We start from the raw sequence: 72,089 nt of genomic DNA on the forward strand, positions 1-72,089 counted from the left end.
CAATTTGCTTTACGATACAAGGCGATTTTTCTTGGTATTTGCTTGAATTTTCTTGGAGAGACATTCACTTCCGTATACACTATGTCATGGTCAGAAATACCTGGGATAACATCAATTCGGGGGAAACTTGATGGAAAATTTGTTACAATTAAATCCAAAGTGTTTGTTTCACGGGTTGGTTCTTCCACTAATTGCGTCAATCCATAATCATCTAGAATGTCACCAAATTTATAGTGATTTTCGACAAAAGTAGTGTTCGGCTTTAATAACTTATTTTTCCAATCCCAACCGGGAAGATTAAAGTCACCACCAGTTGTAATAAAAGCATTCCTTGATTGGCACACTAAATTCAAACTTTTTTCAAGTTCATTTAAACTTTTTTCATTTGATGTCTTCGGATTATAATAAGAAGAAATATACAGAGTTCTATGGCCCGTAATCTCAACTTTTGCCCAGACAATTTCACAGTCAGTTTGTAACTCAGGCACTGGTGAGCTTAACAGATCACTACTTATTGCAACTAACACTCCACCGCCCTTCGTTGGTCGATCATTTCGATAAACCTTGAATGAAGGAGGGAAGATTTGATGATCAGTAATAGACGGATCTAACCAAGTCTCTGTACCTATAATAATATCTGGTTTAGTACTTTCCAATAAGTTTTGTAAACGACACTGTTTTGACTTTATTGATTGGAAGTTCACATTCAGTATTTTCAAAGGTGATGTACGTTTCTCAGCACGATTTTTCATTCTTTCCGGTGTAGAGGTGTGAATAGGTTTAAGGTTTAGATTTTCCACCGGGCTCTCAAGTTTAGTATCATTAAGTAGTGGTGGCTGAGTGATTAAAGTGTCAACCACTCAAACCCAGAGGTTGTGGGTAAGAGCCCCCGCTTGGTGCATGACCAAGTTTCTCATATGACCACAGTACTTGTTTTTCCAGGAAGCATACTCTGGAATGGTTCAGATAAGCTTCAAGCTTTCATTAACCAGATAAAATAACATTAACCAGCTAAAATAAAATAAATTGCTATAAACTAGGATTTCTTTTATTACATTCTGTAAAGATTGGTTTCAGGCCCCGATTGTCAGTATGACCGTAACCTATCAAGCCTGAATTCAGTGATGTTAGGCTAATAGCAAATGAAGTATCATTTCGATAAATCCCTGTCACTGTTTATTCAAGGGAATTACTTTTTAGTTTCAAGCTATAAGGCATTGGTATGTAGTTCAAGAAATCAGATATCATTTTAAACAGTGTGACATTGGCAGTTAATCTTAGTAGTGAATACTACCTAGAGAAAATTGCAATTCATTAAGTCTCATTTTTGAAGGCTCAAACACTGTTCTGCAAATAGATATAATCATAGCAGTTCGAGAAAAATATGACCTTGAATCAAGTAAACTTTTTTTTGCTGCCCACTTGCAATCATCATGTAACATTGGTGTCTCATTAGCATTCATCAGCTGTTCTTTGTAATCTATTTTCAGTTTCAATGCCATTGTGACCTTGACCTTTGACCTACTGACCCCAGACTCATCTAGCCACAGACAATCACCTTAAATAAGTATTCTGCTTCTATTGATCGGGAACTACCATGTCTGCAAAATGCACAAAGTAAAATACCACTACACACAGGAGATATGACTTTTGTGGTGGTTAGTCATTTAACGTTATTAACACAGTTTTTACTATTAAATATGATTCAAAATCAAAAGATAAAGTCATTCATAGCTCTTAAATGTTTATTAAACTGTAAGCTTAACCAACATGTAAATATAAAACATACATGACAAAAATACAAAGGCATTCTTTGTAGCAAGTTCTACAAAAATATATGTGTGCATTTCATGCATTAGTTACCTCATGTTCATTCAAATAATTTCCACATCCATGTTGGAAAAACTGTCAAGCATGTAAGTTATTTAATTGTTTGAAAAACTCTGTCAAAGCAATTAACTTATATAAACAATTGAAAATTTTGTCACAGCACTCAACTTACATAGACAAATGAAAATTTTGTCTGAGCACATAACTTACATATAGAACCTAAAAAAAATTTCGGAGCCCTTAAATTATATAGACGCTTGGAAAATTTTTCCGAGACCTTTATCTTATATAGACCATTGTAAATTTTGTTAGAGCACTTCAACTTCTATAGAAGATTGAAAAGTTTGTCAGCGCAAAGAACAATATATATTTGATTAAAAATTTCTGCCAATGTACATTTACGAAAACATTAAGTCTAATATAATAGTGTATATTGAAAGTTTTCCTGTCATCATTAAGCAAAGATAATTAATTCACTTCTTTTCATGTCTAAGTAACCAGTAAGCTAACACAAAATAGTCCAGGAAAATCAGTTTAGCAAAATAAATAAACAAGCAAGTACAGTGCCTTTTTTTAAAAGTTTGAATTAGAAGCAAATTGCATACTATGGAATTAGAAATATTTGTAGAGAATTAAGTTTCATGAATGTCACGGCTGAGTCAATCTGCGAAATTAAAGCTGTATGAACAAACAAAATTCCCACTTATTTTAAAAGTTGAAAATTACAAATTCAAATCCCCACTAATAAAATATATAGGACAAAACCACCAAATATCATGCTGATAAAATCAAACAATTTTAAAGTTTTTTTTATTTTTTCTTGTTTAAAAATGATTAACTTATTGTATTCTGTTTCGTCTGCATATTTTTCAATGCAAAATGTCATTTAACTGAAGGTTTTGCTGATACGTTTTTGTCTGACTAAATATTAGTCAGCCTGAGCCATACCATACTAGGTATGGACCAAAAGTGATCAGAAAAAGTAATTATCAGCATTTATTAGTGATACACACAAACTGAACAAAATATGTAGCCATGACTGACATTCAGTTGTTAATGAAACTGGAAAATAGTAATGACTGACATTCAGATGACAATGACACTGAACTTCAGTTACTGACATTCAGCTGACAATGACACTGAACCACGGTTACTGACATTCAGCTTACAATGACACTGAACTTCAGTTACTGACATTCAGCTGACAATGACACTGAACTTCAGTTAATGACATTCAGCTGACAATGACACTGAACCACGGTTACTGACATTCAGCTGACAATGACACTGAACTTCAGTTAATGACATTCAGCTGACAATGACACTGAACTTCAGTTACTGACATTCAATTCTTAATGAAATTGTACAATGGAACTGAACAAGATTGAGGATTTAGTCCATTAAACAAACTTGCACTGAAATATTTAGTGCTAATTATGTTAATGACATATTGCAAGACAGAACAGATTTTAATTAACCTGTCTTTAGAACAGAAAATAGATATCATTACATACAAAAAACATATCTGTAACAGTACAAAAGCAAAATACAGAACTTTCAAATACATGTAACATGAACTTCCTCTTTTTAATAAGATGCTAAATTCACATTTTATTCACAGTAATTCATTTTTAGAGTCCATTTTTAGTATGTCTAATTTTAATATAAAACAAATGTTTGTGATTTTTGTTTCCGGTTATCATTTGTTCACGCAGATCAACTGTTCATTTATGATTGTTACAGGTTCAAGTGCATGTGCAAATAAATTACATCCTTAATTATCTATTCTTCTGTACAGGTAAAGATAGGCCAAATCCATCGGGGGATGTTCTGAGAGCGCCACTTTCTCGTCATTGAAAATAACCCATCTGCCTTCCTTCAGTATATGACAGACATAGTGTCCTACCATCGTAGATGTTCCCATATGGCTTATGAAAGCAACAAGTTTGTACTCTGGAAATGTAAAAAATGTCCCATTAATATTGTAGCCTCTATTCCATGGAATTCAGACTGGTATTATATCATCCAGTGAAACACTGACAGCTCTAAGTCGCAACAGGATGATCAAAATACTCGAGTTGGCCAATGCTCTCAGGAAATCAAACATAGAAAAATATAAGAGAACAAGAGCTGTCTCCATAGGATGACACATGCCCCCGATGGCACTTTGAATGAATAGTTATGGCCGATGTTAGAGTTTAGGACCTTTGACCTACGGACCTGGGTCTTGCGCGCGACACGTCGCCTTACTGTGCCACACATTCATGCGTAGTTATTTTAAAATCCATGCATGAATGACAAAGATATGGACCGGACATGCCCATCATTGCACTATCATGAAATATGACCTTTAACGTCTAAGTGTGACCTTGACTTTTGAGCTACAGACCTGGGTCTTGCGCGCAACACGTCGTCTTACTGTGGTACACATTCATGCCCAATAACGTTAAAATCCATGCATGAATGACAAAGATATGGACCGGACACGCCTATCAATGCACTATCAGAAAATATGACCTTTAACGTCTAAATGTGACCTTGACCTTTGAGCTACAGACCTGGGTCTTGCGCGAGACACGTCATCTTACTGTGCCACACATTTATATGTAGTTACTTGAAAATCCATCAATGGATGACAAAGATATGGACCGGACACGCCCATCAATGCACTATCATGAAAAATGACCTTTAACGTCTAAGTGTGACCTTGACCTTCGAGCTACGGACCTGGGTCTTGCGCGCGACACATCGTCTTACTGTGGTACACATTCATGCCAAGTTATTTGAAAATCCATCCATGGATGACAAAGATATGGACCGGACACGAAAATTGCGGACAGACTGACAGACTGACAGATGGTTCAAAAACTATATGCCTCCCTTTGGGGGCATAAAAATGACCAGGATCAAACTGGATAATGAAGTTAGCTGTGGTGCTTGAGTCATCAATGCTCAAGTGAGCAGTGTTTCTCTGTACCTGCATTATTCAGTACAGTCCAACTTCTCAAGAACAAACAAGACAACAAGACTAAGAACACCACACTGTTTGTTGTACAGCTCTGTATACGTCACATTACTGAGAATTTCTTCAAATTGGAATGAAAATTTCTGCCGGTGTTTCCTCTTCACAGTGTTTATATTTATTTTTTTTTAACAACCATGTAAGATTATCCTGTAATCTTATATGCAAAGAAAACAATGGCATTACTTGTGATATGTCAAATCAAAACATTTCAAATAATGTATTTCAGACACTCAGTTTTAACAAGCTTTCTCATGTACTTGTAAATCAATCAAATTACAAAGATGAAAGTCAGTGAGAATTATGATAAAGTACTTGAAGAAGTTGTATATGAAAAATCTGGTCACATGACTTACTTCCACTACCGTCCCTGTATGCCTCTCCAGGTGCTGTCTGCTCATCTGTATCCATTGGTGCTTCCAGCTCGTCAGCATGGCTGAAGATCCATTCAACACCTCTCTCTACATTATTATCCTGAAATTAAGATTGTTGAAAAGTAAGTCAGTTTGAAAATCCGTCATGGAGTTCTTACTTTTGTCATCATTAAAGTATAGTAAAATATAATTTCATTATTGTGTTATTTAAGTAATTTTTGATAGCAATAGTACTTTATAAAGTAGTCTACACATTCAGACATGGGATTTAATTCAATATACAAGAGTTGGCCATTTTTGCTGTGACAACCAAACTTTATGTACAACTAATTTCATAGTGCCAAGTACAAATCTATATTTCAGATAATTTGCAATATCTGTTTCAATAACAAAACAGATATTCTGTTTCGTTTTCTACATTTGTTCAATATGGGATTTCATCTCTTTTTTTTATTTAAGATATGCATTCGTGTGTTTGAGTAATGTACTTCGGGATATTTAGCATTTGAAGACTCAACTTTGGACTTTTTCCCAAAAATCTTACAATGGTTTTACTTTTCTCTTTGCACAAAATGGCAAATTTTACAGTAAACTTTTAAAGCTGCTCTAATTTCAGCACATTCATTTTTTTTGCCTCTGAGCAAGGGTTGCTAATTATTAAATCGTATAAAAAATATCAAAAAGTTCCCTTCATGCGGAAACCTTAAACACTTACAGTAGCTTTGAGTGCTTTAGTCGCTTGATCTCTGTTAAAGCCCATGGACATAATCATGGCGAGAGCTTCTTCATTTGGGGTAAAAGATGAGGATTTCTTAGCACCTGGGACTTCAAATGGCATACCAAAATCTGAAACAGCAAACAGACACTAAATTTAAATGACAGAGGATCAGAAAATTTGAAAAACTGCATTACCTATCTCAATTTTTAAAGTTATTTGCAAAACCAGTTTGTCACACAAAGTATTATGTATATGCAATTAAGTGATATGCAATTAAGTGGAATCTACTGTACTGCAATTAAGCACTTGATTCCTTATTAGAGTGTCAAATTGTTACAACATACAACTGAATTATCTATCTCACTTTTTAAAGTTATGGATGTGCAGGCTGCTCTTGGTTTGCACTGGTCGCAAAGGAAGAATCACTTGCCGCTAGCAGGCTAAAGGTTAACCAAGAGTTATATGTGTTATTTCCGTAGCTTTGAAGACCTTCCATAAAGTTTCAATCCAATGCACTAAGCCGTTACTAAGATATGATCCTGCATGCAAAACTGTCATGTGATGGAAATTCCCAAGGCGATACTGACACCTTGGTGAGTAGAAAAGCTCTCATTAGTCTTGAATAGTCAAGCTAAGAAACACTTTAAATCTTACCTGGATCTTCCATATGTTCCATGACCCAGTTCATAGCTGGTTCCACTCCTGAGTTTCCAGTATGGTATACAGCTTTCTTACAACCTTCTATTGGGAATCCCATATCAACAAGCTGGGATACAGTGGCTTCATCTATCTGTACTAAAATTAAGAAATAAAATATGAGCCGCGCCATGAGAAAACCAACATAGTGGGTTTGCGACCAGCATGGATCCAGACCAGCCAGGCTGGTCTGGATCCATGCTGGTCGCAAAGCCACTATGTTGGTTTTCCCATGGCGCGGCTCAAATATGCTCTTCAAATGACACAATTCTTATTTTTCAAACCTTAAATTTTTTTTGACATGTATGTTTTATTCAGTATTCCAAAATGTTTCTGTTGCAGTAAATGTTGTGAGCAAACTAAAGCAAAATGAGGTTTCACTGATATCTATTTATAAATATGAAAGTAGTCTAACCAACAAAGACTTGTGTACCAATAAAGCTAGTACACACATTTTGTCTATTAAGCCACAGGGCTCTCAATTCTGCAATGTTTGAACTGGTCCACAATACTTTTGCAACACACTGACCATTCTCAAGAAGGATTGTAAGATGACTTTTGTATAAAATTGAATTTGAACTTCTTATTCCACTAGGACTACCTTGTGACTGTTGAGCTGGGGCCTCTGGCAGTTCTTCCTCCCCCGGCTGCAGACCATGACCTCTTAGAGGAGACAGATCTAGCTCTTGTAATACATCTAATGACACGTCTACAATGTATATAGAAATATATATCAACTTGTGGCTCCAAATGGGACATACTATCTAGATGAACACATTATTTTTGTCAAAAAGCCAGCTCAGTCAACTGGTAAAAACTGACCAACCAAATTTATATTTATCCAAATTTTTTCCAAAAGAATTAAGGATCACAATACATATTGTAAACCTAGTATTTGCACAAGGCTTAAAGTTTGCTGATTTTAAAATTGGAATTGGAACACGCTGTACAACATTCAAAATAAATGGCCAAATTGTACAAGTAGTGGAGACTTTATAACAGTGAGAAATATTTCAACAAGTATTTATTTCACTGTGAACACAGCAATCTCTTTATGCTTTTACACTTCATTTGAAAATTAACAAATCAGTATGTAAACTATTTTATAATACAGATTAATCCTTCCAATTAATCTTGTTTATTCTGGCTAAATTCCAATTTAATTGTGCACCGGTTGCCATAACGCTAAGTCGTTGCTATGGTATGTATCGCGAGATTTCGTAGCAGACGATAATTTAAAAAGAAAAGTCACGTGTTTGCCGTGCTTCCGATTTGCCATTCAGCACGAGGCCGTTTTAAGAACAAGACATAAATACCAAATACTGCCAGTAAGCTAAGCGATTGTTATGCCAGGTGGCAAAAAACAAGAAGCATTGGTTACCGGCAAGGTATAAGAGAAACGCCGCAGATGGGATGGAGGATGTTAGAGGTAATTTTATCGACTTCCAGCAAATTATTCGTGAGTCTCATTTGTCAGCAGTTATTTCGTTAGTAAGACAGAAAATTCTGCCCTTTGTTGAATGTAGTACTCAAGCTATTATTCGGTTTCAAATTGCGGTACATAGGACCGCGTAAACAAAGGAAACAGAGACTTCTTTATTTTTGACCAAGTCTTATTCGTCCCAAATTCTATAATGCAAAATATTAATATTACATGTTTACTCTAGAATGTTATTACTTTGCATGTTCATTCAAGCTTAACACACACAACGTATATATATAACAGAATAAGTAGGGGCGAATAAAAAGGGTGCGGTGGAGTTAGCGGATTTCACTCCCGGGTTTTAAACACCGGTACGATAGAATGTCGTTCAAACAACTGTAATACAATATTGGTTCAATCGAACGTCGAAGGGATACGTTATAGTCAATTATCCTATAAAGCGGAATTCCATGAAATTGTGTCAAAATATTTTAACGTATAAATCTATTGGCCACAAAAGTTAGGCCAGCACGTTTGTTTATAAATTAGAATAGGGAGCTATGATGGCACGCATTGACCGGCGGGTGACCTTAGCAAGCAGTAGGTATGTGAAAGAGCCCTTCATAGGGTATATTTAGTAATTAACCAGACGAATGCAGTTGCAAGTGTCAGCTTTGCACAGGTATCATAAACAGAAACATCGTGGTCCGTAGGCGCCACGTATATATACATATAAAAACATGCGCACGGTACCTTCATTTTTTACTATTAAAGTTTAATATTTTCATCACCGCTTGTGAAATGATAAAGTTTGAATTCTATAACAATTAGAATAGGATAATGAAAGAAATACAGACAAAATTCTACAAAAACGGTCGATTTTAATGAAATTGCATGTTTAAGAATTCATACAGCGCATTCTTTAATTTTTCGTTTGTCTAAAAAGTAAATAGATGTAACATACTATATGCATAAAGCTCAGATGTTGGATTGCAAAATGCAAAAATCAGAATAGGAAAATATTAAATAATGAACGTACGGCAGCAATTTAAAAACTTGGCGTTAACTGTTATTTGGCAAAATTTTACATGTGTTAAAGCTCATACATGTACTAGTACACTGTGTAGTGCGCTTTCCTGGTCATCGATTAATAATGGAATGGTCCGTTATTTAGGTAGTAGTATTAACAGTTAAATTAGCAATTCAGATCTTACCTGATGAGTCTATAAATAGAACTGTTGCGACAGGTAGTATTTATTAGCATATAGTGTATTAACAGGTTCTCGTAACGTTTTGGTAAGTTTGAAATGATTTTATTATTGTTGTTTTTAGTAAATATAGGGTATAAGCAGTTCTTGGCAGTCAATAATTCGACGGTCGGATTGTTTTATGTTTGTGACTGGCAGTCCAAATGTCAAAACTTTTTAATATTAAGGATCAAAATAATGGAGGATAAATCACAGTTCAGTCATATAAAAGTTACTGGTTTTATCGCTTGCGTACAAACATAGGTTTATATCACCAGAACAATTCGTAAGGTTGGATTTTTACATAAATCAATGAAGAATTGAATTCCTCTTTTGATACATTTAAGTTTTATTTGAATTTAGGTCCAATTCGTGAAATAATCGGAAATTGCTTCATTTATTTTGGTTTGACGCGAGTGGGGATATTGCCTACATATATATTTATAAACGTGTGCTGGTTTCTTTATAGAAAAAATAAATAAAATAAAAACAAGAGCTGTCACTGGTGGTGGCAGGTGCCCCGCAGCGCCTTGGCCTGGTGGCCTTGACCTTTGACCTGGTGACCCCGGGGTCGGTAGGGGTCGTGTACTCAATAAGTACTTTCAGCATGTGAGGTTTGAGGGTCCTGGGTGCAGTGCTTCGCGAGTAAGGCGCCTTCATGCACAAAGTTAACGTTGTGACGAGCGAGCGAACTAATTAACGGTCTGACAGTTGAAAACTAATATGCCTCCCTTCGGGGGCATAAAAATAAATAAATAAATAAATCTCAGTCTCAGTAAAAAAAAAAAAAAAAAAATCTCAGTAGGCCCTATTTCTTAGGTTCACTTCAGATTCCGGACCATGTTCTGATTAGTTGTACGGTTTTCTTTTTTCTTGACTATTTCGCGTCGGCGAAGCACAATGTAACAATACAATTTAAAAACATTGTTCTTGAACGTATCAATTCGGTTCAGATCATGATGCATTCATTTAAAACAAATCGTTGTTATACTTCGGATACGATCAGTATACCTTTTGAATTTAACAACTGAGTCGGCCCTAACTCACTCGAAGGCAAGTTCGAGTTGGGAAGGCTCACGATTTGTTCACAAAAATGGTAATCACGCTACTCGATATCAGTTTTCAGCTATATTGCACAAGTGCACATCTTTTCGTAGGTTTAAGACTAAAACTTTCAAACGCATAGTTTTTGTATTGGCAAGGCTACGGATTTAGCTATAAGGAGAATCTTTGGATCCGTCTTTATGGCAAAGGGGTATTTGGTAAGTATATGGTACATGGAAGTACCTGGTTACTGATGGTACCAAAGGGGTACCTGGTTTGTATATGGTACATGGAAGTACCTGGTTCGTGTATGGTACCAAAGGGGTACCGGGTTCGTATATGGTACATGAAAGTACCATATGGAATTATGCAGGTGGCGCTCATTGTCATATGTCATACACTCGGGATTTGCATGTCACACATTCGGTATTAGTGACATCCTTTTACCGAATGATAATCGGGGACTTCATCACATAATAGGTTGTAGGAGAGGCACGGTTAACCCGAAGTTACCCAGCAATTTGTCCGTCGCTTGGTGGTGCAAGAGAAGTGTGTGTCTTTAGGGCCTAAAGCACGTCATACAATTGCTTGCTCTCGGATAATAACGGACCAATCCGTTCTGGAATATTACTTGGATTCATTGAATGAACGTGTTCTAAAAACTAGTATTGTAAGAATTTTGGGGGAAATAAAAAGAAATTTAAGTTATTTCTTTGTTATTTTGTGGCGGAAAATTCTTACGTCTGGGTGCGACTTGGGCATGCCATACTGAGTTGTTAACTGTCAATTACTAAATCTTTTTGCATACTCATGGGTCCCTGACCAGCCGCCGCCATTCAACGGGGTTGGTGACACTCGTGGGTTCAAAATTCATTTTTTCTGGTTCATTTTTTCGAGCATATAAGAATTGGCCAGAGAGCGAAAAGGGCTATGCGTTCTTATAGTTGCTCAACCATTTACAAAGGTTACATTTGTTGTTATTAGGTTTATGTTGCGCCAATGGTACCTGGTCCGTATAGTGTACATGGAAGTACCTGGTTACTGTATGGTACCAAAGGGGTACCTGGTTTGTATATGGTACATGGAAGTACCTGGTTCGTGTATGGTACCAAAGGGGTACCGGGTTCGTATATGGTACATGGAAGTACCATATGGTACATGGAAGTACCTGGTTCGTGTATGGTACCAAAGGGGTATCTGGTTTTTATATGGTACATGGAAGTACCATATGGTACATGGAAGTACCTGGTTCTTATATGGTACCAAAGGTGGTGCCTGGTTCTACCTGGCTAACCGTACCGAGGGGTACGGGGGATGGCATGGCATAGTGTTTGTACAATATTTCTGGCACAACGAGGTTCGAATTATCTAAGGCATGCCCGGGTCGCGCCCTTTGTGAGGATTTTCAACTTCAATCGCCATTTATCATTTGAAGTCTTAAGCCACTATGACCGTCTTTCAATCCACACTTACCCTAAACGAAAAATAAACTTGTGTTTATAATCGGAAGTGTTTTTATTTCCTTTTAAACATGAAAGCTTAGGTTTTATGATGGTACATCAACCCAGGAATTTAATCCTAGAATAATTATACAATATCAATCTTAATTCACATCACACAATTACATACAGGAATGACTGCAAGGATGCCATGCCCTGGTTCCCTATGTCTGCAATTACAAATAATTGTGAAAGCCTTCTAAAAAATTACCTAATTTTTTAGGCACCCAGTCTTCCCCTACGGTGAATTTCTTTGCTTGTACAACTAAAAAGTCAGGGAATGTTAGAAGTCGGGTTGATCTGAAAGCAAGAAAGTACAACTATAATAGAAACATAGAACATTTTCTAGCTATGTAAGTACAGTTACACTACTCAGGGTCGTCCCCAGGCCCTTTCAGCCAGGCGCGTAAATATCTTAGCGCCCGGCTATAAAATTTCAATACCGGTATATATTATTATTATATTATTATTATACCAGATTTATATAGCGCCCTTTTCATGATCAATTTCACGTTCAAAGGCGCTTTACATAGTTCAAATGCAGCCACACAGGGCGCATAATTCATCCTCTACTAGTACAGACACAGAGCGATCTGACCAGAGGGACAGAGTGAGACAAAGCCCCCACACAGAGAGATCAGAAATCAGATACAGGCTTGTCCGGCTAACTTAGCCTAGCTCGTTGCGAATAGACAGCCTGGTTCTTTAACGTGCCCAGTGTATAGCACTGATACACGCAAGGACTGTCTGGGTTCCTGACCAGTACACCTCTATTTGGATGGGGAACACTGGAAAGCGTTTCTGAAAATTCCCGAGTAGCTGCCGGGGATCGAACCCCTGTCCTCAGGATTGGAAGGCCAGTGTGCAAACCACTGAGCTATCCGTCCACCCATAAAATTTTATCACCTGTAAACATATTTCCAGCCGATAATTATCTGTTTTGATCATGCCCATAGTACTGCTATTATTAAGTTTGGATGTTTTAAATAGCCTGTAAAACAAAACCATTTACACTTTCAAACTATGCATATTCTATATATATTGCACTACTGAAGAAACCTTCAACACTTATTAGCTATGCATATACTATTTACAACACAACTATAGAAACACTTCACAATTTCTTATAACATATTCATAAACTTTTATAGCAAAGCTTTTGAATCACAGCAATACGAATGAGCCGTGCCATGGGAAAACCAACATAGTGGTTTTGTGACCAGCATGGATCCAGACCAGCCTGCGCATCTGCGCAGTCTGGTCAGGATCCGTGCTGTTTGCTGATGGTTTCTCTAATTGCAATAGGCTTTGAAAGCGAACAGCATGGATCCTGACCAGACTGCGCAGATGCGCAGGCTGGTCTGGATCCATGCTAGTGGCAAAGCCACTATGTTGGTTTTCCCATGGCACGGCTCAAATGTATTTTAGGACTGCCATAAAAAGTCTTTTACATTTGCATGTTTTATGTACAGCTAAGCTAGCCTACAGAAACTTTTTATTGCAGTGCTACAAAAGTTGTCTGCACTTACTTCAGTTATGCATGGATTATTTACTACAATGCAAAACTGTTGATACTTACTTATTAGCTATGCATGTACCATTAATAGCACTGCTATAGAAACCTTCTATACTTTCTGTTGCACCAAATGCATCTAAACATGTTTGCATGGATATTTTTGGACGGACTATATCTTTAGGGTCTCTGTAATCAAAATAAAAAATGAAGTAGTCATTAATTTATAGTGTGTTAATCTTCCTAAGAAAGATCTGACAACAAATAAGTTCAAAGTTTGTTGATTAGTGGTGACAAAAACAAATTTTAGCTTTGAAGACTAAAGAGTTTTAGGCCATACAGCAACATTCCAATCTTTCATAGTAAAGGAAGATCCTAGGTGTCCTTTATGGCTTTATCTCAAGCATGGCCTGGCACCTAGATAGAACCACAGAACTTCTTTATGCAAGCTGCATGGCCTCCTCATGCAAAAGAATTCCATACCCTGGGCAATATTTCAAACCCACAATGAAAAGGGCTAAGTGATTCAAAATCGGCGGCCTTAACCACTAGGCCAGGAGGAACATATATGAGCCGTGCCACAAGGAAACCAACATAGTAAGTTTGTGACCAGCATGGATCCAGACCAACCTGCGCATCCGCACAATCTGCAGTCTGGTCAGGATCCATGCTGTTCGCTAACAGTTTCTCTAATTGCTATAGACTCTGAAAGCGAACAGTATGGATCCTGACCAGACTGCACGGATGCGCAGGCTGGTCTGGATCCATGCTGGTAGCAAAACCACTATGTTGGTTTTCTCATGGCACGGCTCAACTTGAGAAACCATATCTTTAAGTCAGGTATTCCCTGCTTTATCCTAGCCATGAGGTATACAATAGTTGCCATAACACAGAAAACAAACCTATCAAACCATCCCCAACCAGAAGTCTCAAGGCTTTGATTTTCTAATTTCGTCCTAGTTAGGATTTCAAGCTGATAAAAATAATTGTACAATTACTAATGTGCTTTAATCTAACAAAAAAGTTGTTGATCTTACATAGTTTGCTTTAGACTTTCTAATTCTTTCTTCTTTGTTTCCCAGACTGATACAGCATCTGTAATATAGAATAAACTGTTAATAGGACAATGATACTCTTCAATCAACAAACAACTTCCCGATCTCAGGCAGTATTTTAAAAATGTCCCTACTCTGCTAGACGAGACTAAAGTCGTAATACTGTGCCGAACTGAAGTTCTCTACTAATCTGACATACTACTTTGTTGAAGCACCACAGTGGAACTTGACATATTACTATTAAATTAAATTTCTTATGTTTTTGTTAAATACGAAGTGTACCTTTATTTGTAACCATGTCCATGGAGATGGGTAGGCCAATGAGATAGTCTGTTCTGTCTGTATATTTCACCTTTTTGGACACTGAACATTCAACTCTCTCTTCTACCTTAAACTTGAAGCACTCACTGGGGTTGAACTTTCCTCGATTGTTTTTCTAAATTGGGAAAAATAATAATAAAACTGATTACCGAGATAAACAAAATTAAACTTGTACACTGACAAATAATTTGTATAAAGAACATTAGACTGGTACATTGACTGGATAAATAATTTGTATAAAGACTATTAGACTGGTACATTGACTGGCTAAATAATTTGTATAAAGAATATTAGACTGGTACATTGACTGGCTAAATAATTTGTATAAAGAATATTAGACTGGTACATTGACTGGATAAATAATTTGTATAAAGAATATTAGACTGGTACACTGACTGGATAAATAATTTGTATAAAGAATATTAGACAGGTACATTGACTGGATAAATAATTTGTATAAAGAATATTAGACTGGTACATTGACTGGATAAATTAATTTGTATAAAGAACATCAGACTGGTACATTGACTGGATAAATAATTTGTATAAAGAACATTAGACTGGTACATTGACTGGATAAATAATTTGTATAAATATTAGACTGGTACACTGACAAGATAAATAATTTGTATAAAAAACATTAGACTTGTACACTGACAAGATAAATAATTTGTATAAAGAACATTAGACTTGTACATTGACAAGATAAATAATTTGTATAAAGAACATTAGACTGGATAAATAATTTGTATAAAGAAATTTAGACTGGTACATTGACTGGCTAAATAATTTGTATAAAGAACATTAGACTGGTACATTGACTGGATAAATAATTTGTATAAAGAATATTACACTGGTACATTGACTGGATAAATAATTTGTATAAAGAACATTAGACTGGTACATTGACTAGATAAGTAATTTGTATAAAGAATATTAGACTGGTACATTGACTGGATAAATAATTTGTATAAAGAACATTAGACTTGTACACTGACAAGATAAATAATTTGTATAAAGAACATTAGACTGAATAAACAATTTGTATAAAGAACATTAGACTGGATAAATAATTTGTATAAAGAATATTAGACTGGTACATTGACTGGCTAAATAATTTGTATAAAGAATATTAGACTGGTACATTGACTGGCTAAATAATTTGTATAAAGAATATTAGACTGGTACATTGACTGGATAAATAATTTGTATAAAGAATATTAGACTGGTACATTGACTGGATAAATAATTTGTATAAAGAATATTAGACTGGTACACTGACTCGATAAATAATTTGTATAAAGAATATTAGACTGGTACATTGACTGGATAAATAATTTGTATAAAGAATATTAGACTGGTACATTGACTGGATAAATTAATTTGTATAAAGAACATTAGACTGGTACATTGACTGGATAAATAATTTGTATAAAGAACATTAGACTGGTACATTGACTGGATAAATAATTTGTATAAATATCAGACTGGTACACTGACTGGATAAATAATTTGTATAAAGAACATTAGACTGGTACACTGACTTGATAAATAATTTGTATAAATTTCCTATAATTGTTTGTGGTGTTTTTTTTCTCTTACTGTTCATTTAAATTTCTTTTTGTGTTGACTTAACATGTTAATTTTTGTAAGACACAAATGACTCACCTCTAACAACGACAGTAAATGCAGGAAAAATTCCTGAGCATCTTGCTGTCTTTTTGTAGAAAATTCTGGATGACCTTTACCTATCAATGTTTTAAACATCTGAGGTCTAATACCTGTAGGTGCCTGTAATACAATACATACAACTGATATATTCTGCTAAAGAGCTTACATATTCAAAATCATGTTTCAAGTAAAAGCTATTAGAGATTCTACTGTCAGTGTAAACAAACTTTTTGCAAAATATTTCATTGGAAATCACCAGCAGACTAAAATATGATAAATGAAAATGAAAAAAAAATGGCTGTATCATAAATACATGGCAAAACACAGTTATGAAATTCTAAAAGTTAAATTTTAGGCTTTATGTCAAGCCAAATACTAGTATTCATTGTCAGATATTGATTAAGGCCTCTGGGTGACTGAGTACTTAAGATTTTTTGCAATTCACTGTAACAGTTGTAGGCTCAAACCATCCTCGGACCATATTAACTGGCACTGTCAAATGGCTTTAAATCAAATAACAACTGTAAATCGTAAGCCACTGAACCAAAAATGGAATTCAAAAGTAGAGCAAACAAAGAATTATAAATTTGTAGAAAGTTTCAAGGTATAGAAATTATCTTAGGTCTAGATAATATTACAGTAACATTTTCATCTCCTCCGTCTTTTGACTTTGAATACTCCCCTGACAGCAGCCCATGTCCTAGCTTTGCCCTGAAATAATGTATAAATAATTAATGTAACAACTTGAATTATGACAAATGCCTTGTCAAATTAACACTGAGAAGACTATTTGAGCCACGCCATGGGAAAACCAACATAGTGGCTATGCGACCAGCATGGATCCAGACCAGCCTGCGCATCTGGTCAGGATCCATGCTGTTCGCTAACAGTTTCTCTAATTGCTATAGACTCTGAAAGCAAACAGCATGGATCCTGATCAGACTGCGCGGATGCGCAGGCTGGTCTGGATCCATGCTGGTCGCAAAGCCACTATGTTGGTTTTCTCATGGCACGGCTCATTTGATTATTGATAAGTTAGTCATTTCCATGTTACAACCAAATCAAGCTCTCGTGAAAAACTTGAGAAGGTAAATTTACGTGACTTTTATTCATATTAAAATCTACATACATGTACTAGCACTTACAGTTTAACTTATACTATAAATGGCTTTAACAACTTACATCTGAACTGTGAAGTCTGATGTTGAATCTGTTGGTGCACTTGCAAATATTTCATCAGCTGCATTATAGTATCTACAATATACACAATGTCAACTTAGTATGTTTTACATACATACATTGACTTTTTTCAAACAGATTACCAAATTAAAGGCCTATAACACAGTGTTTGTACACCTCTAGTTGGGTGGGAAACACTTAAAAGCGTTTCTGAAAATTCCCGAGTAGCTGCCGGGGATCAAACCCCTGACCTCAGGATTGGAAGGCCAGTGTGCAAACCACTGAGCCATCCGTCCACCCCTTTGTCAGTACAGGTAACTGACAACTTCCCCACAGGTAACTAATTTTATAAGACCAAGTAATTAATCATGGTTCACCAACCCTGACACTGCAACAGCATTCAGCAACTACACACCTGCCTTAATGTTTCACAAATAAAGCTGACATAAATACTATGTCCTCCTTTGCAACATACTGACAACCTGGGTATACCCTGCAAGCCAACAGTGCTGAAGAGACCAGTACATTATCTTTGTACAGACATTTTTCCTCTGGAAATGTTAATTTACAAATTATTTCATCCTGTGAAAAAGAAAATATCCTCTTTTGTACACAGTTGTTTACTCTTTGAAGTTGTCAGGTGTGACAATGTACTGCTAATGACAGTGGCTATAAACATTTAAAATAACTTTCTTTCTTCTCTCAAAGAATATATATCAAATCAATACTCTAAAACCATATCAGTTTCTTAGGCATGAAATTTCATGATTTAGGCTACAATTATATTAATTTATGGCTTTCAATTTTTTAAAATAAAATAAATAGGAATTTCATTTGTTTGATGAGATTTAATTTCATGGGCTGACTCATCCACAAAATCCGGGAAAATCGGTTGAGCACAAATGTAAATGATTCTGCAGTATTTAAATTTACCTTTGCTGGAAGTCGGGTAGAGTGAACACAACTTGCATCACAGAGTTCATATAGCAACTGTTGCCAAGGTTACGCATGCCTGTGTATCCTGGACCATACATGGGTGTCAGTTTACTACCAGCTTCCTGTATGACGTCCCACTCTCCTACTTTCTGGTTCAGATCTATCTCTAACTCTATCATTGTCTTCTCTGTCTGTAATAGAACACTACCATTCATAATTACTGTATCATCAATTTTTTTGCAAGGGAATTCTTTTCACTATATTAACTAACTTTCCCTATTTGCGAAAGGCGATACTCACAAAGATGATATTATTGTTATGTATAGCTCTATATGTACTACAACATACGAACTGTGCCATGGGAAAACCAACATAGTGTGTTTGCCACCAGCATGGATCCAGACCAGCCTGCGCATCCGCGCAGTCTGGTCAGGATCCATGCTGTTCGCTTTCAAAGTGTATTGTAATTAGAGAAAACGTTAGTGAACAGCATGGATCCTGACCAGACAGCGCAGATGCGCAGGCTGGTCTGGATCCATGCTGGTCGCAAACCCACTATGTTGGTTTTCTCATGGCGCAGCTCATATATCCTGAATACTCTATCACGTAATTTAACTTGAATAGCAAACTTTTAGCATCACAATAGTATCTTGACTTTACAGTACCAACATAAATATCATTTACATGAAAGAATTCAACACCTTAAGCATGGTTTCCAACTCACAGCCATGAGGGGCTAGTGATCAAAAATGTTAACTGCTTGAACAGGAAGGACCAAATATATAAGTTAATCTACCTTTTGCATGGCTGTAATGTTGATACCAAAGTGAGCGAGATGTTTGGCAAGGTAAGGATCTTCAACCATATCATCCTCGTCATAGGAAAACACATCTGAAACAAGAGGGCCATGATGGCCCTATATTGCTCACCTGTTATCATTGCACTTGAGGACAAGAAGGTCCTCAGAAAAATATCTTAAGTCCAAAGGACAGGAACAACAAAGGAAAGAAATTTAACCAAAAAGAAAAACAAAATTCTTACAAGGTACAGATATGTCAAAATACACCTAAAAATTGGAGGTATCATCCATGTTGTACCACAGATAGTGGTCTCGGTTTTTCCCTACGGCCAATAATAAAAAAGTTACTAAAAATAGGCCATTTATGGTAACGTAAAAGGGAAGTAATTCAAAAGAAAATTATTGTAAGTTAACAAAAGAAGGATCTGCCAAATAAATCTGTTGACATAAATGAAATTTCAGATCAGTATCTTCATTAGTTACGGAGATATACCCATTTTAATTTGAAATAAAGGGAGGTAATTTTACATAAAATCAGTCCATAGTTATCTACCCTGATTGGCTCGGTCCAACTAATGACAATAATGAAATTTCAAATAAGTCCTGTAAGTACTTACTGATATAAATCCATTTTGACTACAATCAGGGGAGGTAATCAGATATAAAATAACTCTGGAAACTACGATTGGATCTGATTTGTCATGGAATCCAAGATTTATTGTTGTTGAAGATATTTTGGAAGTTTGTATCAAATAAAACCATAAATGAAGTCTCTATATGGCTGCAAAAGCCAAAATAGCCAATTTTGGACCTTTAAGGGGCCATAACTCTGGAACCCATGATGGAATCTGGCCAGATTAAGAAAGGAACCAAGATCTTGTGGTGATACAAGTTGTGTGCAAGTTTGGTTAAAATCAAATCATAAATGAAGTTGCTATTGTGCAGACAAGGTCAAAATAGCTAATTTTGGCCCTTTCAGGGGCCATAACTCTGGAACCCATTAGGGGATCTGGCCGGTTCAACAAAGGAACTGAGATCTTATGGCAACACAAGTTTTGTGCAAGTTTGATTAAATTCAAATCATAAATGAAGCTGCTATTGTGCAGACAAGGGCAAAATAGCCAATTCTGGTCCTTTCAGGGGCCATAACTCTGGAACCCATAATGGAATCTGGCCAGTTCAAGAAAGGAACCAAGATCTTATGGTGATACAAGTTGTTTGCCAGTTTGGTAAAAATCAAATCATAAATAAAGCTGTTATTGTGCAGACAAGGTCAAAATAGCTGATTTTGGCCCTTTCAGGGGCCATAACTCTGGAACCCATAATGGGATCTGGCCAGTTCAAGAAAGGAACCGAGATCTTATGGTGATACAAGTTGTGTGAAAGTTTGGTTAAAATAAAATCATAAATGAAACCACTATCGTGCAGACAAGAAATTGTTGACGGACGCACGCACGGACTCACGGACACACGACGGACGACGGACGAAGGGTGATCACAAAAGCTCACCTTGTCACTATGTGACAGGTGAGCTAAAAATATATGGAGTCCTAAAGCTAATTTTGCTACAAGAATTATATGTGACAGCCTGCCAAATCACTTAAAATTTATTTTAAAAAAGCTGATTTTTGAGGAAAATTACAATTCAGTCTGTGTTTATCATCTGAAAGTGCCTTTAAAATGTGTCATTAATAACAACAGCCAATTATTCAATTCAGTCTAATGACAGTAAACCATAGCATTCTGTAGTTTTTAATCAAATCTCAAATTTTCAATCTTAAACTCTAACAAAACCAGTACTGTGTGTACTGGCATCATTCACTAAGGTCCATGCCATCTCAATTTCTTAGCTACTGTAGAATAGCTAATATTTTTAATGGTTTTACTTTTGCTAATATTTGAAAGAAACATCAATCAAAACCTTCATAAGTATCAAAGAGTATTATCTCCAACAGTCTTTGATCTGGTAAATCTTTACAACACGAATATATCTTTTGTCTACCAAATCAGAAAATAAAAACGATGCAGTGATAACTAAATCCACAGTATTCCCTTCATATTCATATATACCGGTACTGACCTGCACCATCTGGAGTGATGGTTCCTAGCTTCACTGCCAGAGGGTATTTAGTAACCTGATATTGTTCAACGCCATGATTGTTCCCTCCGCTGCCATCAAAGAATTTACGGCCACACATGATTGAACCATCAGTAAGATTAAGCCAGAGGTTGTTTGTAAGGTCACATTTCTCACACTTCCATCCTGAAGGTGGAATCTTTTTCCCATTGTCCAGCTGTAGCAAGTTTTCCGCATGTCTAAATGTAATAATTTCAGAAAAATTTGTAGTTGCCAACTTTCATCAAGTTGAGCTTTACTGTTAAGGAAAAGATTATAAATTAAATAACTGTCCCCTTGTTAGAGGGGTCGTTTCAAAACAAAAGGGAAATAACTTGGAATTATATTGAGATAAACCCCCTAAAATAGCAAAGAAAGAGTAATATGGAGATAATAAAACTTTAGTCATTCACTTTACACAGAGGATATTGACTTTACACAGAGGATATTGTAACACACTAGTACATTATTTCATCACATATATATTATATATATGAGCCGTGCCATGAGAAAACCAATATAGTGGGTTTGCGACCAGCATGGATCCAGACCAGCCTGCGCATCTGCACAGTCTGGTCAGAATCCATGCTGTTCGCTAATGGTTTCTCTAATTACAATAAGCTTTGAAAGCGAAAAGCATGGATCCTGACCAGACTGCGCGGATGTGCAGGCTGGTCTTGATCCATGCTGGTCGTAAACCCACTATGTTGATTTCCTCACGGCGTGGCTCATATATATAGCTAAGTCCCCATATTTATCTTACTGAACACACATATTTCCGTGAAAGGTCACTAACAAACTCTATAACTGATTTGTTTTGTCAACCACTTATTTTTAACCTAGAATGACATGAAAATCTACCGACCCTTCAAAGAAATATACATTTTCTATTCTCTATGTATTTAACATACTTTGAAATGATCCTCTTTTCACCATCCCATGTTCCAGCCATTGCTGCAGCTTCCTCCAGTTTCCATGCATCTTCTGCTTTCAGGATTCCATTAACTGACATTTGTACCTGTAAAATATAAATAAACAATTTACAGTCAATCCCATACTAATAAACATCTAAAAGGAATAGACAACAACTACTTAGCCTGCCTTGAAAGATCACCATTTTCCCTTTGTTTATCTACAATACTATCTTATATGATGGAACACCTACAGGGGTTTCATTGATTATTGAAGTAGATGGTGGAAGTTTCAAAGCATAGGTTGGTGTATGGTTTCTCCAGTTTAAAAATTTACTTGCTACAAGAAAAGTAGCCAGGGCTTACACCACTCTAGCAAGGGGAAATTCCCTCCAAACTCTTTAATGAACCCCCTTACCTATTACCAAAAAAGAACTTTTCTATTCCCCAAGAAAGCTCTTTATAGATAGGTTTCGCTGAAATGTTCATAAAAAAAGGTGGAATTGAGTCAGGCTGGAAGTTCTGAATCACTGTAGTGAAGTTTCCCCAATTACATATCTACCTCAAGACTGTGTAAATTTGGTACACATACATAAAGCTGAGCTTGGATGGCATTTGATCGGCTGTTTCTGAGTTTTACTCAACTCATCTTTTGTGTCATTAATTTCCTTAATAATAGAATAATTTACAGAATAATTAAATCCTACTTACAATTTCTGGCAGTTCTGGGTCTGGGAGTGGGAATACCTTCCAGTCTGGTAACACCACAACAGAATTATTTTCCTCAAAAACAAACTTCATTTCATCTGTTTGGAAACCGCCTTCTAAGCCTGCATTTAATGGAACAAACAAAATCTTTACTTTTCACTTTCCATACTATTAACTAGTGTCTACCATTCTGTCTGGCACAAGTTTAGCTAAATAAACTCTACTGTATACAAAAATACTGGCATGCTTAAGGCACAAATTAAAATGGTCGCAAAGTAAAGAAAAGATGCTAAAACTTAGATCTTATAAAAGATCATTCTACAAAACAAAACACATTTTCATGGATGACATATAAACAGTTTATTAATGCTATAATCTCACTCTGGGTTTACATTACAAATTCAGAATGTTAGACACAAACAAAACAAAATATATAACATAGCAACTTTAGGAAAATTCTGCAATTCCCAAAATGCAGTATTTTAAGGTATTGGACCCACAATAGAGTACCTCCTTTTTGAAGAGTATTCAATTCCTACCATAAACCTACTTTGACCGCAATTTTCAGGGGGGTGTAGGTTCAAGCGCCACTTAGAGATAGTACCTAAGTTTTTCAAACCATAGGTTTGAAGTTAAAAAGCTTTGAAATGAAGACAAATGTCCATATATTTCTCAAAAACAGAAATATAGACAATATTTTAACCAGAAGTGCGGAGTTATGAGCATTTAATATATTCATGTTAACGAAAATTTTGTGATCAAGGAAATGTAACTCTTCTTGAACATGGAGAGCATAAACATCAAAGGGACATAATATAGTCAATATTTTCTAATTGGGTGCATTTGATTTAACATTCAACTTTGATCTGGATTGTTAAATACTGATCCATGATACTGTGTGCTAAAAATTTAGAACATCTGGAACAGTCTATTAACAGCAAAACTATGCTTTAGCAGAATCTAAATAGTTAAGCTCTAACTGGGACTCGAACCCAGGACCTCTCACACCTAAGGCAGACACTCTACCACTTCCCTATAACAGCAGTAGCTAATAGCTATGCAGTTTAATTGCTGGATTACATTGCGTGAACTGGAACAATAATCGGTGAACTCCGGATTATCGGCGTATTCGCTTTGTTACCTAATGGCAATTTTTGTGTAAAGAAAAAATATAATCTAATGCTGCCTAAGTTATAATCGGTCAAATCTGCCCAAATTTCTCTGACGTGTTGTTCAGAGTATGAACTTACTAACTGGTAGTACCAGTGAAATATTACTTACACTGAATCTTTTATATTTGCCCTTTTTGCAGCTGTCGAACGGCAAAGACGGTGAGTTTTGTCCAAATATAAGTAATTATTTTACCAGTTTTGAGAGATTTCAATTGATGGGAAATTACAGTTACAAACTAAATACCTTTCTGCAACACATGGAGTCATTAGCATTCACTGTCAATCAGTATTATGTCTAAGATCGACTGTCATTCATTCATTTCAAAGTTTCATAGACAGAGTCCGTTGTTTACATCTTTATCGTAACCGGTGCACGTGTAATAATCACTTTAGTTTGAAAAATCAAAGTATGCGAAGAGCTATGGTACGGTCTCTACGCCACTGGGACCAAAATTTTTTTTCTCCATATTTTCCTTTTTTCTAGTAAGATTTTATTTCTTTCAAGATTTATTATGTAAGTATTGTACAAAAGTGGAAAATTTTCATTTTAAAAGCGATTTCTTGCTGTTCAAAGTGAATTTACCTCTGAATCAAGAGGGGCAGAGTTAGACATCTTCAAAAATACTGAGTGACATGTGGTAAAAGTTCTCTATTTTGCCTTCGCTCTTTAGATTACATATTGTGGAAAAAATGCAGGTGGGTTTTACTTCTGCCCCAAGGTCATTTTTGAATGAAGTGAGCAAAATTCAAAACAGACCCACAGGATTCGACCTTAATCTTTTAAAGTTGGAGTTAGAATTCTGTCGCATCAAATCTGTTTACTTGAGGCACCCTAGAAAAAATGATATGTACAGTTTTATTTTGTGTTTTATAGTTGTTTAACAATAGTTTGATGTTTCTTTTATCAAAATTAATGCTGTAATGTATTCTCTGCAAACGTGTTAGATATTGGCCATCACATTGAAATTTGTCTCTACTTTAGCTTGGGGAAATACCATAAATTATACCAAATTTACAAAAAAACGGCATGGTAAAAGTTGTTTAAAATTTGCAACACAGTGCGAAACATGGTCAACTTTAAGAATATACCAAGCAAATGCTATTTTTTAAACATTACTATTAGGGGTCCAATACCTTAAACTAGCCTGCGCATCCGTGCAGTCTGGTCAGGATCCATGCTGTTCGCTAACAATTTCTCTAATTGCAATAGGCTTTGAAAGCGAACAGCATGGGTCCTGACCAGACTGCGTGGATGCGCAGGCTGGTCTGGATCCATGCTGGTTGCAAATGCAGTATGTTGATTTTCTCATGGCGTGGCTCAAATCTATTTTTTTACTACGTGACTCACCTATTGCCATCTTTGTAGGTTTCTTCTCAGGTGGGGGCTCTTCACTTACCACCTAAACAATATAAACAACAAGAGATCACAGAGTGATCTTGGCGCCCACCAATGTGCCATTTTTGAGTGTTCCAAATTTCAAGACTTACTGACTAGCTCAAGGTCAAATTTCAGTTCCGTACACAACACTCTGCATGTGGTCCAAATTCGAAAGCTGTAGCTTGAGAAATGTGAAAGTAGGTCACTAGATCAATTTCAAGGACGAAATGTGAAAGTAGGTCACTAGGTCAAAATCAAGGTCAAATTACACTTCAGAACACAAATTTATGCATGTGGTCCAAATTTAAAGCCTGTACCTTCAAAAATGTGAAAGTAGGTCACTAGGTCAATGTCAAGGTCAAAGTTTGTTTCGGTACACAATCCTATGCATGTGGTCTAAATTTGAAGCCTGTAGCTACAGAAATGTGAAAGTAGGTCACTAGGTCAATCTTAAGGTCAAAGTTCATTTCGGTACACAAAACTATGCATGTGGTCCAAATTTGAAGGCTGTAGCTCGAGAAATGTGAAAGTAGGTCACTAGGTCAAAATCAAGGTCAAATTTTATTTCGGAACACAGAACTATGCATGCGTTCCAAATTTGAAGCCTGTACCTTCAAAAATGTGAAAGTAGGTCACTAGGTCAATGTAAAGGTCAAAGTTTGTTTCGGTACACAAAACTATGCATGTGGTCCAAATTTGAAGGCTGTAGCTTGAGAAATGTGAAAGTAGGTCAGTAGGTCAAAATCAAGGTCAAATTCCAATTCGGAACACAAAACTATGCATGTGGTCCAAATTTGAAGCCTGTACCTTCAAAAATGTGAAAGTAGGTCACTAGGTCAAAGTCAAGGTCAAAGTTTTTTCAGTGCACAAAACTATGCAAGTGGTCCAAATTTGAAGGCTGTAGCTACAGAAATGTGAAAGTAGGTCACTAGGTCAAAATCAAGGTCAACTCATGTCAAGGTTCATCTTGCCACTCAAAACCATACATGTGGTCCAAATTTGAATGTTGCAGGTTATTGACAAGAAAATTTTAAAATCTTTTTCCTATATAAGTCTATATGAACCATGTGACCCCCCAGGGCGGGGCCATATTTGACTCTAGGGGGATAATTTGAACAAACTTGGTAGAGAACCACTAGATGATGCTACATTACAAATGCCAAAGCCCTAGGCTTTGTGGTTTGGACAAGAAAATTTTCAACGTTTTTCCCTATGTAAGTCTATGTAAACCATGTGACCCACGGGAGCCATATTTGACCCTAGGGGGATAATTTGAACAATCTTAGTAGAAGACCACTAGATGATGTCATATACAAAATATCAAAGCCCTAGGCCCTGTGGTTTTGAACAAGAGGTTTTTCAAAGTTTTTCCCTATATAAGTCTATATAAACCATGTGACCCCCGGGGCGGGGCCATATTAGACCCCAAGGAAATATTTTGAATAATCTTGGTAGAGGACCACTAGATGATGCTTCATACCAAATATCAAAGCCCTAGGCTCTGTGGTTTTGGACAAGAAGATTTTCAAAGTTTTTCCCTATATAAATCTATGTAAATTATAGAAATAAACAAAGGGCCATAACTTACTAAAAAATTGTTGAACCAGTCTGATTTTCAGGGGGACACAACTAGGGTACCAATACATCATTCTGACAAAGTTTGGTCAAAATCCCCCAGGTAGTTTCTGAGGAGATGGGATAACGAGAAATTGTTAACGGACGGAAGGACGGACGGACTGACGGACGGACGGACGGAAGGACGACGGACCACGGACGCAGAGTGATTTGAATAGCCCACCATCTGGTGATGGTGGGCTAAAAAGCAATTAATTACAGTCTCACAAAAAAAAGACAAAAAGTTGTTTCATCAACCTGTAAGCACATTGTAACTTAAGTTTTGCTCATTAGTTATCAGCTAATAACAGCAAAATTTTTTAAACAAATTAACTGCATTAAATGTACACTGTAAATTAACCAATGACAATAATTCTATAACTATTTTACCTCCCTTCTGGTTCTTCTAAGGTGTAGAAAAACACCATTGCCAGTTTTCTTGAAATGTCTCTCCACATGTTTCTTGCCAAAACCAAGGAAAGTGTTCATACAAACATATAAACCAGTCTCTGACTCCTGTAAATGAAAGTGTTCATACAAAAATATAAGAGCTCCACCAAGCGGGGCAATATATGCCGTAAGGGTTATATCAGAAGAGGACATAAGCAAAATTTGAAGAAAAAGCAATATTCAAAGATCTTTTATCTTTTTAAACTGATCCACGCGATACACCATGTTAACTTTAGTTTATCTTTCATTTTATAGTTCCTACGTTTTGGCAAAGACAGAAAAACCTTTATCCTGAGAAACATTAAAATCCAGGTTGCGAGGATTTTACTTTGCGCCAATGTTATACATGGTATAATACAATTTATATACAAAATTTATGATGTTAACATTTTCTGTTAACTTAATTTTGACAATTCACCAAAACGATTTAACTTATATTTTATAAATGTAGTGTAACGGTGCCAAAGCTATGATCAACATCAAACACAAATTTATACCTACTTACTGGATTGTCAAATGAGAAAACACATTCATCCTTGTAAACTTTTTCTCCACCCTGGGGAGCCCTGATTTTTCCGAAGTACTGACTAAATACAGACATCTTATGTAATGGTCACACAAGCTTTGTCAAACCTGAAGAAAAGAATGATAACAAAATAAAATGAATTACAAAATATATGATGAAACACAAAAAAGCTTGCTACCTAACTACATTTTTTTTGCACAGTGAGCAGAGTGGCTATAGTGAGAACAGTCACTCAACAATTTAATAATAATTCCATTATAAGCAGAGAACGGGTAGAACTTTTTTGTGTAAACAACCTCCTCCATGGAAAAATGCATGTATTTTTTTTCAAATCTAATGACATTTTTAGCCTCATTTATAAGACTTTTAATACACAAATTATGACTTTATTTTCTTATTATTGTATTCCATGAATAAATTCATACAAATTAATCTGCTAAACATTAATTTATAACACATCACTACAAATCTTCCTTTAAATTATTTTATTTAAGATTATTTGTCTGTTCTAATAGAGATAAAACTAAATTTCAATTTCAAGTCGATAAACTTTAGGTCTTTAGCATGGCAAAAAAACGTCTCTGTCTCAACTTCAAAGACATCACCTGCAGAAATATTTATGTTGGTCATTTTTACTGTTAGGGGTATCACTTGATTTTCTGGCAGACACTAGCTATTTTCAAAGAAAGAACAGATTCCCAAGCTAATCATATGATATCTAAAAATTAAACCCTACAGAAAAAGGGGAAGGAAACAGAAACTGATGCACTACTGCTACCAGATGCTGGGGAAACAGTTGCAGACAAGGTGTTAATGGTGCTGATGTTTTGGGGACCAAGTGCAAGACTGAAATAGGTCATTTTTTTTTTTTAATCTTAGCATCAAGACTGACCAGACATTAAGTTAACAAAGTTAAATCCCTTTGAGTTTTCGTAGGCGAGTTGTGTATAAAGTAAACTGCCATTCAATTCCATTAACACTTCAATTTAATATACAAATGTACATTGTTTCAGTAATACAATAAAAAAATTATTTGAATTGTCCAATATCCTAATAATTATAGTTGCAAATTACTTCATTTAGCTTACCAGATGTTTACAAACTGTTGATTTCTAATTCAGGATAAACAAGTAGATTTTTAGGCGGCAGTGCAAGGCCTTACAATATAAGAAGTACCAGTAAATATCTCTGGTGTTATCTGCTGCAGGAATTATTCAGTCGTTTGAATGATTTAATCAAGATCCTCTCGAAATAAATATTCTTATAAATATTGCTATTTACGCAAACAACACATTATAAATTATATTAATTCATTATATGTACTTTTCATAAACAAACTGACTACTGGACGTCCAGAAAACCCTTTAAGGTCAGGTTTGGCGTCCTGCCACCAGATGGCTTGAAATTAGAATGCAGGATAGCTGGCATGCATCCAGTTACTCAAGGGCTAGACACTCCTGTCTTTGTTTTGGTGTGTGTAACATCTTTATCTTGGTACTCCCATTCAGTCTCCCAGTAACGAAAAAGGTTAACTTTTATATTTTGAGGAAGACAAAAGTATTTCGTTGTATTACAGCTCTACATTCACTTTCATTTAGCAATCTTTGAAATATCTTTTGCAACATTTTCAATACTCATACCTGGAGAAATATGTTAGGCATATACGTCAATTATTATAGACATAATGACAAACTAATTAAGGAAAATAAATAAGATGTTTTCTACAAAACGGTACATGACAGTCAAAGTACATGGTTTTTCTCATGTGATATAATGGACAAATAATTTGTCCAGATAATCACTATCCGATTTTTATGCAGGTTGATTATTTACATGACTCATCAGCTTTGTCTACCTGTAACAAAATTACAAAAACATGATAATTTTGTAAACATATTATTGCTTATGATAATGGGATATAAAAACATCCGATTAGAGTCTAACTGCAAATAAAACAATGCAAGGAAAAAGACGCAAATCTCACCGGTTTCTGAGTTGTGTCCCTTCGAGGTATATCAAAAGTTAAAGTAATTGCTACTATACGTACTTGCAATCGCTGTCATCAATATTTTTCTGTGATCTGTTTGCAGCAAGGAACTGCTTTGTCAGATACTAGTAACAAAAATAATAATAATAATAATAATAATACAGCATATCAAACATATTTTATCACCAAAACTAACTAAGATAGCTATGATGGAATCTTCTATGTGGTTACTTTAATCAAAGAGCTATAAAAATAAATAGATCGGCAACTGGAAAGGCATATAGAGCAAATCTCGCCGATATCCCGTGACAAATGAATGAGATCTCGTTGTAAACGTCTATTGATCACGATTGATCAAGTCGGCAAACGCTTTTAAATAAGGTTACTTTTGGATCGATTGTTTATAATGATAATGGTGCTTTTTTAATGTTATTAGTATTTTCTACACGGGGAAGGAATGAATTTATGATTGGAAGTCAAAGAAATCAACAGTTTTCGTTTGAAAAAAGGACTCTTTTCGGTTTATTACGCGCTGGACGATACCGCCAATTCTATACTTCAGTAAGCGTCTGTTGAATTGATCACGGTTGATCAAGTCGGCAAACGCTTTGAAATAAGATAACGCTCGTAACACGAGATGACAAGGTATTATCCCCAGTTGCTATTCTGTGTATTTTTAGTTCTTTGCTTTAATATATTTTATTCCTAATAAAATTGAAGCTTAATTAAGCAGCCATTACTGGGACCTAGCATATTACCTTTTTACTTTTAGCAATCTATAGTTAAAGCCATTAACATAAATATAACACTCTTCCTGAGGTACCTCTATATGTGTATACTTTCAATTGCAAGCTGAATACACCAGACTGTTTGAATAGGACTAAGCTTATGGAGACCTTTTCCTAACGACACTCTAAATACCTGGTCACAAATTTTAAGAGATGTATTGTAATTATGACAGAAATACATTTTCATTTTATAAATGTATATTAATGTATATAAATATTTATATGCTATATGGTCAAAGTTGCCGCTCTTTCTGAGTCAGCTAGTGTATTGATCATGACTTTAAAACTTGGCAGGTGGCTTTGAGATGATATGCAGAATGCATAAAATGAGTCTGCAGGTTGAAGGTCAAGATTACAAACTGACTTCAGATGTCAGCTCTGTGTAGCATATTCCATATTCAGAGCATAACTTAATAACCATTCAAGGCTGGGATAGACATGAGCTGTCCATCATATTTTGTGTGAAAAGTAAACTTTAACAAGTTACCTAGTATTGCAGTAGCAATACAGAAGTCTCCTACCAATGAACAAACAATTTTACTTGACCTTCTGTAGTGATCTTGACCTTTGACTGACATCCAGGGGTCATGTGGGCTACACATAGTCTAATTATGGGAAATATTTCTGTATAGTATTAAAAAATCCTTCAATGCAATCAAAAGTAATGGACCAGGAGTAAAAACAAATTTTTACTTGACCTTGAACAATGACCTTTAACCAACAAGCGTAGATCAAGCATTGACACATATAAAAGTTACGGAGTAAAAACAATTTTTACTTAACCTTTAATAGCGACCTTGACCTTTGACCCAAAGGTGTAAGTCAAACATATGCATAATCAACATACTGCACTCTATTTGCATATACCAAGTTTAAAGAACCTTAGCTTGAATACTTTTTGAGTTATCACATGAACCAGATTTGCAGATAGACAGATAGATGAACAGATGGCCATACAAATGGCTGGAGAGCATTCCTATAGTCCCCTAAGGTGCTCCACTGGTAGGGGAAAGTTTGGATTGCATGCGGTAAGCATAAGAAACAGACCAGTAGGTCAAAGGTCAAGGTCATTAATGGGAAATAGAAGAGCAAATGAACGGAGTTGGTAAGTCAAATGTAAAGGCCATGAACTAATCTCAAAAGTCCAATTTGTCTACCATATTTCGTGTCTGGAGCACAACTTATTAACAGCTATCACAGGAGACAGAGCATTCAACTATTTCAATGCTGGATAGGGAAATAGGGAATAAGGAAGCTGGAGCTATTTGTGGAATGTTTAATGACTCTGCAATGAGGAAGATGATATATGATGTACAAAATTTTATATCTATTTAGTAATAACAGAATTTAAGAGTGAAAATGTATAAAGACATTAGCACGGTGGCGATACCCTGGGTATGCAGGGGTGCAAAATGGCGGCGGAATCTCTCGATTCAGGTAACATTTTTCATTATTACTGTCTTAATACTTAACCAATTTTAACGAAATAAAGACGAGTGCCCGCTCATAAGAATACTACACCCTCGGCTATAAAGCTTGGGCTCCTGAGTTTCGTAGTTTTTGTGAAAAGTGCAACGGCGCATTCTGACAGAAAAAATGCAACTGCTATGTAGGAGTGCATTTTTATGAAAATGACTAAACCAGCTATCCCCGTGTGTTTCGAAAAACGGCTTGTAGGGCGGAACCGGGCTTGACATGTTCCAAAGCTGTTTTAGAACTTTAGCCAGTAAAATCGCCAATTTTCGGCAATTCCGAGCGATTGAAAGGAAATGCTATGTGGGGGAGGTGTTTTCATTATGTTATGTGGGGGTGCTTTTGACATGTGGGGGTGACTTAACTGGCTGCTAGAGACACGCAATAATACGGACAAATAAAGCCAGCGAAAAATACTTTTAACTGTTAAAGGCATATCATATGTCAATATATATTGTGATGATGTCCGTCCGTTTGACCTTGCATGTTTCTTCTCATACATCGTTGGCACTAGAAACTTGAAACTTGATCACGATACTGCTATGGCCTTTGGAGAGTACATGTTCATACGACACCTACATATAAAGCTATAGGTGTCATAAAGGGGCCTGGATCTATTATATCATATTTGGCCATAACTTGTTCTAAATTAGTACTTGACCGATTTGGCTAATAATCAAATAACAACATTGTTGACACATGACGTTCAATTATATTCTTTGATATTTGACCTTTACCTTTATTTGACTTTTCACCTTTACTTTTAAAAGTCGGAACATAGTCATTTTGATGTCCATCTGATATTTGACATCTGCTACTTAAACGCTAAAAACAGTTAGTTTGCTGTAATGTTTTTTATTACTTCACACATTTGATTTATATTCACAAATACCAATTCTTGTGACAAGATGTTCACTTTGATGTATTTAAGTACGACAGTGTACTTATTTTACTTTGATCTTTGCGTTTAAAACTCGGAAATAATTAAATTCCCAATAACCTTTGTCAGATTTTATAACCAACTTGACTGTAATGTAAACTGAACAATCCATGCGACAGAAAAGCGGCGTAAAGATAGGCGATGGTATCATTTGACAGATTCTAGTGATTTATTGTAGCCTTCCTTTAACACGGTGGCGATACCTTGGGTATGCAGGGGTGCAAAATTTAACCTTTTTTCATGGTAACTTTATTAATTAATACTTAACCAATTTAAATGAAATAAAGACGAGTGCCCGCCCATATGAATACTACAGCCTCGGTTGTAGGGTACTCATCCTTATTTCGTTTAAATTGGTTAAGTATTAACAAAGTTATCATGAAAACAATATAAATTTTGCACCCCTGCATACCCAAGGTATCGCCACCGTGGATATGGCTGAGACTGTCTGCATTGGTTTTGTTTCTCTTAAGATTGGGATAAAGGCACTTTACCAGTTCAGTTTTTTAAAACTGAATTTACCTGAAACGCTTTCCCGCAGCAATGGAAGTTTCCCTGATTTGCATGAATAGCAAGATGCGGGTCAAGCTGTATTTTCGCGAAAATGTTTTCCCGCGTTTCTGGCACACGTGCTCGGTCATACCTGAAACAGAATTGCATTCATTTGGAAATGTGAAGTGATTACAACTTTTTAATATTATAGTATTGAGTATGTAACATACTATAAATGACTTACTATTGTTATTTTGTAGTTTTATTGACCTGCCTAAAAGTAATATGTGTTTTCGTCCACTGCCACAATGTGTTTAAACACGGTGGCGATACCTTGGGTATGCAGATGTACAAAATTTATATTTTTTCATGATAACTTTGTTAATACTTAACAAATTTAAACGAAATAAGGACGAGTGCCCGCTCATAAGAAAACTACAGCCTCGACACAAAATATGAAACCCAGATGACCAAACCCTACAACCGAGGCTGTAGTTTTCGTATGGGCCGGCACTCGTCTTTATTTCATTTAAATTTGTTAAGTATTAATGAAGTTACCATGAAATGTTTGTATGCAGGGGTACAAAATTTATATTGTTTTCATGATAACTTTGTTAATACGTAACCAATTTAAACGAAATAAGGACGAGGAGTACCCGCTCATAAGAAAACTAAAGCCTCGATGGTTAGGCTTTGGCACACGAGTTTCGTTTTTTTTTTTTTTTTGTTCTTTTTTTTTTTTTTTTTTTTTTTTTTTGAAAAGTGCAAACAGTTGGATTTGTTTCATTAGAATGCGCCGTTGCACTTTTCACACAAAATATGAAACCCAGATGACCAAACCCTACAACCGAGACTGTAGTTTTCGTATGGGCGGGCACTCGTCTTTATTTCATTTAAATTGGTTAAGTATTAATGAAGGTACCATGAAAAGAGGTTAACTTTTGCACCCCTACATAATTAAGGTATCGTCACCGTGTTAAAGGAAGGCTACAATAAATCACTAGAATCTGTCAAATGATACCATCGCCTATCTATACGCCGCTTTTTTGTCGCATGGATTGTTCAGTTTACATTACAGCCAAGTTAGTTATAAAATCTAACAAAGGTTATTGGGAATTTCATTATTTCCTTTTTTAAACGCAAAGATCAAAGTAAAATGAAGGACATTGTCATACTTAAAATACATGAAAGTGAACATCTTGTCACAAGAATTGGTATTTGTGAATATGAGTCAAATGTGTGAAGTAATAAAAACATTACAACAAACTAACTGTTTTTAGCGTTTAAACAGTAGATGTCAAATATCAGATGGACATAAAAATGACTATTTTCCGACTTTTAAAAGTAAAGGTGGAAAGTCAAATAAAGGTAAAGGTCAAATATTAAAGAATATAATTGAACGTCTTGTCAACAAGGTTGTTATTTGATTATTAGCCAAATCGGTCGAGTATTAATTTAGAGCAAGTTATGGTCAAATTTAATATAATAGATCCAGGCCCCTTGTGACACCTATAGCTTTATATGTAGGTGTCGTATCGTATGAAAATGCACTCTCCAAAGGCCATAGCAGTATCGTGATCAAGTTTCAAGTTCCTAGTGCCAACGATGTATGAGAAGAAACATGCAAGGACGAACGGACGGACATCATCACAATATGATTGACATTTAATATGCCTTTAACAGTTAAAAGTATTTTTCGCTGGCTTTATTTGTCCGTATTATTGCGTGTCTCTAGCAGCCAGTTAAGTCACCCCCACATGTCAAAAGCACCCCCACATAACATAATGAAAACACCTCCCCCACATAGCAATTCCTTTCAATCGCTCGGAATTGCCGATTTCACTGGCTAAAGTTCTACAACAGCTTTGGAACATGTCAAGCCCGGTTCCGCCCTACAAGCCGTTTTTCGAAACACACGGGGATAGCTGGTTTAGTCATTTTCATAAAAATGCACCCCTACATAGCAGCTGCATTTTTTCTGTCAGAATGCGCCGTTGCACTTTTCACAAAAACTACGAAAATCAGGAGCCCAAGCTTTATAGCCGAGGGTGTAGTATTCTTATGAGCGGGCACTCGTCTTTATTTCGTTAAAATTAGTTAAGTATTAAGACAGTAGTAATGAAAATTGATACCTGAATCGAGAGATTCTGCCGCCATATTGCACCCCTGTATACCCAGGGTATCGCCACCGTGATTAGCTAAGTATAAAATGGACATATTTAATGAAACATTTCTGCAATCTAGAGTAATGTGTAATGTGTCATATCATGTGGCAAATATCTGGAACCCGATTGTTTTAAGTTTGAATGAAATTCATTCAGTAATAGGTATAATTGAATCACAAATGCAAGGTTATGAAATGTTTCCATCTTGTAATGGTGAAAATTAATGCATACATCTATTCATGAAAACATTACAGACCTGACAAAAATATATCAAGAATCTTTTACCTCCTTTTACCTTGGGTCTAAAATGCAACATACCATTTTGTTATGGTGACTGTTTATGCCAAGTTACGTGACTATCTATCAATACCAAGTTATGGACCAAACAAAAAATGACCTCGTAAGTGTAACCTTAACCTTTGAGCTAGGGGTCTAGGTCTTGCACACGGTACTTCTCATTATGGGGAACATTTAGCAACTTCAAAATCCGCTGATGAATGGAGTAATTAAGAGACAGGACACAAAACACACACTGTTAACCTCTGACCTCCAAGTATGACCATGACCTCGGAGTTTGGGTACTACACATCATCTAATTATGACAAACATTTGTGCCAACTACTTTCTAAATCCCTTAATGGATGAAAGTTTTGCACTGGACATGAAGTTTAATAGATGGATTGAAGTCGATAAAACGCCCGTCATCATAAAAATATTGTGTTCGCGAACGTTTAGTTTATACTAATTTGTTTTAGCTCGATTGTGATGAAAGCTTCAAGCTTATTGGAACCACTCTCGAGTCCGCTTCCTGGAAAAACCAGTACTGGTGTCATATGAGAAGTCATGGTCGTGACCCCAGTGGGGCTCGAACCCACGACCCCTGGATTGAGCGGCCGACACCTTATCCACTAGACCACCGCTCCCCTTCGCGAACGTTTCTATGGTATATTAAGTAAAATATGATCAAACTTAATAATTACGTATGTGAAATTTAATTAGCTCTTGGCACGATGAGCCAATTTATAAATGCTGACAAAATGCATAAATAAACTGGTGAAACACCAACTTCTCATTTTTTTTTCTACCTTTATTATTTTATCTTAAATTTTAGCGTTTCACAGTAAGCAATATACGAAGAATCATACACATTTCTTTTTAAAAAATACTGTCCATATATTAAAACAATTGATAATGTTTAAAAGTTTATTTCATTTTCATCCAGAAGGCTTTCACAAATTGACCCACGTGACATAAGCAGCAATATAGACAAATATGGCAAGAAGAGATCATGAAACAAATACATATATGAGCCGCGCCATGAGAAAACCAACATAATGCATTTGCGACAAGCATGGATCCAGACCAGCCTTCGCATCCGCTGCGCATCCATGCTTTTGCTAACGGTTTCTTTAATTGCAATAGGCTTTGAAAGCGAACAGCATGGATTCTGACCAGACTGGGGATGCGCAGGCTGGTCTGAATCCATGCTGGTCGCAAACGCACTGTTGGTTTTCAAATGGCGCGGCTCATATAATGTCCACATAATTGTATGTCAATTACAACACAAAGGGTTAAATTTGTTGTGCCATACAAGTGAAATACTAATGCATGCATAAATGAAATATGTATTATTTAATAAAAAATAAAATTGATTGATCTTCAATTTGTATCTTAAACTATTCATTTTCTTTTGCAATGTTATTTTTAGAAGTTTAAGTCAGCCCCATTTTACGTACGGCTCTTGAACCAAAATTTCGAAATAACAAGATCCCATCTGTAGAGCTTAAAAGAAAAAGTATATAATATAGAAATCGTTTTCAATCATAACAAAGACCACACTCTGTCACCTTTTGTCCGAAAGCGAAATAACAAAAAGCAATATGGATTAAATTTAGACATTTCATCCCTCTTTAAATAATAAAGAAAAACAAGAAATAATGATATTAATAAAAATTTGGCACGCATAATATGCAATTACTATGAGTATATACAGTAACTGTTTTATGTTATTAATATATATTTTAAGTTGAAGTGTAAGTTTTCCTATACGAGATATACGCTGTCTCGAAAATCCATATCAGGCTCGAGATGCGCTCTCGCCTGATATGGATTTCCTCGACAGCGTATATCCCGTATCCTGTCACCAACAAGCAGTGTAACTAATAGTATCTCCTACGTCTTTTCAGGTATTGAACTCGTATTATAATTACTATCGAAAAATTACGTATTCTCCACTTGTCATATCGGCATTGTATCTTTGTATGTTATTGTCAACTGAAAAAGCTTATTAAAGCGAAACATGTTTTGACAAAACTGTGTCGGTTTATGAATTTTCAACATTATATCTTTTTTACAGAAATTTAAATGCGCCTTGAGCTATTTTACCTCTGAAAATACCGAAATGCCTAAATTACGGAAATTCAAATGCGCCTTGAGCTATTTTACCTCTGAAAATACCGAAATGCCTAAATTACGGAAATTCAAATGCGCCTTGAGCTATTTTACCTCTGAAAATACCGAAATGCCTAAATTACGGAAATTCAAATGCGCCTTGAGCTATTTTACTTCTGAAAATACTGAAATGCCTAAGGAGAATATGCAGTCGCATAGAAATCGTTTGATTGTCATTACAGATGCACTGTTTCAATTAGCTTTGGAGGACCAATTACTTCAGAAAAAAATGTCCGCCCGCTATTGTTAAAAAAACACACAATTGGGTTACTATTATTCACATTTCCCTTTCATGAGTAAACTGAAGAATATTGGTTTTGTGTTACAATAACTCCTCACACTAACATTCAATATCGCAGTATAACTAGAAATATGTCATATGTATGAACTTTGTTTACATATATAACAACAATGTAATGTTGGAATATGAGTAAACAACAAAATTTTATTCTTTCGATTCGGTCTGCAAAGTTTTCATAACTTTATGAACTGTCTTATCTATTTATTTTAGTTCTTATTCCATCCACATGTTATCATAGCCACGACTGAATCCTTCATACAACCGGCTTTGGATTTCCTCATCCGCCATTGTTTTCAAAAGAGGGAATGTACCGAAAGGATTTGGCTCTCGTATTACTGGTAACACAAGCTTGACGTACTTCTGAAAGCATTCATCGGGGTTCCGTGCCAAATGCAATGAATGTTCAATTTTGTCAAATTCATGCGGTGGAACAGAGAAAAATGCAAGAAACAGCTCTTCCGACAGTTTCCTAAATAACAATCTCTCCTTAAGAGCATCCTCCAGTAGTTCAGCCATTTTGTATACCAAAGGGCAACGAAGTAGAACATTCGAATCTTCTGTAATCAAAATATCGAGATGCTCTCTCAAAGCACGTGCTTCCACTTGTGATAACAATCCTCGTAGCAAATTCCTGAACGGAATCATGTAATTCGGAAGACATCCAAAACATATACAATCTTTCAAGTATACCAGCGTCAGCAATAATATCCCAACGAATTCGTTTCTCTGAACAGTGCCTGATCTCTTTTCAAACACCCAGAAGATCACATTTTTCACTATGTATGAAGTGATATTTGCACAGATCGGTTTCAGTTCATGTTTTACTAGCATTTTCAATGCAGCATACACCTTTACCTGCGTGTCATTGAATGAGCGTACCAGAGATCTTTCTGCAAGTGTTAACGAAATTCTCCATTGCAAGGTCTCCTCTTTACTACCGGACCGCCCAACAGATACAACAAATACACCTGTTTCCTTTATTGCATTCAGGACATCTACGCCTGGCCAGGAATTTTCTCTCTCTCGTTTAAACCAGTCGTCTAATACCGACTGGCAATCGCAAGGAAATGCTTGAACAAATTTAAGTCAAAAGACAAGTATTTGTAAGGGAATGGAAGTGGAAATCGGAGTGGCTGTGCAGGTCCGGTTACTTCATCGAATCGGTAATTTTCGCTGATCCAACCTATTTTTTCAGCCTGAACAGCATCACTACGATACTCTACCGCTTCAATCAATCTTTCGCCATTTTTCAAATAATCATTGTCCGTCAATGATTTCTTAATTCTAGATGTGAGTTTTCTATATTCTCTGGACCATTTAAAATGTCTTAAATGTAATTTTGTATATCCTTCGGGGATATCACGAAAGTCAAGTTCAAAGGCCGCTGCGCAGTTTTCAACTGCTTTGTAATCTGTCGTTGGATAAATTTCAAAACATTTAACTGCTGGCTGAACAAACATTATATCTAAATCACTATTCCATGAAGCTGCCATCCCTTCTCCACGGCTTCCAGGAACAATAACATATATGCTTTCTGGCCAGTTTCTATTTGTTACCCTGGTCAACCAATCGGCTGCATTGTCATATATTTTTACCCTTTCCTCCAAACGCGCCTTTGTATAGCCGATTTTGTCTAGGGCCTCGTTATAAAAGGAATTAGGCGACCATTTCTTTCCATTCAATGATTCGTATCTAGTTATCAGCTGTTTAGTTTCCATTTGACAATAGCTTGAGGCACGAACATAATATAGCTCAGGAATAATGTGAGGGTTCGACAACTGCTGCCAGCTGATTCACGTCCACGGGACCGTTAAACAATTCTGAAAGAAAAATACCAAATATTCAGAATTATCGCCATTGTGTCTTGTACGTCATTTTTTTCTCTTCAGTGACCATGATACTAACCTTTTAAAATTTAAAGATTAAAAAAAGGTAAAGCAAACAAACACACAAAGGCGTATGTACTGATTTTTTCCCCCTCAAAACTACACTCAAGATTGTTTTTGTTTCTTCCTAAATTTGACAAAACAGGTGTAACTGTATTTTTTATGATCTTTTTTTACTCTAAAATAAAAATTTATTGTTTAAAAATTCACTGCGTTTATGCGTTTTTGTGACTTTTTAAAATGTAGTGAGGTCTTAAATTGGACAAGTGCATCAGGAAGCTGAAATATTTTTATTGATATTTCTATATACTGTACAAAATATATGTGTTTATATGTTCGCACACTTTTGGAAATGTATTTCAGGTTAAGTTTAAAATGTTAATAAACTAAATTTTGCATTAGTGATTTAATGACTTTTTGATGAACTTGTAGACACAACTGGTTCTCTAGTGTCCACCACTTTCTCTGACTTTCATCACATAAATTTGATTATGCATGTCGCCAAATGTTGAAAAATTAGTAACGCTTAGAGGGACTTAAATAACATGAAAAAGACAATAAATGGAGAAATTCCAAAATAAATGAAAAAACTGTCAATACAAGTGTTATCCATTTTTACTTCAGATATTTTTAGACGATGATTTTTTTAAATGGATGAAATACATAGATATATTTAGTAAATGTATGAACTTAGCTAAATTTCACACTGAAAAAACAATTTTAAACTTTAGACTTTAGGACGAATTTGAATTGTTTTGGTACCATCTCTAATAAGTGTAACAAACCTCTATTTAATTGTAAAATATATGAAAGAGAGAAGAAAAGGGTTCGCTTTTCGATTAAAAAAAAGGAAAAAAGAAAAAAGAAAGTTTAAATTACTCGAGTAAAAATGCGGGTCAGATTTTTTCCCTCCGTCATTCTGGAGTAATTTTTCCCTTTAGATGTTTCCGGAGATTAAAGAAACTTAATTAAGTTTCAATTTCTGTTGTACAATATTATATATTTTATTACTTCCGTGCATTACTTTTTGTTATCATAATAGTCTATTATTAATAATATATATTCTTTAAAGATCCACCATAATCTAGGGAACTAATTTTTCCGCCTACATGAATTTCGCGCAAATAATTCTGATAATACTGGTATAATACAGCTAACAGATGGAAAATAAAGGTTCTTGAATTAATCTGTTTTTAAAACTTCACATGCAAACTTATTAAGTCAGTCCCTTTTCTGCACTGTTGAAACAAAGTGTGGTCTAAGCCTACCTTAATAAATGAATAATGTTCACAAGTAATGTGCATACTACTGCATTAATTTGATGATATATTTAGACATAAAACTCATTTTCTTGGCTTTATACTTCTATCTAGATGCTGGTATTTCCCTATTTTTCATGCTAATCGTGTATGATTACCATCATGGAAATACAAAAGCATACACTTACTTTTTTATGGCGCGTCTTAAACTGCTTGTGCCCAACTTTATTGCCTAGATTTTGAATTCTTTAGTATAGTACTACATAATGTCTTTGCCGCTAAGGATTAATTTGTTTTGATCATTATACGTTATTTTATTTCAAGTCTGGCACATACGACAATTAGAATTGTTAAAATATTATGCTTAAGGACGATATGTTAGGCTTGCCACCAAAATATGATATACCTTTAAATAAAGTAATTATTATTATTATTATTATTATTATTAATATTATCAAAGAACTAAAAATACACAGAATGGCAACTGGGGATAATCCCGTGTCATCTCGTGTTAGGTCAAATGTTATTGTTTGCCGGCTTCGGATTGGCTGAAAAATGTGTAGGGGAACCCGTAGCATTCAATGAGACTTCAGCTGGTTGGTTAAAAATGTGTTGCTTTGAATCATGAAAATATCCTTAAAATCTGGAAAGTTTTATGGACAGTGCCCAAAATGCTTACTGATAAATAAATTTAGAGGTATGACACTAAAAATGCATAGTTACAGGCAGACTTAATTTAAGTTTTGCCCCTACAACCTTCAAAATTGTATATATATTTTTTTTCTCTTTTCCTTGAAGCAATGAAAGTTTCCGGGCGCCATTTTTATTTCTCTTTTTGTGTGAACAAAAATTATGTATCACATATTTCAGATTTTTTACCGATTCAGATACTCAAAAGCTCAATTGGAAGCAGGAATAACATTGAAAGTAGAATATTAAAATATCTGTAAGCTTGCTACTTACAATATTTTATCAAAACAGTACATTAAAGGACACATGAAAATTGTGTAAAGACTTAGCTATATAGACATTGCTCTAGAATCACCTATTCAGTAAAATGTGTTGTTTGTGGGGTTCAGCTGGAAGTTATACAAAAATTAGTTATTTTACTTGTATTGTTTAAGTGACCAGTCTTCAGTTACATTATATAGGCATTCTAAGGATCAAACAGTAGTCTGTTGTGTGTTGTCTTGGTGGATAGAGCAGGAGAGGTATTTGTCATTTGAACACATTTCTTTGGTGGTAAGTTGATACATATTTTATTTGCTTTCCAGCATGATGTACAGCTTTTATAACTCATTTTTAGTCTTTTTGTTAGTCAGGTTGTCAGAAAAATGCCAAATTTGAGCCAAGGATTTATCAGAAATGAAAAAGTAATACATATTTTAAGTGAATTATCTCCCTTTAATTGTTTGTAATTCTTATATTTCTGCCTTTAACTGTTTCAGTGAAGTATTTTGGGCTCTACAATTATTATTTTCATGCAAGAGTAGTTTGTCAGGCATTCTTAATTGCAAAATATGTTCTAAATTATGTATTTTACATTTCCATGGTCAAAATATGTGTGAAAATAACCTTAAAATGGCACTTCAGAGGTGGTTGACTGTCATTTATTTGAGAGCACAGCAATTTTCAGCAGCAAAATTGATATACCTGGCAAGATTATGCCTCCTTTGCCTCCTTTTGCCTACATTTGCATCATTTTTATATAATTTGTTGTCTTTCAATGGCAAAAATGCTTACATCTATGGCATAGTGGCCAAAATGTGATGAAAAGAATATGCAGCAGAGGTCTGTTTAAAGGACATGTAAGGTGCAAAATGCTCTAATGACAGTGTCAATAATGTGTAACCTTTATGTTAATATCAGCTAGTGTTTATTTATTGTATTTTGAATGCTTAAGTCACTTTCAGTAATCCCCTAGGATGAGAAATGTGTTGATAATGCAGAAAAACACTGTTTTTGTGATGGGTTGGGTATGAAAACAGCTCTTTGCAGTAGCATTTATGTTTGAAAGTGTATGTAAGTAGTATTTGGTTGAAGTGGACTATATTCATTCAATACAGGAGAAGTTTCATGTATATTGCCTCAACATTGACTTCATGGTGATCATTTAAATTAGAAAATGCAGTTTTACTCCACATTTTCAATATAGCTGATTTAGGACACTGTGACACACTATAGATAAAAGGGGACAAGAGGCATGGGATTTGGATGAGAGTAAAAATAACACACTTGTTACTTTGATAAGTGTTTACTTTAAAATAATAATAGCTGAAATGCATGTATACCGAAATTTTATATTCTCTTTAGGTCAAATGTTGTTATTGTTTGCCGGCTTCGGATTGGCTGAAAAATATGTAGGGCACCCGTAGCATTGGTTAAAAATGTGTTGCTTTGAATCATAAAAAATCCTTAAAATCTGGAAATATAATGTTTTCTGTGCATTTTGAAGTATTTTATAGCTGCCTGGTTATATATTTAACTTTGAAATTAGCAATTTAGTGAAATCAGTACTTGTTTGAATTCACCACTAAATTCCACGCACAGTTGAGGGTGGTTGTCTTTGAATGGAAAAATAAAAAAAAAAAAAAATCCTGCATGCCCATGTAAAAATGTTATTTTTTGTGTCTGAAAAGCTATTTGACAGGGTAACTGGCACCTCATGTGTCAACGAAAGTTTTAAGGGGGTCCTACAGAGTCATTTCTTACAATGTAAGCCTATGGAAAAATTAATAGCAGTTTCTGACCGTTAGAGCGTTATCTTATTTCAAAGCGTTTGCCGACTTGATCAATCGTGATAAAATCATGTGATTGGCTTTTCGCATTTATGGAACGCCGTTTTTGCAATATAGCAAACACTGTATATGATATATAGTTTTTGACCTGAATTTGTCATTCATTATTTCATATAATTTATTCAAACTTTCAGCAATGATCAATATTGATACATTGTTGTGCACAAGGGTTTATATATTAATTCCTCTTCAGTTTCCTAGATTCTGGCCCTGTGAAGGCATGAATCACATTTGTTTAAGCTCTAGTAAAGTATTCCAATAGTCAAGAAATGTGACAAGTTGAGCTAAAAGGTATGCTATACACAAAAGGGAAATATAATTATTTTTGCTCAAAACAATAACTTTCAGAATTAAGAAATACATAGTTCATATATCTACTTATACATCATGTAGAATGGAGTAATATTTCTTACATTAAAGAGTAATGGTATATTAAAATTCAAAACAAGTACGTTATTCACCCATAAGCTACTATCAACAAATTTTGGTCTGTATAACTCCTGGCCGCAGGAAATCTTTCGACTTGTATAAAATTGGTGCGTAATAAACCGAATCGAGTCCTTTTTTCAAACGAAAACTGTTGATTTCTTAGACTTCCAATCATAAATTCATTCCTTCCCCGTGTAGAAAATATGTTGGCGAGATTTGCTCTATGCCTTTCAAGTTGCCGATCTATTTATTTTTATAGCTCTTTGTCATTATCATTAGTAGCAGTAGCAGCAGTGAAAATTACGGAACCCTGTATGGAACACCCTGATGATGGGATGATGTCGGTTTCTGTCGCGTTGCGCACCACTTCAAGTCGTCAAAAATATAACGAAAAAACTCTATACACCACGTCATGTTGTCTTAAGATATGTCAACGTGTCGAGTTATTAAATCCCGACAAAATGACATGTTATATATGTCGACTTCAAGTAACATGTATGTCGGCATACTTCATGCCGGCACACGGTATACAACGGAACAAGTTGTCAAAAAACATGGCAACAAATGCAACTTTACAACATAATTATACGTATTATTTTGTCAGTTTAATCATGTGGTAAAGTTGTATTAATAATACGACAAGTTGACATATTTACCGAGGTTTCTTGTCATATTTTTTTGACAACTTGTTGCATTGTATACTGTATGTCGACATAAAGTATATCGGCAGACATGCTTCTTCATGTCAACATATGTAACATGTTACTTTGTCGGAATTTAATAACTCGACACGTTGACATATCTTTAGACAACATGACGTGGTGTATAGAGGTTTTTCGACATATTTTTGACGACTTGTAGTGGTGCACAACGCGACAGAGACGACATCATCCCAACTTCACGGCGCCCCAAACAGGCTACTATGGAAGCGTTAATTGACCCCCGAATTGACGTGAACATGACGGACATGTCAGGATAGATTATCTCGACATATCGTGTTATATCGTGGTATCTCGAAAATTATTAAGACGACACGCCAGAACTGATTCTTGTGTTGTTGACAATCAAATCTAATCACATACCCTAACATTGGTATCTTCTATTTTCTCCAATATTTTCCACGGACTGTATTCTCTGTTTCTGTAGGAAAGTAGCTGAGACAGATCAAATGGTGGGCTACCTTCTGTGAACAACTCTGTTATCACACATCTGTCAAAATAAACAAGGATATATGGGAGCTACATTAACAATAAATTTAGCATAAATTGCTTTTAATTTGTTTCTTTGTTTTGTCAAATTACATGATTTTTCTTCAGTATTCAAGCTGTGTAATAGCAGATGATAAACTGAATGTTTGCTATGTTACCTTCAAGTCACCGACAAATTCTGAATGTACCAGAAAGCAGAATGAAGACAACTGATTATATAATACAATAACATAATGTTACAGCCTAGACTGAAAAGGAAGGACTATGCTTTGTGTTTAATTTGTGTTTACCTCTCATGTTTTGATACTAGCTCTATATTTCTCAAGAAGAAAACTGTGTAGTTCCAGTAAACCACCGTTCACACAATTATCAGTAGCCTGAGCTTCAAGACCCTGTCAAGAACATTATGTAGTCCCCAGCCCTTTTCCTTGTTTTACCTATATACTGCTCGAAACCCTTGATAACTATAGCTTTTTGAACATCTCCATTGTATATAATATTTTTGAAGTGATAGAGCAAAAGCATATTAAAGGTCCAATACTAAGGAAAGTGAACATTTTAATTTCTTTTAAAAAGCACAATGTCATAAACTATTTCATTTTATTGGAAAATGAAAGTTGGTATGTAGAAATTCGAAATAAATCGCAGTATATGTACAATTATTTTTCTATGAAGTATGAAGAAAGTTAAAAAGACCTGGGGGGTCATTCTGTCGATTCATTGAAATTTCAACATAATACACATACATTTCTTTGAGTTCCAAAGATCTTCTGTAAATTTTGACCTGCCAATCTTCATTATTTAGTGTCTTGCAGAAGTCTATGCACTGGCTATGAAAAAAATTGCCAACTCACTTTCCCTTAGTAATGGACCTTTAAGCCACTTGATAAAATCTTATAAAAAAAAAAAAAAAAATTACTCATAAAATTTCACACATAAACAAAAATCATCTTCCTTTCATAAAAAGGAGTGCACATAGAGCTTTGTGACATCACAAATTAAAATCTTTCATCATTATTACCCTGCAGAGAAAATATCCATGGCAGGTGTAAGGTCACCTGTTTTCACTTCACCAGTAGCAGTAAGGTCAAGATTCTGACCTTGACCTGTGACCTCTACATTACGAGAACTGCTGTCGACAAATCTCTCTGGAGCAATGTAGCATGTTCTCCGTCTAGATGTGTCAAAGAAGTATGAGAAATCTGATGGGTTATCCTGAAAACAAAAGAGAGGATAAAATCAAATACAGTCAAATCTGTAATAAGGTTAACATAGACCACCTGTCTCTAAAGACCACTAATTTCATTTCGAATTGATATATTCACAAAACGATCAGACCTGTGAATTAAGACCAAAAGCAAATAGAGATCATCCTTTGTCATTCAAAAAAATGGCCCTTATATAACGGTTTCTGAATAAAACCAGTTCATAATATGTGTCATGGGCATTAGTAACTGTAGCAATGTTCCTAGATCTCTCAACTGTGGTTAGTTTTCCCTTAAGCTAACTGACAACACATGTAACTAACAGTGAGGAAAAATAACGACTGACAACAAAGGGTGGACAAAAATGACTTTTGACATCAAAAGGTACAGGAAAATAACTTTTGACATCAAAAGTAGAGGAAAACTAGAAGGTGTTTTTGTCACAAAAACATATGTCTCCCCCTATGTAAACCTTTAGCTCTGGCAGCATTTTGTGCAGCAAAGCAGAACGTGCTGGCAATATGCATAACTAGGCTTGGTTATGATCATTCCTGTGAAGTTTCGCCAGAATCCAGCCAGCAGTTTGACCTGCGAAAGCCGGACAAAATTTTCTATTTTTAGCTCTGGCAGCCATTTTGTGCACCGAAATTGAACATGCCAGTGACATGCACAACTACGATTGGTGCCGATCACTCCTGTGAAGTTTTGTTGAAATCCAGCCGGCAGTTAGACCTGTGAAAGTTGGACAAGATTTTTCTATTTCTAGCTCTGGCGGCCATTTTGTGCAGCGAAGCAGAACATGTCAGCGATATGCACAACTAGGGTTGGTACTGATCACTCCTGAGAAGTTTCGTAACAAGAGCTGTTACAGGAGACAGCGCGCTCGACTATTTTGATGCTGGATAGTGTAACTGGGCACATCTGAGGAAACGAGAGCTGTCTGACTGGAGTGTTTAATGACTCCAATTGTGGATCAAGATATTGCACAATAGCCTGAGTCTATGTCAAAAATATCAACTTAAAGTAATAAGATAAAATGTATCAAAACACTATATAAGTATATCCTAAGCAAAAAGGGGCATAATTCATTAAATACTGGTGCCAGAGTTATGCACCTTGTGTCATATGGTGTGGGTGATGATGTTGAACAACTATTTTAAGTTTGAATCAAATCCATTCAGTAATAACAGAGGCAGAGTGAAAGTGCATCAAAACTTTAACTTAAAGTTCTAAGTAAAAAGGGGGAATAATTAATGAAAAATTGGTGCCAGAGTTATGCACCTTGCTTCATATGGTGTGGGTGATATGTTGAACAACTATTTTAAGTTTGAATCAAATCCATTCAGTAATAACAGAGACAGAGTGAAAGTGCATAAAAACTTTAACCTAAAATTCTAAGTAAAAAGGTGAAAAATTCATGAAAAATTGGTCCCAGAGTTATGCACCTTGTGTCATATGATAAGGGTAATGATGTTGAACAATTGTTTAAGTTTGAATCAGATCCATTCAGTAATTACAGAGACAGAGTGAAAGTGCATCAAAACTTTAACCTGAAATTCTAAGTAAAAAGGGGAATAATTCATGAAAAATTGTACCAGAGTTATGCATCTTGTGTCATATGATGTGGGTGATGATGCTGACCAACTATTTTAAGTTTGAATCAAATCAATTCAGTAATAACAGAGGTAGAGTGAAAGTGCACCAAAACTTTAACCTGAAATTCTAAGTAAAAAGGGGGAATAATTCATGAAAAATGGTGCCAGAGTTATGCAGCTTGAGTCATATGATGTGGGTGATGATGTTGAACAACTATTTTAAGTTTTAATCAAATCCATTCAGTAATAACAGAGGTAGAGTGAAAGTGCACCAAAACTTTAACCCGAAATTCTTAGTAAAAAGGGGGAATAATTCATGAAAAAATGGTGCCAGAGTTATGCACCTTGTGTCATATGATGTGGGTGATGGTGTTAAACAACCATTTTAAGTTTGAATCAAATCCATTCAGTAATAACAGAGATAGTGAAAGTGCATCAAAACTTTAACCTGAAACTCTAAGTGAAAAGGGGGGATAATTCATGAAATATTGGTGCCAGAGTTATGGCCCTTATATCAGATGATGTGGATGATGATGAGGAATAAGTATTTGAAGTTTGAATAAAATCCATCAAGTAATTACAGAGTTAAGTTGAATTAAGAGAAAGTGTAAAAAACTTTAACCAAGGTGGGGACGTGGAAAGACGCCGACGCCGGGTCGAGTAGGATAGCTCTCCTTATACTTCGTATAGTCGAGCTAAAAGTCCGGCCAGCATTGTCATTGGCAATGGATCTAGCTAATAGTTTATATAATCAAGATGTATACCCAATCACCTCAACTGGCAAGATAATAATTAATAGAGTATTATTTCTTGTATCTTACATTCTAAAGAAATGTAGAAAAATAAGCTAATGTACAAAAAGATAAAATGAAAACTCACATCAGGTAGATAGGTAGGTTTGAAGCTGGCAAAGTCTGTAAGCAGTAACCAGTTCCAGCCAGTTATCATCACATTCTCAGACTTTATGTCACCATGACACACCTGTCATATATAAATAGGTGCTGCAGTTTAAGTACAATAGTTTTAACAACCAGGTTTTATATAAATAAAGTCTAGATAAACTTCTTTCGATACTCACTGACTTATGAAGATCTCGGTTCATCAGAGTTCCTGGTATAAAATTCAGACCAAGGCTACTGTCAGATTTAACTGTTTAGATTTAAAACTGTCAAATATTCAACTTCCAGTGCATTGATAGGGTCAATACAATGCAGATTTTAAGGACGCTGCACAAGCTGTATTCATGCATTGCAACATTTAGTTGTATCAAAATCTGTTCGAATTTTCTAACCTAAAACCAAAAGAAAATTTAGTATTTATAGCTAGGTCTCAACCTAATACCTAGAAAGTTGAAGAGTACAGGCCAAGTACCTGACAGGTACAAACTGCCCCTCAGTAAGAGGACATGGAGAGTCTGCAGTTCAAAAATCCACAATCCAAGGACCTTTCAAGTTCAGGTCAGAAGTTCAAACCAAAACAGTGAGGTGACTTGTTTGCATGATACTGTCAAGTTACTTCCCTTGTATATTATTATAAGCATTCAAAATGTGTATTTTTAAGTATTTTTGTTAACTGAGATTACACAAAAATTGACAAAATCTCTACCTTACTTTTATAATTTCTCTTATTAATTCTTAGATGTATACTGTCACATATCTAACTGACCAAGTGTTAAAACAAATTGTGTGTGTTAAAACACGTCACCTAAAATCTGAGATCAATATACCATTTAAATGCTAGCATTCATGGATGTTTCATTTCTATGGATTTCATGATTTGCATGGATCTACAAAATTACAACCCACCAAAATAATACCAATGACAATTTCCCTTTATTTGACTGGACTTTGAAATTCATGAATCCATCTTGAATGTGCACCCAAATTCTATGTCAAAAACTCCATTTAATAAATTTTCAACAGAACTTACCTTTAACTTATGACACTGGTTTAGGGCACAGAGGAGTTGACAAGCAATCCATTTCTTCTCAACTGTATTCAAGAATGGTCGTGTACTGATTCTGTCATACAAACTGTCCTTAACATACTGCCTGTACAACAGAGCTGCCTTTTCTTGTTGCTGAAATACATATATTCTAGATTATCAAAATGTGTCAACATATGAAAGTATGCAGGAACTTACTAGAACAGGATTTCTTTAAGGTGGCACAGTATATCAATATACTATAGATGCAACAGGGTTCAACAGGGTTGTTCAAAATAAGAGTTGCAAATTAAGAACTGTAGAAAACTAGAAAATGCTTTTGTAAAAAAGCGCATGTCTCCCCCAATGCAAAGTCCTATAGGCAAGAAGTCAATAGGGGTCAGGAGCAAAAATCAAAGAGACACTGATGGTTGGCTGCAATAGGGATCATCTACTTGGCATGTCCAGTCATCCCGCTAAATTTCAACACTCTTGGCCTAGTGGTTCTCCAGTCACTGTTCAGGCTCCTGTGACCTTGACCTTTGATCAAGTGACCTCAAAATAAATAGGGGTCATCTACTCTGCATGTCCAATCATCCTATTAAGTTTCAACATTGTAGGTCAAGTGGTTCTCAAGTTATTTCCAAAAAATGATTTTACATGAACAGGCCACTGTGACCTTGACCTTTAATAGACTGACCCCAAAACCAATAGGGGTCATCTACTCTGCATGTTCAATCATCCTATGAAGTTTCAACATTCTGGGTCAAGTGGTTCTCAAGTTATTGATCAGAACTGGTTATCAATGTTCAGGCCCCTGTGACCTTGACCTTTAACGGAGTGGCCCCAAAAACAATAGGGGTCATTTACTCTGCATGAACAATCATCCTATGAAGTTTCAACATTCTATGTTGAGAGGTTCTCAAGTTATTGATTGGAAATGGTTTTCCATGTTCAGGCCCCTGTGGCCTTGACCTTTAACAGAGTGACCCTAAAATCGTTAGGGGTCATCTACTCTGCATGACCAATCATCCTATGAAGTTTCATCATTCTGGGTCAAGTGGTTCTCAAGTTACTGACCGGAAATGGTTTTCAATGTTCGGGCCCCTGTGACCTTGACCTTTCACAGAGTGACCCCATAATCATTAGGGGTCATCTACTCTGCATGACCAATCATCCTATGAAGTTTCAACATTCTGGGTCAAGTGATTCTCAAGTTATTGACCGGAAATGGTTTTCAATGTTCAGGCCCCTGTGACCTTGACCTTTAATGGAGTGACCCCAAAATCGATAGGGTCATCTACTTTGCATGTACAATCATCCTATGAAGTTTCAACATTCTGGGTCAAGTGGTTCTCTAGTTATTGATCGGAAATGGTTTTCCATGTTCAGGCCCCTGTGACCTTGACCTTTGACGGAGTGACCCCAAAATCAATAGGGGTCATCTACTCTTCATGACCAATCATCCTATGAAGTTTCAACATTCTGGGTCAAGTGGTTCTCTAGTTATTGATCGGAAATGGTTTTCCATGTTCAGGCCCCTGTGACCTTGACCTTTGACGGAGTGACCCCAAAATCAATAGGGGTCATCTACTCTTTATGACCAATCATCCTATGAAGTTTCAACATTCTGGGTCAAGTGGTTCTCTAGTTATTGATCGGAAATGGTTTTCAATGTTCAGGCCCCTGTGACCTTGACCTTTGACGGAGTGACCCCAAAATCAATAGGGGTCATATACTCTTCATGACCAATCATCCTATGAAGTTTCAACATTCTGGGTCAAGTGGTTCTCTAGTTATAGATCGGAAATGGTTTTCAATATTCAGGCCCCTGTGACCTTGACCTTTGACGGAGTGACCCCAAAAACAATAGGGGTCGTCTACTCCAGCAGCCCTACAACCCTATGAAGTTTGAAGGTTCTAGGTCAAATGGTTCTCCAGTTATTGCCTGGAAATGAAGTGTGACGTACGGACGGACGGAAGGACGGACGGACAGGGCAAAAACAATATGTCTCCTGGGGGAGACATAATAAAAGTAGTGAATCAATGATTGTCAAAATACAGCAAATAAAGTTTAAAACTGACACTATGAAACTTGACATTGAGCAAAGATAGAAACTAGCTTAGACGAAATATTTTCCAAAAGTCAGTAGAACGTAGTTTTAAAACAGGTGTGTAAAAACTATCTGACATCTGACAAGAGTACAAGGAAATCATACCACAGACTTCTGAAATGGTATACAATTTGATGTCCCCTTCAAGTTCACACATATCTCTGAAATAATAAAATACAGCATATCATTATAACAGATAACAAACAACTGCCTCTCCAACAGTTACATTTGAACTTAAGGTAGTGGGCGTGTAATGATAATCAGCATTTTCCGTTCGATTGTTTTTTCCGAATGCGATTTCAACATTCTCTCACTGTTATAAAGAAGTAATTTTCTGTTACGCCCAAACATTTCACCCACATGAAGAACTAGGTAACTGACTTCTTCCAAGCATGAAGATATGGGCAATAGATAATCTTCTTCGCATGAAAAACTGGGCTACTGACTTCCCCACATGGAAAACTAGAAGATGCTTTTGTAAAAAAGTGCATGTCTCCCCTAATGCATAGTCGTATAGGCAAGAAGTCGATAAAGGACAGGAGCGAAAGTCAAAGAGATACTGATGGTTAGCTGCAAAAAGGATTATCTACTTGGCATGTCCAGTCATCCCCCTAAGTTTCAACATTCTGGGCCTAGTGGTTATTAAGTTGTGAACTGGAAACGGTTTTCCATGTTCAGGCTCTTGTGACCTTGACCTTTGATCAAGTGACCCCAAGATCAATAGGGGTCATCTACTCTGCATGTCCAATTGTCCTATTAATTTTCAAGATTCTGGGTCAAGTGGTTCTCTAGTTATTGATTGGAAAGAGTTTTCTATTTCAGCCCCCTGTGACCATAACCTTTGATGGAGTGTCCCTAAAAACGATAGGGGCCATCTACTATGTGAGTCCTATCACCCTATGAAGGTTCTTGGTCAAATGGTTCTTAGTTATTGACCAGAAATGAATTTCCATTTTCTGTCTGCTGTAACCTTGACCTTTAATAGACTGACCCCAAAATCTATTGATGTCATCTACTCCTTATGTTCAATCATCCTATGAAGTTTCAACATTTTGGGTTGAGTGGTTCTCAAGTTACTGACTGGAAATGATTTTACATGATCAGGCCCCTGTGACCTTGGCCTTTAATAGAGTGACCCAAAAATCAATTGAGGTCATCTACTCTGCATGTTCAAGCATCCTATGGAGTTCAACATTTTGAGTCGAGTGGTTCTCAAGTTATTGATCGGAAATGGTTTTCCATGTTCAGGCCACTGTGACCTTGACCTTTAACAGAATGATCCCATAGGGGTTATCTACTCTGCATGTCAAATCATCCTATGAAGTTTTAACATTTTGGGTCAAGCAGTTCTCAAGTTATTGGTCAGAAATGGTTTTCAATGTTCAGGTCCCTGTGACCTTGACCTTTAACAGAGTGACCCAAAAATCAATAGGGGTCATCTACTCTGCATGACCAATCATCCTATGAAGTTTCAACATTCTGGGTCAAGTGGTTCTCAAGTTTCTGATCGGAAATGGTTTTCTATGTTCAAGCCCCTGTGACCTTGACCTTTGATGGAGTGAACCCAAAAACAGTAAGGGTTGTCTACTCCAGCAGCCCTACCATCCTATAAAGTTTGAAGTTTCTAGGTCAAATTGGTCTCCAGTTATTGATCAGAAATGAGGTGTGACGGACGGACGGAAGGACGGTGCAAAAACAATATGTCTTGGTAATTGACAACTTCAAAGCATGAAAGAAGAAAAACTAAACTAATCCCACAATCCCTTTATTCATTTACACCCTAGTTGCTACAATTTTGTTAGGCAAATGAGTATTTGTATAAGGTGGTATAAATACCCTCAAGTCTGGTTTTATATGAAGATAACGGCAGAGATGGATCATGGATAACAAACACTTTCACTACTACATTTCCTTCCTTACTCTTCGCCTTGGCAACCTTGAAAAATCTTGTACTTCCCAAACTGAAAGTAAACAGGATTATCTTTAATATAACAAATACAAATATTTCCAAGTTAATTCATCTAAACAACTCTGTTTCAACACCTATGCAATGTTTATTATGCACAAAATTTCTTATTTGGAAAAAGAAAATTAACAGTATTTATGTAAACACAAAATAAACACGTTAGAGCATTGTGTGTTTGGTTTAACCCTAATACCCTGCTAAACTCCTGTAATGAACTTGTCCATCTTTCTAAAATTCAATTTGGACAGTAACATTAGTTGTTATAAGGGGTGCTTACCAAAAATATACTGACTCAACAGCCAACAGTGCAGATCTTGATCAGATTGCACAGATCAAAACAGCAGAATCAATTGTGTCTTTAAAACAGCAAACACATAATAAATCTATAACTAAGTATCTTTCACTCAGTGAACATTCAGTGCAATATTTAGACCTGTGGCCGACCTACAAGTGGAAATTTAAAATAATATTATGGTGTTTAACAGTGAAAGATATTTTACTGAAACAATTTTTTTTTTATTTCCAGTCTGTGATATTAATCTCAGAATCATTTCATATATTTCACTAAAATTCAAGTTTTGGAATATACAGTAGTTGCGAATTTTTTAAATAAAAAAGCACAAAATAATTAAATTTTCTAGGCTTAAAGTACATGTACTATTAGTTGCTACATGTATACCTGTTGTCGAACTCGAGATCTGGCAGGTCTGTCAGATACTGTTCCACCGGAAGTATCTGTGAAGGTGCTATACCTGTCAGCTGATTACCCATTGAGAAATTGTTGCTCTCTACATCTATGGAAACACAGCTGTCATAACAGCTACTCAAATGGAAACTATGAAAACAAAAACAGCATAAAACAGTTAAGGTTGACAAGCCTCCCACCCCCACCACAACCCCCACTTGAATGGATGGAACAGCTTTTTACCAGTCAGCCAATGGCTGGTGTCATATTTACCCCTCGGAGGCTCCTTTATGGCAGTTGTCTAAGTAATTTGTAATATTCACCAATTCAATTATGGTTTGTTTCTTTCATCTTCCTAGGTGTTCAATCACACTGAGTTGCATTTAGGTAATAAGATAACATTCAATCTTTCACTGGTGAAGGAACACCTTAGGTGCTTGTCCAACCATTATTACAGGTACATGTGAGCACCTGGATAGAACCACTGATCTTCTACAAGCCAGTTTGAAGCCTGTCATACATGATGACCAAGAAATACCATAACAATGGTTGTACAAATACCCTCTCATGCATCAATCAAATATTCAGTATAACATAAGACTTACCTAAGAAAATGCAAGAGAGAGAGAGATGGTTCCTGGCTTACTTTACTCAGATAATACTGGTTAACAAGAGGACAAAGTTTCAATGCTAAAGCTCTTAAAGCGTTCAAGGAAGTTGGACATAAAAAGTTTTATACAGGCAGTGGTTAGAGAACCATACCCGGATCCCTAGACAGCAAACTTATATACATGGAATTGGTTCTCTAGCCAAAGTACATGCATAGGCTAGGGAACCGGAAGTTTATTTCTATGCATAAAGCCATAATGCTGCCGAAATGCACATTGTTAATTCTGGTACTGTGAAATCATTTAATTTCGTCGGCACGATATTTCGTGGTTTTGCCCAAAACGGCTGTTTCGTGGGGACGTAAATTTGTGGATTTTCAATTTTTGTAAAAAAAAATATATATATATTTTCCACAGGAATAGATCTACTAGTACTTCTGTTCTGACATGTGCAACCTACACGTGTCAAACAGCGCTACCATGGTTACCGAAATTGCAATCTACGCCGCGGGAGATTAGCGAGTGATCATGTGCCAATTACGACCGCATTATCTATAATTATACGACCCCTAATTTGCAAAACTTTTTAAAACTATGAAATATTCAATAAGAAAAGTCAGCGCCAATTAAAAAGTGTTTAAACCGTAGCACCTTGCACAATTAGCATTCATAATCGAAACAAATATACAAGTTGATCATTGATCATTTGATCGTGTTTTTGTACTGCAAATTAAAACAAACTATTATAGATTTAAACAATGTTGTTTTTATTCCGAAGTACTAGATCTAGTATAACCCTAGTAATCCTTACATAAAGTATTATAAACTGGTCCGGTTTTTATTTTTTATTTATTTTTTTCTTGTGCATGTGTTTTTTTCTTGACGAGAAACGTGTAACGTGAATTATTAATCCATCGGACGCAAATCTAGCAATCGGATTCTCTAATTTAATAGCTCCAAAGTCGTAGTATTTTACTACAAAAATAAAGGCTAGCGTATAAACATTGCATAGCGGGGCCAAAAAAAATAAATCAAATAACAGCCGTATTATAGTGCGGTTGGCAAGTGACGCTAAGTCAAACTGCTATTTTTAGTATCTACTTTTACTTTGACAAGCATGTCATTTAAACAAACCATGGGTACATTTCTAAATGAAATAGTTGGTTTTGTTTCCACGCATGCCTATGTTTATCTTTGATGGAGCCTTCATAAACTGCACGAAAGCCGGAGGTTAGTACTGCCGCATGCATACAGTTACGGATCAGATCGAACGGCTGTGGTGTCTTTTTTGGCAACTTTGGGTACAATTGAAATTATCGTGGGCACAATTTGTTCGTTGGGACTTAAATTCGTGGTTGAGGTCAACCATGAAATCCACAAAAATTAATCCCCCACGAATAATAATGATTTCACAGTATTTAAAGTATCATGCTTATTACTAACATTATTAATTTTACCATTTCATCAAGTCATGCCCTTGCATTTATCTGCGTTTATCATGGACAAAGTGTCATCACCGCATACTGTCCGCCATATTGGTATAACATAAACTAGTACGAGTGAGTGCAGAAATCGTTGTACGGTAATGACCAAAGTTGGAACGTTACTGTCACTGATTATAACAGCATGAAAAACTACTTTGCCATTTTAAAATGTTATTTGCTTTAAACATTTATTATGTTTAAATCAATTAAATGTAAAATTGTATTGTTCTGTATATGCATCAACAGATGTTTGCGATTTATGATTTAAGCTTCCAGCGGATTCTTTGATCACTTACTGGTTGGTAACACCTTGGCACTTCACGTGCATCATTGTTTTTGACTGGATTAATTTAAAGTTTTCAAGCGATTAGCAAACTGAAACAAGGAGCTGCGTTCAATAAACGCTTGATGCCCCCAGTGGCATCCTTGTTGGTAGATTTTGCACCTAAGTCCAAAACGAGGTCAGTGTCAAGGTCAAACTAATTTCAGGTGATGTTTGAAGATGAGGAATGGTCACAGGTTACATCTGCATTAGTATCAAGTCATTCTAGTAAGGGGATTGATGCTAGACGAAACGGTCCCATTTGGTTAACCAAGAGATGGCCCATATAAAGCAACCTAAGTCCAAAATGAGGTCAAGGTCAAACTGAGTTCAGGTGGTGTCTGAAGATGAGGAATGGTCACAGGTTACATCTGCATAAGTATCAAGTCATTCTAGTAAGGGGTATTGATACTAGACGAAACGGTCCCATTTGGTTAACCTCCTTGTCGATAGATTTTGCACCTATGTCCAAAACAAGGTCAAGGTCAAACTGAGGTCAGGTGATGTTTGAAGATGCGGAATGGTCACATCTGCATTAGTATCAAGTCATTCTAGTAAGGGGTATTGATGCTAGACGAAACAATCCCATTTGGTTAACTGAGAGATGGCCAATATATAGCAACCTTAGTCCAAAATGAGGTCAAGGTCAAACTGAGGTCAGGTAATGTCTGAAGATTAGGAATGGTGACAGGTGACATCTGCATTAGTATCAATTCATTCTAGTAAGGGGTATTGATGCTAGACGAAACGGTCCCATTTGGTTAACCTGGTACGGATGGATGAACAAACAGATGGACAGACGGACAGGACAATCACTATATGCCTCCCGCATCAGTACATGCTGGAGGCATAAAAAAACATTGATCAATACTATAAATTAAGAACAATGTTTTTTTCATTCCAATATGGTGGACAATATGCAGTGGTGACACTTTGTCAACATTGTAAACGCAGATACTTGCAAGGGCATGGCTTGCTGAAATGGCAAAATTAATTAAGATAGTAATATGCATGATAATTACCTTAAGAAAACAATTACTGTAAATTTCGGCAGGTTTATGCACAGAAATAAACTTACAGCTCCCTAACCTAGCTATGCATGTACTTTGGCTAGAGAACTGATATCGGACAAATAAGTTCGCTGTCTAAGGCACCAGTTCCAATTCTCTAGCCGGGCAATATTTTTTTTAAAAATATGCAGGGAGTTTAAGGTATTGGCCTACTTGCACGATATTAATGAACAAGTGTACAAAGTTTCAATGCTGTAGCTCATGTAGTTTTCAAGAAAAGTGGACATATCAACAAAGTATAAATCAACACTGCCAAAAAGACTATCCAGTGGTGAGGATACATGTACCTTCCTAACTTTTTAAATCTGACAAGCTAAAAATAATGAAATTACTTAGTTTTCTGTCTCATCTTTATTTCAGAACTACCCACTATATATAACCAAACTGTAAAGATTAAACCTTTTTGATCTAATTTGTGGCATTTTAAACTCTTTGATTCGCATTGGCTTGTACCTTGAAAAGCAGCTTGTCACACAATATTCCCCCACTAAAAAAATATCTGCCCACTATCCGAAAACGATTGCTGTCCGTTTATTAGTCATGTTTTCGAACAAATGATCCAAATTCTGTATCTTCAACGCTACCGTGAATATTTTTGCAAGTATTTTGGAGTCAGTATGATAATACACCAAAGCCACATAGCGAAAAGACAATATTGTCATTATATTGTACAGAAAACAATAATTACCTTCTTCTAGTTTTTGTTTACCAGGAAGTGGGTTTCACATACTTGTCGGATTGAAACTAATTATGCGGCAACTTGAAAAATATCCACGGAAATAGCCGATTCCGAATGTACGGAAATCACCGGAAACTTACGGACGGAAGGCTAATATAATTACGAATGGTGATACCGTCATCTTAATCAAGGCAAATTTATGTGTATTTTATTTCATTATTACAAAAGTAGAAGCAAAGTATTTAATATTGATGATACGTATGTTTGATGAAGAAGTGCACTTAACATAAGCAAAGACCTAAAATAACAAGATATTTGAATCACACTCAATCAAAGAAGTAATACGTTCGGCAGTCGATGTGTCATTTTGTGTACCGGACAGACACGAGATAGCAGTTTGCAGGATACTTTCAACAGAACTGGACAGGCTAGTTAATGGTACGCCGTTATTTCACACCTAACGATGTGACACGAGGTTGTGTAGTACGGCGAAGGGGTCTATACCGTGCACTGGAAGTATTTATAAAATTTGGTTGCCCGACCAAGATAGCGTTTTAGCATATTAAGTATTAATTTAATGAAAATATCTTGCCTTAGGGAACATATGAATATAAACACTCTTATATTAATTAAGGTTGTCAAAGATTTGCATTGATAAGTACACATTTTGCGAAAATTAACTAGAAATGTAAGTTTATGAAATTATTATTATACTCCTTTTGCGTATCTCGAAAATAGATGAACTTTGAAGCTATGCGCTGTTTTCATGCTTGCCATTTGTTTCAGGTTGTTGAAGTATTCAAATTTGAATATAAAACTAAATAAACTAATAAATTATATTAAAAGCTAAAAAAATAGTCCACTTTTTACATTTTTTCATATTAAAGGGAGGCAATTACAAAATTTCATAAAGAGTATCAAAGTAAACATTTCCAGAAGAGGTATAACTCTATGTAATAGGTCTTTAGTTTAATCATATTTTATTGTAATTTTCACACAAGACATTATGGTAAATGTACATCAAGACAATAATATACAGATAATATGTAGAGATAAATATATACAACAGCAAACTATCATTACATCAAGACATATATAATACCACTGTACATTAAGATACATTCGGTAACTTAGCAAAGGTGCGAAAATAAAAAAGGGTTGGACCACAAGTTTTACCAACATTAGAAATCGGTCCGTCCCTGGCTGTCAAATTAATGTTAGTTTAAACTAAATGGCGGATATTTTGTTTGGACTAGAATGGAAAGAAAAATATGCTTAACAAAATGTAATTTTCAGATATAACTTTACTTATATAGCAGAAGAGTTAAGATAATAAACTAATTATAATTAGTAGAAAAGCGGTATATAAACAATCGAAAAAAAAACAACAAAAAGAAAACAAACACAGGTCTTTGTTCCTGAAATACAAGAAAACTGAAAAAAATATATCATAAAATGTTACTCAAATGATAAATCATATGATTTAGCTTTAAACAAAACCGGGTGATATGTATGGAGATGATACCCGGAGTTACAGTAAGTTGTAGAAACATGCCCGCTCAGTCTGTTTAAAACAAAACAATAAAAAAAAAAACGGTAAATATCTAATATGGATAAATGGGAGGGTAGTGATAGCAATGAATTTTCGTGTTTTAACAATTTACTGCTAACGTTATTTTTGTTTTTAGATTATTTAATTTTTGATTTCTCTTTCTTTTATATTTGAAATAATACTAGCATATCTTTTTAACACAGAATTTAAAAAAAAAAACCCCGGTCTGGTCGGACTACGAACTATGCTTATGCTATGCTTATACAACTATTCACACAATGTTAACATGTGGACGTCACAGCTGGAAGTCAATATGTGTGTTTGGCTCCGCCTTCGAGAAAATACGACTTTTTATCGTTGAACATGTGACTACATCTAGAACAATGGAAAGGACTATAAATATAGATTTAATGATAAAAACAATAATTTCATATCACATGCGCAACAACGCTATTTTGTTTTTCTGCGCATGTGATATTACATTTTCATGTCTCCCTATGAGAGATCGATACTTTCGTACTGATTAAAAGACGATGCGCTTATTTATACATAGAATTAAATTACTTTATCTTGTGTTCATACATGTGTGAACCCGGCCTATTTTCCTTTTCTGCTTTTGAATGCTTTGTTCTACATGCAAAAATGGAAACAATTTTTCATCAAATATTAAATTGAAACTATCACCATCAGATTGGAAATTAACTAACTACTAACTACTTGTTGAAGTATGCCCATAAATACAGCGTTATGTAACCTCAAGACTATACCTATCAAAAAGTATTTTTATACAGCAAAGTCGCGACAATTTCTAAGTGCTTACTAGTAAAGTCTCCTTAATTCTGTCTTCATTATTTGGTAAGTAATAACTTTTTTAATGTTAAATAAATCATTTCATTAATTTTTCGATATAATAAAATAAATAATGTATTCATGAGAGGGTGATCCCTCAAAATAACTCTATCTGTGACTAATATTTTTCAATGCGACAATTGTAAGTTAATGTAGAGAAAGAGTTTAGTATTTTTAATGTAAATGTATAATAAAATGTTGACGAAAATGGGCTTAAATTCCTAAAAGGCCACAACAGGAAAAATTCTTCCCGGCTAATTCTGACTTTTAAGTTGGTCAGGACTTTGATATGCACAATCAAAAATTTCCTAGCACCGCAGCATGAAAATGAACCTGATAGTCATTTTATAATTTTATTTCATTCAAAAACATTTCAGGAACATTTTCAGAAAATAAAAGCTACATACTAAGTGGCGAACGACCAGTAAAATGTTTAATAAGAAGTACTATATAATGTTTTTCATTACGCCGCTTTTGTGTGTAACATGTATTCAGGTATACACGCGTAACAATAAAGATCGGAAAGAAATCGAAAATGGCTAACAAAATAAGAATATAATTAAAATGAAATTTATGCTGTTGTAAACTTTTTTTAGTGATTAACTTATTTTTCCCTTAGATACAAGCGTTTGTATGTAAAAATTGAGTGTGCAATAGCTGCGCGTGAAAATAGGGTAGGAGAAAATTGAGACAATACAGCGAAAACGAAGAAGGAGACCCCAGTGTATTTTTCGCTCATATTACAATTCATTTTTTTATCATAATTGTATTTGTGAAAAAAAGAACACACTACTTCGTCATTCCATTTGAAAACATATAAGTTTCAATGGACCTGTTATACCAATTGAAACATAATTACTTTTTGGATATAATGGACAACCCAAAAAATAAATTATTCTCCGTAAAAACAGAAACGTCACAACTATATATATTTAGGGTTGAGCTAAAATTTGATTTCACGACGCGATTTGGACGCGATTTGCGTAAGGAGTACAAATTTTAACTTTTCAATACAATGTAATATCGGGTGAAGATCAACTTTTACTATTATTTAAACAAGTTATGAGGGATGCAACTTGTTTTTTTTTTTGGAAAATCCCGCTCATTACACTTTCTTAACCGTAAAGTTGAAAAAATTTGTAAGGTTAAAACTTTTCTGAGATGCTTTATGGATTTAGCCACACATGGACAGTTTAACAAACCATTTTAGCTGGAGAATTAATTACACTCAGATCTTTCGTAAAAAACTGCAAACTATCGTACAATTACTCTGTATACAAAAAAAAGAGCAACAGTTTAATTTGCATAATTACAATAGGTTTGGTTCTACCAATGAAAACCTCACAAAACGTAGGGTCTCAGAATGCGACAGCATTAAAGCTGCTCAATATAGATCCAAGTACAGTTCACTTCCGGTGTGGTTACGTGACCATAGTAAAGTAAGCAATGTTAGAGTAAATCGTCTGCAGTACATTGTGATATTGATAAACTTACAAAAAAAAATCTTAATGAAGAAATTTGTGAGATTTGAAGAAACAACATCCATTCAAAGTTTTATTTTGCTTTTTCCAGACTTATTTGTAAATTATGATTAGCGGGCTCAAACGATTCTTCAGTTGTTATGTATCAAACATGCCGAGCACTAGTTAGCAAACTGACTGAAAAGGCATTCTGTTTACAATAATATATCAAATCAACCTAAATAAATTGCAAAGTTTTGCAAGATATGTCTAACCACTGAAGTTTAATCTTGAAGTATCTAAATGCATAATCTGAAAGTGTAGAGCATTGGTAAATATCCAAACGAACCTTAACAAGTTTTTACTTGGTCTTTTTTCACGAAACAGTGTGAATCGTTCTGTATATTGAGTGCAGTTAAATGGTAATTTTATTCCCATTTAAAATATTTCTTTTTCGCGCCGAGCTCTGGTTCACCAACTAATGTGAAATACACTCGATGACTGCTTCCTGGAAACTAACCAGTACTCGCACCGAAAGAAGGGACTGTTGGAGTCACGGTCAAAATCCGCTGACAGGATTCGACCCCGCGACCTCCGGTTTACGAGACATCTGTACAAAAATGAAAAAAGGTAAAATTTGTATCTCGATTCTACTCTATATAGTTTTGAAATGATTTGAATATAACTTAAGTAAGCCAGTTTATTCAGAGATTACTTGCAAACTTAAAAAAAAATAAATAAAAAAGATGTTAAAACATCATAGCAACCTGCCGAATATGAAATCGATTATCGAAAGTGCAAAGGCTATGCCACAAACTGCAATGTGCCACAATATATTCAATTTGTGACTTTCATCGTACGTCAATTCAGTCGACTAAGTTCAAGAGATACCCAGAATACTGCGTGAACAAACCTATCTCAGTATTTGTTTCTATATATTTATACAGGAATATTTTAAAAATATGGGGTGCCGTGTGTATAACTTTTCAATATTCAACGCTGCATTCTTCGTGCGTAATCGGTTTCCCGACCTATCCTAATTTTTTTACATGACCCTAAATGTTTAATGGTATTTGAGATTTTTTAAAAACTTTTTGTTAAAATGTTTTTAAAAACTGCTCATTCTATTCTTTAAAAATATTAGAAATTATTCGTATTCATTTTTTTTAAATAAAAATAATTTCCGTAAAGTCTCATTGAACAAAAAAATATAAAAAACCTGCCTATTTTTTAGGCATGTTACCGGACACAAAGAATTATTTAGGCTTTGGGGATGCACAGGTGAAACAAAAACTCTTTGAGGCCCGAGAGGAATATAACAACTTTTTGGACAAAACGTGATTATAAAATAGTATATAATGATAACGATAGAAATTTTCGGGAACTAATTAGAAGGCTCGTCAAAACAACGCTATGTGTAACGACTTCCTGTGTACAAGTTTACAAATTATATTAAGACATTTTTGCAATCAGAAAGAACACGCAGTTTTAACCCATTCATCAAAGAAGTTCCTCGCGGGCATCATAAAGTTCAGTGTTTTTTACTAAATTCTAAATATGTAAATTGATATCGACACGATATCATTCGTAATTATATTAGCCTTCCGTCCGTAAGTTTCCGGTGGTTTCCGTACAATCGGAATCGGCTATTTCCGCGGTTTGGGCCGGGCCGGGCCGGTCCGGGTTTTATTAATAACCACTTTTTGGTTATATTCTTTTAGAAACCCCCTACACAACAGTATGTATATATCCTTCCTACATCTCCATCCATTATTGGAATTAAACGCTGCTTTCTTTTCGTAGGGGTCCACAATTCCATAAGTGCTTTTCCTACACTGCAAGTTTAAGTTAAACACAAATCAGAACAATTCTTAAGTAGTTGTGGCCGAGTGATTAAAGTGTCAACCACTCAAACCCAGAGGTTGTGGGTAAGAGCCCCCACTTGGTGCATGACCAAGTTTCTCATATGACCACAGTACTTGTTTTCCCAGGAAGCAGACTCCGGAATGGTTCAGATAAGCTTCAAGCTTTCATTAACCAGCTAAAATAACATTAATTGCTATAAACTAAAAGGATTTCTTTATTACATTCTGTAAAGATTGGTTTCAGGCCCCGAATGTCAGTATGACCTTAACCTATCAAGCCTAAATTCAGCGACGTTAGGCAAATTGCGAATGAAGTCTCATTTCGATAAATCCCTGTCACTGTTTATTCAAGGGAATTACTTTTTAGTTTCAAGCTATAAGGCATTGTTTGTATGTAGTTCAAGAAATCAGGTATCATTTTAAACAGTGTGACATTGGCAGTTAATCTTAGTAGTGAATACTACCTAGAGAAAAGTCCAATTAATTTCATTTTTGAAGGCTAAACACTGTTCTGCAAATAGATATTATCATAGAGAAAAGTATGACTTTGAATCAAGTAGTCATTTTTTTGCTGCCCACTTTCAATCATCATATAACACTGGTGTCTTAAGCATTCATCAGCTGTTGTTTGTAATCCATTTTCAGTTTCAATGACATTATGACCTTGACCTTTGTCGTACTGACCCTAGATTCATCTGGCCACAGACACTCACCTTCAATAAGTATTCTGCTTATATTGATCCGGAACTACCATGTCCGCAAAATGCATAAAGCAAAATACCACTACACACAGGAGATATGATTATTGTGGTGGTTAATCATTTAACTTTATTTACACAGTTTAAACTAATAAAAGTCAAAATCAAAAGATAAAGTCATTCATAGCTCTTAAATGTTTATTAAACTGTAAGCTTAACCAACATGTAAATATAAAACATACATGACAAAAATACAAAGGCATTCTTTGTAGCAAGTTCTACGAAAATATATGTGTGCATTTGATGCATTAGTTACCTCATGTCAACAATTCATTGGATTTATTCAAATAATTTCCACATCCATGTTGGAAAAACTGTCAAGCATGTAAATTATTTAATTGTTTGAAAAAGTCTGTCAAAGCACTTAACATATATAAACAACTGAAAATTTTGTAACAGCACTCAACTTACATAGACAAATAAAAATTTTGTCAGAGCACATAACTTACATTTTCCGGAGCACTTAACTTATATAGATGCTTGAAAAAAAAATTCAGAGACCTTTAACTTATATAGTCTATTGAAAATTTTGTCAGAGCACTTCAACTTATAACGAAGATTGAAAAGTTTGTCAGTGCAAAGAACAATATATATTTGATTAAAAATTTCTGCCAATGTACATTTATGAAAACATTAAATCTAATATAACAGTACATATTGAAAGTTTTCCTGTCATCATCAAGCAAAGATAATTAATTCACTTCTTTTCATGTCTAAGTAACCAGTAAACTAGCACAAAATAGTCCAGGAAAATCAGCTAGCAAAATAAATAAACAAGCAAGTACAGTGCCTTTTTTACAGGTTGAATTAGAAGCAAATTGCATACTACGGAATTAGAAATATTTGTAGAGAATTAAGTTTCATGAATGTCACGGCTGAGTCAATCTGCGAAATTAAAGCTGTATGAACAAACAAAATTCCCACTTATTTTAAAAGGTGAAATTTACAAATTCAAATCCCCACTAGTAAAATATGTTACCTTATTGTATTCTGTTTTGTCTGCATATTTTTCAATGCAAAATGTCATTTAACTGAAGGTTTTGCCGATACCTTTTTGTCTGACTAAATTTTAGTCAGCCTGAGCCATACAATACGGATGTATTGATGTACTAGGTATGGACACAATTGATCAGAAATTATCAGCAGTTATTAGTGATACACACAAACTGAACTATATATGTAGCCATGACTGACATTCAGCTGACAATGACACTGAACTTCAGTTACTGACATTCAGCAGACAATGACACTGAACTTCAGTAACTGACATTCAGCTGACAATGACACTGAACTTCAGTAACTGACATTCAGCTGACAATGACACTGAACTTCAGTAACTGACATTCAGCTGACAATGACACTGAACCTCAGTAACTGACATTCAGCTGACAATGACACTGAACCACAGTTACTGACATTCAGCTGACAATGACACTGAACCTCAGTTACTGACATTCAGTTGACAATGACACTGAACCACAGTTACTGACATTCAGCTGAAAATGACACTGAACTTCAGTTACTGACATTCAATTCTTAATGAAATTGCACAATGGAACTTAACAAGACTGAGGATTTAGTCCATTAAACAAACTTGCACTGAAATATTTAGTGCTTATTATGTTATTGACATATTGCAAGACAGAACAGATTTTAATTAACCTGTCTTTAGAACAGAAAATAGATATCATTACATACAAAAAACACATCTGTAACAGTACAAAAGCAAAATATAGAACTTTCAAATACATGTAACATGAACTTCATTTTTTTAATGAGATGCTAAATTCACATTTTATTCAGAGTAAATAGATTTCATTTTTAGAGTCAATTTTTTGTATGTCTAATTTTAATCAAAGAGCTATAAAATAAATAGATTGGCAACTTGAAAGGCATATAGAGCAAATCTCGCCAACCTCCCGTGACAAAAAAACGAGATCTCGTTACCGGAAGTGGCGCTTTCTCCACGCGCCATTTTGTATGCGAAAGCAATTATTCATCGGTAAAATAATTATCACCGTATGACCACGCTTCTTTCGATGGCAAAAAAAACCCCTGTACTTCGTGTCTTAAGACCATTTCTCATTAAACTAATTTTGTTTTAGAAGCTAACATGTATTTTAAATGTAGTTTTAAAGGTACAAATTGTAACTGCATGCTCGCCGATGTTTGTTTTTAGTAAGATAACGCCGAATCACGCTCTGACACGAGCTCACGCGAGATTACAGCCAGTTGCCATTCTGTGTATTTTATACTTCTTTGTTTTAATATAAAACAAATGTTTGTGATTTTTGCTTCCGGTTATCATTTGTTCACGCAGATCAAATGTTCATTTATGATCGTCACAGGGTCAAGTGCATGTGCAAAAAAAATACATCCTTAATTATCTATTCTTCTGTACAGGTAAAGATAGGCCAAATCCATTGGGGGATGCTCTGACAGCGCCACTTTCTCGTCATTGAAAATAACCCATCTTCCTTCCTTCAGTATATGACAGACGTAGTGACCTACCATGGTAGATGTTCCCATATGGCTTATGAAAGCAACAAGTTTGTACTCTGAAAATGTAAAAAATGTCCCATTAATATTTTAGACTCTATTCCATGGAATTCAGACTGGTATTACATCATTCAGTGAAACACTTGACTGCTCCAAGTCACAACAGGATGATCAAAATACTCGAGTTAGCCAATGCTCTCAGGAAACCAAACAGAAAAATTTGAGAAAAATGACCAGGATCAAACTGGATAGCTGAAGTTAGCTGTGGTGCTTGAGTCATCAATGCTGAAGTGATACAGTCCAACTTCTCAAGAACAAACAAGACTAAGAACACCACACTGTTTGTTGTACAGTTCTGTAGATGTCACATTACTGAGAATTTCATCAAACTGCAATGAAAATTTCTGCCGGTGTTTTCCTATTCCATAGTGTTTTTTTTTTTTTTTTTACAGAAATAACCATGTAAGATTATCCTGTAATCTTATATGCAAAGAAAACAATAGCATTACTTGTGATATGTCAAATCAAAAGATTTCAAATAATGTACTTCAGACACTCAATTTTACAAGCTTTCTCATGTACTTGTCAATCAATCAAATTACAAAAGATGAAAGTCAGTGAGAATTATGCTAAAGTACTTTGAAGAAGTTGTATATGAAAAATCTGGTCACATGACTTACTTCCACTACCGTCCCTGTATGCCTCTCCTGGTGCTGTCTGCTCATCTGTATCCATTGGTGCTTCCAGCTCGTCAGCATGGCTGAAGATCCATTCAACACCTCTCTCTACATTATTATCCTGAAATTAAGATTAAACTGAAAAATAATTCACTTTCAAATTGAAGAACGTGTCATGGAGTTCTTACTTTTGTCATCATTAAAGTATAGGAAAATATAATTTCATTATTGTGTTATTTAAGGATGACTACCCGTAATAGGCCTCAATTTCACCAAAAGCGTAGATACAACTTGATAATGTAAGCTCTGAAAATGTCAAACAATAGAAATAAGGTGCATATTGACAAGTTATATAGTGACAGAAGTTCTCAAAAGTTTCCTGTACATTACCTCCCCTGAAAATTTTGGTTTTTCATGAGTTATCTCCCCTGAAAACTAGAAAAAATTAATTTTCTCCTTTTCCCTACAGGGAATTTTAGATTTCTTTTTGATATTTGTATCAGAATCATAAAATGCAGCTTTCTACCGCAAATTTTTTCGAAACTCAAGCTCAGATTCTCATAATAAAAAAAATTATATATTTCCCATAGGCATCAATGTTAACTTCAATACCGATTATCTCCCCCAAAAATGATAAAATTCAAAAAATCTCTCGGTGAAACTTTTTTAATTTTGAATGTCTTTAAAGTGACCAAATTTCATTTAAATATTACCATCCAGTTACAAGATATGAAATATGGCTATTACACCATATTATCCTTAAGTAATTTTTGATAGCAACAGTACTTTATAAAGTAGTCTACACATTCAAACATGGGATTTAGTTCAATAAACAAGAGTTGGCCATTTTTGCTGTGATAACCAAACTTTATGTAAAACTATTTTCATAGTGCCAAGTACAAATCTATATTTCAGATAATTTGCAATATCTGTTTCAATAAACAAAACAGATATTCTGTTTCGTTTTCTACATTTGTTCAATATGGGTTTTCATCTCTTTTTTTTTTTTTATTTAAGATATGCATTTGTGTGTTTGAGTAATGTACTTCGGGATATTTAGTATTTAAATACTCAACTTTGGACTTTTTCCCAAATATCTTACAATGGTTTTACTTTTCTCTTTGCACAAAATGGCAAATTTTACAGTAAACTTTTAAAGCTGCTCTAATTTCAGCACATTCATTTTTTGCCTCTGAGCAAGGGTTGCTAATTATTAAATCATATAAAAAATATCAAAAAGTTCACGTCATGCGGAAACCTTAAACACTTACAGTAGCTTTGAGTGCTTTAGTCGCTTGATCTCTGTTAAAGCCCATGGACATAATCATGGCAAGAGCTTCTTCATTTGGGGTAAAAGATGAGGATTTCTTAGCACCTGGGACTTCAAATGGCATACCAAAATCTGAAACAGCAAACAGACACTAAATATAAATGACAGAGGATCAGAAAATTTGAAAAACTGCATTACCTATCTCAATTTTTAAAGTTATTTGCAAAATCAATTTGTCAGACAAAGTATTATGTATATGCAATTAAGTGATATGCAATTAAGTGGAATTTACTGTACTGCAATTAAGCACTTGATTCCTTATGAGAGTGCCAAATTGTCACAACATACAACTGAATTATCTATCTCACTTTTTAAAGTTATGGATGTGCAGGCTGCTCTTGGTTTGCACTGGTCGCAAAGGAAGAATCACTTGCCGCTAGCAGGCTAAAGGTTAACCAAGAGTTATAAGTGTTATTTCTGTAGCTTTGAAGACTAGAAAGCCTTCCATAAAGTTTCAATCCAATGCACTAAGCCGTTACTAAGATATGATCTTGCATGCAAAACTACCATGTGATGGAAATTCCCAAGGCGATACTGATACCTTGGTGAGTAGAAAAGCTCTCATTAGTCTTGAATAGTCAAGCTAAGAAACACTTTAAATCTTACCTGGATCTTCCATATGTTCCATGACCCAGTTCATAGCTGGTTCCACTCCTGAATTTCCAGTATGGTATACAGCTTTCTTACAACCTTCTATTGGGAATCCCATATCAACAAGCTGGGATACAGTGGCTTCATCTATCTGTACTAAAATTAAGAAATAAAATATGAGTCGCGCCATGAGAAAACCAACATAGTGGCTTTGCAACCAGCATGGATCCAGACCAGCCTGCGCATCCACGCAGTCTGGTCAGGACCCATGCTGTTCGCTTTTAAAGCCTACTGCAATTAGAGAAACCGTTAGCAAACAGCATGGATCCTGACCAGACTGCGCGGATGTGCAGGCTGGTCTGGATCCATGCTGGTAACAAAGCCACTATGTTGGTTTTCCCATGGCAGGGCTCAAATATGCTCTTCAAATGACACAATTCTTATTTTTCAAACCTTAAATTTTTTTTTTGACATTTAT

The 72,089-nt window shown here is 35.3% G+C and overlaps 3 protein-coding genes across 3 annotated transcripts in view; all 3 read right to left on the bottom strand.

Annotated features, from left to right (window-relative positions):
• Nucleotides 1-1,731: 1,731 nt before the first annotated feature.
• Nucleotides 1,732-30,046, bottom strand: LOC128548509 (ubiquitin carboxyl-terminal hydrolase 5-like). Its single transcript, XM_053523559.1, has 21 exons — nt 29,526-30,046; nt 28,182-28,309; nt 27,617-27,742; nt 25,583-25,634; nt 23,066-23,184; nt 22,355-22,461; nt 21,408-21,643; nt 19,325-19,419; nt 18,526-18,719; nt 17,596-17,667; nt 17,052-17,124; nt 16,411-16,533; nt 14,704-14,857; nt 14,404-14,461; nt 13,433-13,555; nt 12,065-12,153; nt 7,242-7,349; nt 6,599-6,739; nt 5,942-6,072; nt 5,209-5,326; nt 1,732-3,783 (listed from the first exon to the last, which is right to left on the bottom strand). The coding sequence occupies exons 2-21, from the start codon at nt 28,275-28,277 to the stop codon at nt 3,605-3,607; spliced, it is 2,394 nt and encodes a 797-aa protein (XP_053379534.1). The 5' UTR covers nt 28,278-28,309; nt 29,526-30,046; the 3' UTR covers nt 1,732-3,604.
• An 8,966-nt stretch (nt 30,047-39,012) lies between these two features.
• Nucleotides 39,013-60,087, bottom strand: LOC128548195 (phosphoinositide 3-kinase regulatory subunit 4-like). Its single transcript, XM_053522639.1, has 9 exons — nt 60,040-60,087; nt 55,862-56,017; nt 55,053-55,177; nt 53,322-53,377; nt 51,109-51,258; nt 50,059-50,160; nt 47,401-47,594; nt 46,254-46,380; nt 39,013-39,849 (listed from the first exon to the last, which is right to left on the bottom strand). The coding sequence occupies exons 2-9, from the start codon at nt 55,951-55,953 to the stop codon at nt 39,013-39,015; spliced, it is 1,683 nt and encodes a 560-aa protein (XP_053378614.1). The 5' UTR covers nt 55,954-56,017; nt 60,040-60,087.
• A 6,551-nt stretch (nt 60,088-66,638) lies between these two features.
• Nucleotides 66,639-72,089, bottom strand: part of LOC123527042 (ubiquitin carboxyl-terminal hydrolase 5-like) — a 20,780-nt gene continuing 15,329 nt past the window's right edge. Inside the window, exons 18-21 of the mRNA XM_053523560.1 lie at nt 71,627-71,767; nt 70,962-71,092; nt 69,694-69,811; nt 66,639-69,072 (exon numbers count right to left, since the gene is read on the bottom strand). Of these exons, the coding sequence (XP_053379535.1) occupies nt 68,894-69,072; nt 69,694-69,811; nt 70,962-71,092; nt 71,627-71,767 (569 nt within the window). The 3' untranslated portion in view covers nt 66,639-68,893. The remainder of the gene's footprint in view (nt 69,073-69,693; nt 69,812-70,961; nt 71,093-71,626; nt 71,768-72,089) is intronic.

This window comes from Mercenaria mercenaria, chromosome 14 (genome assembly GCF_021730395.1).
Source record: "Mercenaria mercenaria strain notata chromosome 14, MADL_Memer_1, whole genome shotgun sequence".
NCBI lineage: Eukaryota > Metazoa > Mollusca > Bivalvia > Venerida > Veneridae > Mercenaria > Mercenaria mercenaria.

Excerpts from the sequence above, each read along its gene's own strand:
- LOC128548509 (XM_053523559.1), bottom strand. The coding sequence starts at position 28,277 with ATGTCTGTATTTAGTCAGTACTTCGGAAAAATCAGGGCTCCCCAGGGT. Across the intron at positions 13,556-14,403 it reads GAAAGTCTAAAGCAAACTAT|AGACCCTAAAGATATAGTCC; the intron begins GTAAGATCAACA and ends TTTTGATTACAG. Across the intron at positions 6,073-6,598 it reads GGAACATATGGAAGATCCAG|ATTTTGGTATGCCATTTGAA; the intron begins GTAAGATTTAAA and ends TTGCTGTTTCAG.
- LOC128548195 (XM_053522639.1), bottom strand. The coding sequence starts at position 55,953 with ATGGGTAATCAGCTGACAGGTATAGCACCTTCACAGATACTTCCGGTG. Across the intron at positions 55,178-55,861 it reads GATCTCGAGTTCGACAACAG|TTTGGGAAGTACAAGATTTT; the intron begins GTATACATGTAG and ends GTTTACTTTCAG. Across the intron at positions 53,378-55,052 it reads ATATAAAACCAGACTTGAGG|AGATATGTGTGAACTTGAAG; the intron begins GTATTTATACCA and ends TTATTATTTCAG.